The sequence below is a fragment of the Prinia subflava genome, chromosome 3 (assembly GCF_021018805.1).
Source record: "Prinia subflava isolate CZ2003 ecotype Zambia chromosome 3, Cam_Psub_1.2, whole genome shotgun sequence".
NCBI classification, from domain to species: Eukaryota; Metazoa; Chordata; class Aves; order Passeriformes; family Cisticolidae; genus Prinia; species Prinia subflava.
This window is the reverse complement of record NC_086249.1, coordinates 82,844,739-82,902,446: the sequence shown is the minus strand read 5'-3', so window position 1 is coordinate 82,902,446 and position 57,708 is coordinate 82,844,739. Positions and strand designations below refer to the sequence as shown.

Below are 57,708 nucleotides of genomic sequence, written 5' to 3'. Positions count from 1 at the left end.
GGATGAAGAGGCAATCATGCTCATGTTTGTTGTCTTCGGTCTCACACTACTCAGCTGACCTGTCCAAGAGGTCACCTGTGCATAACTTGGTTCTGCCACTCTGCAAATCGAGTCCAAGGGATGATCTTATTCTCTGGTCTCTGGATTCAGCAGGATTATTCCCTCAGCTGTTCTGCCTTTTACTATTGGGGTCATGGCAGGCTTAACCTCAGGCAGACTACCAAAGACCTAATAAATAGGGCTTGTTATTTTGGGCTAGGTGCCACGCTAACCTGGTTACATCCAGCTGGCACACGCCTGCCTGGGGCTGTGCAGGGCTGTCAGAGCAGCCCAGCAGGGCTGTGCCACTCCCAGCAGGGGAGGCTTGGCACCAGCGACTGAGAGGGCTGCTGGTCCTGGTGTGGAGAGGGATCTGCCAGGGCTGGGGGCCATGCTGCCACTGCTGCTTTCCTTCCATCTGGAACCTTTCCCCCTCCAGCCCTTTGGCCCTGCCCCACACGGCAGGTCCAGCACAACTCCGCCCTGCCCATGGCCAGGGGCTGCCCGTGTCAGGAGAAGCTGGCTTTGCAGGTACCCTGAGAATGTGAAGGTGGGTGCTGCCACTGTGGTTCAGATCCGTGTTCCTTTTCACATCAGCATGGATAATGGTGATCCCTTGGCTCCAGAAGAGCAGGCTGGAATACTCTTGTAAAACTGCCATCTACCAGATGTGACAGCACAGCTGCCCCCACTGACGGAGGCAGCACTGCTCATGTGCAGGATTGCTGTGCATTCAAAAAAGAGGTGATCAACAAGGTTGTACTTGATTGCTGTCAGCAATGCCAACAGGTACCTGCAGGATGATGCTCTGAGATGAGTGAAGATCTGTCTAGCAAATGGTGATAGTTTTAGTGAAACAGTGTCCAACCCATCAGCTAATGGAAACCACCTCTGTGATTTATCAATACAGAATTTCAGCTGAAAATGTAGATTTGAAATATTAATTATTAATATAGTCCAATAAATAAATCCCTAGGCATTTTATTAGACTGTGTATAAAAAAAATCCTAAGGATTTTACACTTCCTAGAATTTACAGGATTTTCTGTTTGGACATCTTACAGTAGGAAGAATTGCTTGATCTCAGGAACTACCATTTAAGTAAGTGCTTTCCTACATCATGCATATACTTCTTGCTTGGTCCTTCTTACATTGTGTACCTGCCTGATTTTCTTAATTTATCTTTTTGGTACTGATTTTTAGAAAATATTTGTATTATTCTGTGTGTGGAATATGAAGTAGAATAAACTCAGGTTCTAAGCTAGGTAGCTAATGTTACTGACACTTGATCCAACTCCGAACACCTTTTAGAAACAATGAGAATAAAATAAAGGAAACAAACCTCAACTTCTCCTCCTCCATACAAAACCTGGCAAAAAACCTGCAGGCCCTGTAGGGTTTGGTTGCCACAGGAAAGCACAAGTATCTTTGGTGAGACTGAGCTGCCAGCTAGCTCTTACAAACAGTGCTTGACCTTCCAGTAACATCAAAAGGAGAACTCTACTAATACGTGGCATTTCCTCCAGTAGCCTTACATCCTGCCTTTGCAGCAAAAGAAACTCAGACAAACTTATTTTTCTCCTTTAATTTACAGTTTTAGCTGGCAAGAGGAAACATAATTAAGACTATACAACTTAATTTCATGTTCAGCTTCAAGTACTTGGTTATTTCCCTTGTGGGACACTGCTCAGATTAGTGATTGAGCCAGGGCACTTGTCTTCAGTGTCAAAAGTGTGTCTCCCCTGGTTGCACTTCAGTCAGTTGAGCCTAATTCATACTGATTTGGAAATGGTTATCAAGTCCTGTATGTGCAGCTCCATCTCAAGGACACAGAGAGAGAAGTTACTCATCAACACTTGGGTTTCTGGTGAGAGAGATCATGCCCAGCCTTCATTCTCATAGCACAGGTAACATCCATTATGCTTTTTGGGGAGTGGGGTATGATTTTGAGAGTGGTAAAGCTTTTAAAATGCATATTAATACTGCTCATAACAGAGCAAAGTAGACAGCTTTTATAAATTATTGCACTGTATTAAAAAAAAAAAATTAAAGCCAGATATGCTTTTAAAATAAACCATCTGCCTTAAACCAGAGTCCTTTTGATCCTTGCCTGTGAACAACCAGGCAATGAGACAGGAAACTCTGGGAAAGGAAGGAGAGGTGTGAAATGTCTGGGAGTCATTAAGCAGTGCAGCAGTAATGTAGTTACCAGTTGCCAGGAATAGTAAATCCTGCTTACACAAGACTCTTTTTCTTTTTTTTTTTCCTTTTTTTTCCCTGATTCAGCTGGGTCTCAAGGATTTTGGCTCTGTGAATCTGTGTTCTCCAGTCCTGCAGTAGCAGCAAAATGAGATGCTCCCAGGGTACCATCTTCCACTCCTGCCTCTTATGCTGCACAGCACTATCCAGCACCGGAAGATGCCACCTCTATTCCTTTTATTCCTTTTTGTCCCTGCAGGACATCCACAACACTGCTCCATCCCCAGTTACCTGACCCCAAACATGGCATCCGGGACTTTCATTCTGGAACATCAAGAAATTAATTTTAGCTGCACCTTGACATGAAGCCATACTTGGGATTTAGGGGCAAATAACAAAACAAAACAAAACAAAACCCACAAAAACAAAAAAAACCCCACAGAACACCTCAAACCCAAAAAATCAGAGCACCAGAGAAGGTGTAGGGTGTTTTTGTCATAAAGGCCCCTAAAAGCACAATTTAAAAGAATTTCACTGGGCTAGTACCCAGCCTGGAGAAAATGTATCAGGGTTTGAACATGTGTGGGAAGCTGCAGTGTGTGTCACGTGTAATGGAACCAGCAAGGGAGGAGTGGTCCAGCCACCTCCCCCTCTGCTGCCAGATAGGGGACACAAAGGATGTGCTGCACTGGCTGTGCCAGCATGGGAACACAAACTGGGCAGTTCTGAGCTGGGGCCAGGTGGTTTTTCCCTGACTGGGAGAAAGTGGCAGTACACAAAATAGGTGAAGACGTGCAAGGCTGTAGCTCAGAATGTGTGTGACTGGTAACAGCTGTACTGTAGGCTGGCTCTAGTGTGTGGGACAGCAAGGAACCCTTTTCCATCCAGGTGTGTTGTCTGCTCAGCACTAATTCCCATGTACTGTGAGCCAGCTCTTCTGCATGTATTACATCTGTAATCAGAATGGCAGAAGCTCTGTAGTGATTTGGAACTTGTGATTTGTAAAGAGGAAGGTGAGGTCCAATTTCAGACTGCAAGAGGATGATAGTTTGTTAATGTAGCAAAATACACTATATTACAGTGTCTTCTGCTAGCTTACCCAGTGAGAGCCAGAGCAAGGATCAGGATTTGATCAGTAAAATACAACACCAGCAATCAGAAAAGCTCACAGAGTGTGAAAGTATTTGCACCTGTTCTTGAAGCCAAGCAGCATCTCATCTTACTCTAATATGTACCTCAAATGAAAGCCTTCCTTCATCACTGTTAGAAGTTTAGACTAGATTTTATTTGGAATCAGGGGATTGTTAAAAATATTAAGGACTGTAACTACGTAAGAAGTGTAACACTTGCCTTTTCCCTCTTCCAATGTCACTAGTTTTAACTACTTAGTCAGAAATATTCTGTATCAAAATACTGCCTGAATCTGTACTGACTTGTATTTCTGCCAAAACTCTGCAAATGGTTTTGAAAAACAAAATAGGAAAGGAGCTACATTTAGGGGGAATTAGAGCAAAACCATCTGCATCAGCCAGAAAAAAATAAACTGAAATTTCACAGAAAATTGAGTGAAAGAGAATGTGAGGAAGATGGTGAGAATAACCAGTTAGTGAATTCCATATGACATTCACGGTGGTGCTGTTACATCTGGCAGATGGAAAGAAAACTTAGCTTTTGGACAGCCATTTCTAGAACCAAGGTAAGACAAAGCAACAACACCTAAAAAACCCTGTTTGCTTGATGCAAGTCTTGAAAAATTGAGACCTGGACAAAAGCCCCAAGTATGAACAATCCTACAATATTACTGCCCTTGCCAGGCAAAAAGCTTGTGAGACTAACTCCAGGTGTTTAAAACCCAGCAGTGTCTTCAGGAATTGCAAAGCTTCATTCACATGGCTCAGCACTGCTGTCAGCAGAATCTGAGACTCGGTCACTCAAGCCTGAGGAGGGTTTGTGAGCCCCGACAGGCTTCAGACTACCTCAGCTGGTCGAGCACAGCAACCCCAGGCCAGTCTTTTGTGTTCTAACAGCAAGATATTGAAAAACAAGGCCTCTGCATCATCAATAGTTACATATACCTGCCCACTGCAGGAGGTTTGGAAGCAGATGATTTTTAAGGTTGCTTCTAACCCAGGCCATCCTAAGATATGGAAAGACAAAGCCACACCTGGCAGAACTCATTCTGTGCTTGACAACTCTTTACCTACCAGTTCAGCACAGAAGTGCAGCTGGATCTACTGAGCTCATTACTTTTATAATTTATTGCTCACAGAGATCGCAAATTACAAGACAAACTGAAAACCAGAACATTCTAAGCAAGCATGAGAATTTTTTTTTTCATGTGAATGAGGTATGGGCTCACAACAGCAGCATATGCTTGGGTATGTATTCACCAACCTCAACCACACTGAGATTCTGTGATTGCTATTCCATGTTTTATTGAAAATTTATGGGATAATTTATAAACAAGACTTTAGATGGCCTTTGCAGTAAGTAAATATATTGCCTCAAAGAGCACCTGCAAAAATGCCATCTTTGAATTCTTATCCTTGTTTGATGTTTTAAAATTGACACACCTCAGCTCTTGCCTGAGTCATAATCTGTCACAGAGTTCTACCTTTGCAACATTAACTGTAGGCAAAGACACCTGGGGGACACACACAGTGCACCTACATCCTATGGCCCTCACTGCTCTTCTCTGTGTAATCCTAATTTAACAACTGGCTTCAACAGGGCCTGACAACAGATAAAGACATTGAAATCTGTCTATCAGCACATGGCTGAACACACAGGCACAGAAGTGCTTTTTAAAATAAAGCTCTACGATCTCCCTTTGAAGGACAATGTCTTCCAAAGTATTTTTAGATGAAAATGTGTGAAGGGCAAGTGAATGAAAACCAAATGTACACCGATTTGCAAAATCTTGCCTTATGAACAGAGTATAAATCTTATCATGCTAAAATTCTGTACCTAACATTACACCCTCATGCCAACTTAGTTGTACCCAAAGCAAGCTCTCTGGAGATCAGTTTACAGCCATGAAGGTAAGATGGCAGTGCTTACTATGAGCTGCTTTGATTTATTTGAAGTACAGGACAGCATGTGGAGCAAACTTGGCAAATTCTAAGATCCCCAAACCCAAATGCTACAGCAAATGCGAGTCACTGCCCTGTATGAGTACAATGGCAATGGCAGGTGCTCCTCTGGGCACTACACAGCAAATTAAACCATCTGAAAGCAGGGCCCAGGTGCAGTTGTCCAAGCACAAGCGTTAAATGTGCACGCCAGAGCAGCTCACCTCGGGTGACACTCAGCTTTCACTAATGGTCCTTTTGGGGTTTTTTTGTCTCCAGAAGGCACCAGGAGTTTTGCTGGTCTGCGAAAGAACTGGTTAATTTTCCTCAGTCCTACTCTCAATCTGAATACACTGTGAGCATCTTGTGCCCAGTGAGCCATATAGAGTGCAAAGGCTATTTCAAACACTGACTTCTCTGAAATGAGTAACATTTTGCTTAAAAACTTTTGAACGAGACTATATATTTTTTTATTTACAGACAGGCAATATTTTAACCCAGTATTTTTTAAGCTGGAGGCTGATGCGACTTGTTATACACCAAATATGCAGTCTGTGTTTCTGTAATTCAATCACTTGTTGGATGTTCCATCTGCTTTCATATACTGACAAAAAGAAATTCCACTGCAGCACTGAGAAAGATTATGAAAATTGTGACTTATAAACTATTTAATGCCTTCTCAACTTGCCGTTAAAATAATAACATCTAAACCAAATATTCTGATATGATGTAATAAGTTTATTTCTTTTTTAAATCCAATTTGTAAAGGTCCCTTTTTAAACAAAACAAGAACAAAAAAATCAACACAATTCAGAGGGCTTATCTCATTTACCATATTCTTCCCCACTCTTCACTTATAACACAAGCAGCAACTTATAGCATTAGTGCTCATATAGTGCACTTATATGAATTTTGATTTGTGTATTAAGCATTAAATACAATGTATTTTTCGTGAGCATAGCCCAAAGAGTACACAACGTTACATTTTCAAAGCATATGTTAAAAAAAAGACAATAAATGTATACCCAAGACAGTCAAACTCAAATATTTTGACTCGGCAAATTCTATAACGAGTAACAGCAATTTTAAACTGTGTACAAAGCAGAACAGTGCCAACATGCCTCCAGTCTGTGAGCTATGGTAAAACATCAAGCACACATACAAAGGAGAGAAGCCAAAAAACCCACCACAGAGCTAACCTGAGGCACACCCAACTGCGACCAAACAAAGGCAGCCCACTTCCCCACTCTGCAATGCAAAGAGCCCAACAACAAAAAGCACTTCTACGCTACAGAAAGTGAAACAGCAACTTCTTCCAAATCTGTCTCCGCATTGTTAAACAACTCGTTCGAAAAATTTAAAGATGAACATCTAATAATACCAAACAAATGTACAAACTATAAAGTCAGAGAAGCTCCAGAAGATTGCCACTTTCAACCTTGCATAGTGAGAGCTGGCATTGATATTGCTACCATAGCTTCAGCAGAAGATACGGAAAAGAAAAATCTTTACCTCTAAGTGATGCACATACGTAACATTTTCTTCACAAAATTCAGTTAAACATTGTTTTAATAAAAGGGAAAACAGCTCTAAAAAGGGAAAGATAGTGTTAACAAGCTTAGAAAAAAAATACAAAACCAGAACATTCCATAATAAAAAAATCAAAACAATAAACATTCCATCATGACAGCACCTATTTTATCACTAAATAAGCCCCATACATGCAACAAACTACAACTATTGTATAAGGCCGTCAAATCAAAGGTTTACTTTTCATATAAACAAAGTGTAAAAATAGCAACAAGTTGCAATCTTCAAATTTAATGCTATATGAAGATTCTGTCCCCCCAGTTTCATTTGGTAGCAATTTCAATATGCGTTTTGATATAAATGTCATTCATCTAGGAACCGTGGTACAAATACATTGTGCCTAGGACAGTATTGTCGTATCTCTGTTCGACCTTGACAGAATTGGAATGCTCAACAACACTGCTGAGTTCAGGGATGCTTTCAGCAGTATCCCCAAAACCATGGTAGTGTCCATAGTGCAAAGTGTCTCCAGGGTCCTCCACCCACGAGGGCCGGTTAGAAACACAGCTACTGGGGCTCCCGTTCAGGTGGAGAGATCCACACATGTCGGTGGAGTTACTCATGGCTTTTTCCGGCTCCTCGGTGCCGTTACTGGGATGGATCCGATGCCTGCTGGGAGAAGTTACTGCAGGAACGGCTCCGTTAGGTGCTAATGCCAAGCACTCCTCACGCCTGGCATCCATCCCAGCGAGCTGTTGTGCGGCGGTGAAATCCAAGTGTCCATTGATGGCACATCCATTTGTCAGTGCATTCAATATGGAGCTACTGCTATTCATATCTGCATTGAGAAATACACCTGTCACCAACAATTAAGAGTAAATCGGAATACATCAAAACGTCTCCACTACACTTCACTTACTTAAAAATGTTTCCATACACAGCTTTGAAAATAAATCTATCCCTTCTTTATAACAATGTAGGTAGTTCCAGGTAATGAGATCTGACCAGTAAGTTTGTGGCATGGATTCTGATGTTGAAAGTGCAACTATCTATCCACATTTGTTTCCAAAATATGCCTACAATAATCTTTGTAAAGACAATGGGAACTTCTCAGATTTTTTTTTCATTAACTGTATGAAATAAGTGCAGCAGACAACATTCTGGGCAGTGTTTTCAAGGGTGGAATAAAAGTGATCTTTCCACCTTAATTGTAATGCCCTTTTGGGATAGAAGACTATGTACATACAAGAACTGAGTATCTATAAGAGGGTAAAGGGTGTTCTTTTTCCATTTTTCAGGTGTAATTTAATTATGGCTTTTTTCTTTTTGTTTTTCACAGTACAGTAAGCACTGAAGTAAGTCAAATAAAGAAGTTTTATGTTGCAGTGCTAATGTAAAATGTTTCCAAGTTCCTTTATTCAGAAAGTACTTCAACGCACCTAGCAGCTAGCTAGATAACATACTGGGCAGATTTGTATTTAATGCTATGTTTACAATAGCATGTGTACAATCCACATGCAAAATGCCACAAAATAGCAACAGCAGAGTGCACAGAAGACTAAAAAATAGTAGTAGGAAACAAAATTCTAAAAATGTGCATGCAAAAATCACTGACAACTGTTTTGAAGCAATTTCCCCTTTCAAGTTAGTAATTAGTACAATAGGGTTTGTTTCCATGAACAGATTTCATCAGTCTGTCTGAAATGCATGTTTTTGCAGTGGTACTCAGAAGTACTAGCACAAAAAATGCATGGTATATTCTGCCCTTAAAATATAATTTATGTCTATATTGGTAAAGATGAGCAAGACAAACATAGCAACTACAGAGCTATGTGGTGACATTTAAAGATTTTACATTCTGTGATTATCCTTGGATACGTGCACATATGTTTATGTCTCCATGAATGCATAAACCCATGTGCAGAACAGGATTGCATTTACTGCGTGTATGCAAATTAATTCAGTTAATTTAGCCTGTTGGCAACTTCCCACATTTGTAAAACACTGGGTTCCCATTTAAGTGACACATAATGAGTACCACTGTCTGACAAGGAAGAACTTGGAGTTTTGGTTCTCTCTCAGTTTTTTGCATGGCTATTATATGAAGTATGAATTACAGCACTGATACTTCACAGATACCAGAATGTTACACAAGAAATGTGTTCAATTTGTAACTCTCTGGATGTACTAACTGGAATTTCCCCTTTAGTCCCTACATCAGCTAAAATAACCACATCAACCGAACTCACTAACCATGGATTCTCATTAAAAGTGGAAAAAAACCCCAACAAACCCATCAAGACATCAAAGTTAATACTTCAGTGACGAAAACGCACAGAAGGAGTTTCAGATAGTGTTTATTAACTGAAAAGTGCAAAATTTTAACTGTTTAAAAATAAACTATTATAGGCTTGTTTTGCCAAATCAAATTTAAGAAATCTGGCACTTCTATTAGTTAATATGCAAAAGTAGGTAATGAATAGTTCTAGTGATAATTATAGAATGTTATTATTGGTTAAAAATGAGCACTTATAGTAATACAGTAATAGAGTATATTTATGAGAGAAAATAAATTTTCCATAAATAAGAACACTTAGTAATTATCACTGGAAAATATCATAGTCTACTTTTAAGCTATTGACTATATATATGTATATATATTTATTCATAATATATTAAAATATCTATTATTTATCATTCCCTTTGTTGAACTGAATCTGTGGTACAAAGCATAAACATATTTCTGGCAGAAAAAAATTGATAAATAGGAAATTAATTTCTGAATGTAATAATGCACTATTGTAGTAACTCCATGTTTTAACCTACAAAGTGCAAAAAAGGCTGACCCAAGGCAGTTTTAATCAAACTCTATACACATCCTGCTACCTAAAGTGTCTTGATCAAGCAGCCCTTTAAAAATCTAGAGCATTAATACTGACCAATCCTAGTAACATTTTGACTGTTTCATGACGATTGGAACAAAATACAAGATCTGTTTGCCCAGGTACACTAATTCCAAATAGTTGATTAAAACTGTGATCTCTGGTCTTCTATTTAAATAAAAACGCCACAGCAGGATCCTGCACTTACGTCATTGTGTCTGAGCAAGTTCTGAACACAAGGTCTATGTCTAGACTATTCTCTATAGTATTTATTGCACTATTTTGAATATAGTTTTGTCACAATGTGTTATTTTCAAAGCTAGGATATGTTTCCCTATCAAGTCTTCATACTATCTACTCAATCAAAATTTAACAAATAATTTAATTTATTTCTGAATTTCCTTCAACTCAAATTATAGCAACTAGAAGCAAGGCACAATGTAATACAAGCCTCAGGTTAAAATTGAAACAGCCATCGTGGACTTCTGTTTACCTGAAATATTGAGAAATTACTAATAAACGTTCTCTTTCACCATTACAATACATTGCATGAAACAGCTAATTTTTGATACCTACTAAACCCCCAATATAATGGGTGTTACAGCAATACAACAGTTTTCAAGACTCCAGACAACAATGTGCAAAAATAAAGGACTAGGTTTTATACTTAAATTAAAAATAAAATGCATATTGATTCTTGCAACGACAAGGAGTTTGCATTGCAGAAACAGTGTATATTTCAATTTCTTTTGGTCCAACAGAAGTACTCTCCTGTTGTTTGGTGTCTTCAACCATTTGAATGTTGTTGTAGTTAACAGGAAACTGTCCACTCCCACCTGATACAACAGCAAACTCTCTATCAACGTGCATATTGTCAGCATCGTCCTCAGCTCCTCCATTCAGCACTGGTATTAAGCCATCAAAGCTGTAAGCTGACAAAAAAGAGTTGTATTTAGTCATTAGTGCCCATTTGAAAACTCAGCCAACAAAAAGATGAGTCCTTTGATTATTAAATCAAAACACAGAATTTCAGGTACTTATTAGACTTTGCACCTACATATTTAAGTTACTAGTCTGATGTACAAAAAGTTGAATGAAGAGAAACTTAGTTACTCATATTTAGAATTTACAGGAATGTGCCCAACTCGTATTTGCCTCCTGTCAGTTTAGACTGCTCCCTTTTTCACTCCCTAGGGCCTGGTCCCAGTAAGCCACCCTCATCCACACCAGAGGGTTCCAGGGATCCCTTCAAGAGCTGATTAAGCAGAACTGTCTTCTGAGAGAAGCTGCCAAGTGGTCACACTGCTGGGGGGAATGCTTTAACAAGCAAGATGGGCTTGACTTCACCACTACTCGTACCTACCCACCCAGAGCTCTGCTCCACTACTATGCCAGCAGGCCCTGCCCTGCTCTCACACTGACATCAACACGCTTTTCCACACACACTGCACACACTCTTAACATTATGTTATAAATGCCTGTTTTGGCAGACTGCAATTCAGCTGTACCCACTACCTTGGGCACAACAAAAATTTTCATAAACTACAAATTTTTAAAGAACCTTAAGCCCTGAAGTGTTCCAGGGCCAAAGAGATCACTGAGGGCCTAAATGACTCAGGGCCCTTAGCTCAGCAGGCTTCAAACAGGGTAATTTGAAGCCTGAGGAAGTCCCTGAGGTAGGGACTAACTTCTTTTTTTAGTTTTTCCTCATTTAGAGGAATATGTAAGTGCAGTTTCATGCTGGCCAGTTCCAGGGCCCAATTCCACGAATGCCCTCTGTCACACCTCACACAGAACACCCAAATGGTCTGTGCTGAGGCTTGTGACACCGAGACTCTGGTTGTAGGCAGCACACATCAGAGTACAAGTCAACCTGCTGAGGGCTGGACTAGAGGGCCCAGGATTACGACTGACACAAATACAGCTGTGTGACCAGCTGGCCCAGTGTGCAGCATCATCATCATCATCATCATCACCATCATCATCTTTGAACCTGTGCACCACCTTCTGCTGACCCTCCTAGGAAGCACAATGAAATTTCTGGAACTGATTTCAGAAAAATGGACATAAAATCCAGTTTATGTTTTTAAGTCAAAATTAAAAACTATTTGGCCTATATTCTGGAAGTGGTCACCAATCTACTTCTGTTAATTACACTTGAGTAATTATTTTCTATCAGTGTATCGTGTATCAGAGTTGCCTAATTTTGAAGTTTGAGGCTTTTTTAAATACTATGCACCTGTTAGCAGATACACCTGTGTGCATATAAAGAATAACAAGTAAATCCCACCCACTGCCCAGTTTAGTTATTCCAGGGCAGAGCACACCTTAAGCATTTATCTTCTCTTAACTCTAGCACTTACAGATTCTTGTAAGGGACATATGTAGTCACAACTAGTTTCAAAGCAGTGATTTTCAGATTTGGGGTATGGCCATCAAAACCTGACTTTTCCCTGCAAATACAGGTTGGCTTCATTCTCCAAACATCTGGAATCTCCTGTGCAAATAGTATTTAAAGGACAACAGAGCAGTGTAGTTTTATTAAGGGTTTAAAATTAACACAAAATTTGGCCTGTTCTGTAAAAAGGCCAGCTAAGCACAAAGATGTACTGATAACTCATTACTCAGCTCTGTTGTTTACCAAAACGCCTCAGGAACAGTGACTCATTCTCAGTGCAAGAGATTTCTACATCAATGCAATAGTTATTACTGATGCTGATGTCTCTGAGGGCAAACGTCAGATTCGAAACTGCAGCTTCCAAGCTGAGATGCACCTCTTAGTTACTCTACAAACCTTCAAGCAAAAGCAGCAGAGATTTTGCACTTGTTTGTGAAGGTCTTAAAAAGTCACAGTTATCAATTTCAAAAATTAGCTACTCCAATTGCTTTATAACATTCCTGTAATTGCTCAGGGGCACTTACTTCAAGCACTGTTTATTTGCTCAGTCTGACTTAGGGACCGGACCAACTCTGTGCAGTGAAAGGTAATGCAGATACAGCACCACTCGCCCAGACTGTGGGGAAACGCTGCCTTACTGACTAGCTTGGAGCATATTCTGTGAGGGACAGCTGCTTAGGGACGCTCTTCAGCTCTTCAAAATGCAAGGGAAGTTAACTTGACTTCAAGCAGTGCCTCCTGGTAGATCAATGGACTGAAAACATCTTTCTGCAGTTGTTATGGACACTTGTGTACTGGGCAAGTTTTCTTATTCTATGTAGCCACTTAGGAAATATTTATTCCTGAAGTCTTGTATGTAATTGCACAGGGACTCTTCTCTATAATGAAATGTTCCATTTAGACCAGCTACATGAAGCAACATATCCCATTTATGATTGGCAATGGTGTACCCAGGTAAAGTCTCTGATCCTGGCATAGGTGAAGGGGTGTTTGGATAGCAAGTGCTGAACAAGCAGTCGTGTTGATATTGATGTGATTTATGTTGCCTGTCACATCGAGAAACACGGTATCAACTTACCCCTTGCTATCTGGAATTAAGCACTGTTTAAACCCATTCTATTTAGCTCACTGGAAGTCCCTTATGTTAGATCATCAACTTTAACTGAATGAAGTGTCTTCAATGAAGTCCCTTTCCTGACACTAAAGAAAAGCATCCTTTAGCATCATCAGGAAAAAGGAGGTTTGAGGGCAGAACTGTTCCCTTGTTTTTAGTAAGAATTTAGTGGGATGACCAACAGAAAGGAAGAAGATAATTCTCCTCAACCATATTACTCAGGGTATTTCTAAAAAAAAGATTTCTACACAGAGCTACCAAAAAGTATCTTTAGGTTGTACTATTCCATCATTGCTGGCAAAGCAGCAGTAGCCTCAACATACAAGACTGGATAGGAAACCTTAAGGTTCATTCTGGTCTTACACCCGTGTGTAAGACAGCAGTTCCCCTTGGAAAACAATCCTGGAAACTTAGGGCATGTTAATTTACAGACATAAATTTACAGACACCCCTCTTGATTTGGGAAACCCTCCTGCATTCCATTTCTTCCATCCATCTTATGTAGCAGTAAGTGGTTTCTAAACTGTGAACTGATCCCTAAATGGAAAATTACCATCAGAATATCCAGGCATCTCTGTGAATCAATGGAACATTACCTGGCCCTCCTGAAGCTGAAGAAACTGAGGAAGGAGTAGAAGCTAATTTCAGCTCCTACTCCTCTGCATAATTACTCTCAGCATCATGCAGCTTTAGCACTCTCTGTAAAAACAGAAATTTCTGAACATGCCAAGATGATGATAGGGAGAAAGGGTAGCTTGTGGCATGGAATAGTTGTAATGATCTGCTTATTGTATTAATATGTTATTTAGATATGCGAGTTCATCAATAATACTCAACATCCACTCCAAAAGACTTTAAACCGTTTATTTTCCTTTCCCAGCAACAGTCTCAACCCATCCCTTTTACCTCTGGGGTCTCACCTTCTGTTCTAGCCTTCTTTACTCCAGCAGACTCAGCATCTTCAAAGGATCTCTTTCGACTTGTCCCACCACTGAATGGGTTGGGACCTGCATTCTGATGAACCCCATTTAAGGTGCCATTGCTATAGAAACGATTCAGGTGACAGTTCTGGAGGTTCAAGAGAAACTGGGCACATTCTTGGAAGCCCTGGGTATGTGCAAGGTCTGCTGCTGTCAGGCCACTGGCATTTCTCAAGCTGTACAATACAAAGAAACTGGATTACACTCATTCATCAGGCTAGCTGGCTGCTGCTGCTGCCCTTACTGACTATCTATCTGCTGGTGATGAGAGAAAACATACTCTTAGCAAATTTTCCATTAAGAAATTAGTTATCAATCCTAGTTTTATAACTATCTTAACTTTTTGCACATATATCTCACTTCGAAGCAAAATTTGGGAGACAATACACTTTTAAATAAAATCAATAAACTATGTGCCTTAAACCATCTTCCTATTTAAACTTTTAAAAATGCCTTATTCTAAAATAGTCTGAAGTAGCTGATCTTTACATAAACTTCAGACTAATTTAAGTGTTGAATTTTATAATCTTCTGCAGTTTATTCTGCAATCTATTGCTTTAACTTGAGCAAAAGATCAAATACTCAAAACAAACTTAACATGACTTGGCAATTGTCCATGGCATTCTGGTTTCTAAGGTAACAACAACATCACTATTTTTCCTAACAACAAAATATATACATATATAGTAAGATAGATAGAGAAAGATGCTAAACTTAATTATGCTTTGCTTATACTTTTGTTTCTGGTTTGTTTCTCATTTCAAAGTGTGTGACATCATAAGTACTGGGACTTGCTTTGGTAATTTCAATCAAGACTTTTCTGTGCACAAGAGAATGGCACTGGATTTTGCATGTTCTAGTGCATCAAGGTTAGGAATGCAGGGAGGACACGTAGAGGTTTAATTTGAAGAAGTGCTGTAGCACATGCATTTACACAAACACACAGGATGTCTTGTGCTTAGCAGTCTAGGCTACCTTCATCAGGAAGAGCACAGAAGTGGAGACAAGGCCAGCAATGACAAAAACTAGATGATGATGCAGAAGACGGCAATTAATCTTTCCTAATATTTTTTCAGAGAGATGTAACTGGTCAGAAAAAATGGAATTTTTGTTTCTTGGCTTCAGTCATTTAGACAAGTCCATTACTTAAAAATCCAGAAAGAGACCAGCTAACAGAGTAAGAATTCAGAAGATTGAAACTCCAGCTCATGAGAAGAATTTAAAGAACAAACCCCAGATTTGCTTCCTAGATCAATGTAACTTACTTGCTGTAAGAAAAATTTTAGAAACTGAATATTACAGCAAGACTATTTCCATAAATGGATAAGCCAAAATACTACAGAATCACAAAACCCATAACCTAAATGAGGGTTAATTTCATTCCATACTAAACTATTTTAAGTCATTATTTACTTGGACTACTGGTGAAAATCCACAGAACTGCAGTCAGGAGTGCTCTAGAAAGTAAGACTTCAGAATATTGAAAAACCTAGTTAGTCAAAAGAAATGAAACTTCAAGGTGGTATTAGTTTTGAATACCTACAGGAGAGCTGCAAAGTGAATAATCTGTTCTGTGCATCCAGCATAGGCAGTATATGAATGGGATTAATATGAACAAAGGCTAATTAAAGCTAGCATGAGGAGAAAGTTTTAGAGTATAAAGGTTGCTGAATCTTGAGAGGGGTCTTTCCCCCTCATTTTAGAAGTTGCCTATGTTATCAGAAATTCTACTGTCAATCCTTTTCCCTGCCGAACTAGATGACCTGTTGAAGCTGCTGCTAAGCAACACCTGACATTCCTTTAGTAATTCTGATTTACTTGTGCAGCATTAGGATGTAAAACAATGAACCAACAGTTTAAGAAACAGAAATTTTAACAGATCTGTTCTGTTTGAGAAGAAAAGCTCAGTTCTCTGATACCTTTTTTAAATTTGCGAGCCCCAAAAGAATAATAAAAGAAATCTAAGCAAGAGCAAAATAAAGTTACATGCAGATAAAATGACAAAACCAGTGTGGTACTGAATGGCCACCTAATTTAACAGAGGTTCAAGGAGGCAGTAATTCTGAACACTAACTCTGCTTTTCAAAATTGACTGTAAGAGACTACAGTTAAGTCACCATTTTCCAAAGGATTGTCAATGTAAGATGCCAGAGGCATTTGGAGATTTATAAACTGAGATCAAAGTGTGTAAAGCTACACAACCAAACTCTGGGAAAGAAAAATTGAATTTTCCAGAAACAAAATAAATAGGAGTTAGAGTTAGCAAGATTTTAAAACGTAAAGATCTTTGATATTTAAAGATCTATCCCATTCCTACTTCTTCCTGAGCAAACTATTCTTAACAGATAGACAAAGATGTACTTGTTTTACAGAAATATTCTGGAAGCACTGCGTAGGTTTTCAAGGGATTCAAGCCTATTGGATTGAACATTCTTGCTTCTGAAGTTTAGAAACTCCTCTCTTAAAGGTGTGAATCTGAATTTAGCCTATCAAGTGATGAGAGTAATGAAATTAAAAAAAAGTTTTGTTAAGGAAGAATATAATTATACTGAGGTAAGAAGATTGTAAGTTCTAGATGACTCTAGAAACTGCTTGGACAAATATAATGGAAGATAACACAGCTGTTAAGTTCCCTCTGCTCACTTACAGTGGGAACACTAATTTAGGGATCTTTTCTATACCCAGTTGTCCCTGTCCATGATTTTAATCAAAGCCTGGTTTTCTTGGACTTTCATGTACTTTCAGATTTCTGTTATACTGGCTTGCATTCCAATATGAACAGGAAGGAGAAAAGGAAAAGCTGACAAATTCTGCAGAAACCTTCCGTCACTTTCTCAACAGGCTAGAAAGATAAAAAAGACTTACTTCTTTGGCTGATTTCTCTAGCTTTCTCTAGGAGGAAAAAAATCTGTCAGTGGGAACACAAAAGGCAGGCAAGAGTAGCTGTACTGTATTAGCCTATCATAACAAAATGCAAGTAATCAAAAAAAAATTGCTAATGTAAATAGGAACAAAATAGGAAAGAAAATGCTCTTAACAGATATCATGGAATTTTACCAGACTGGAATAGTTTATGTATTTCAAAATAATTTTAAAATATTGTCAATTACTCTAAGGACTCTGAGTCTGCAACAGAAAAACAGTGTAATACAGTCCTCCCAGAAACCCTGGAGTACTTGAATGAATTAAAATGCTAGGATATCTAGCAGACCATTCTTTAGAAGTGTTAATCTGAACTCAGAGTGGAACCATCCTGTTACAGCTGTAATTACAAGGAACTAGGAACACATCTAAATACTAAATCTGCTGCCCATGTCTGACAAGTGAAACGTCTGCCTCAGCTTATCCCAAGAGCTAAGAATTTAAGTGTCATTACTGCAGACAGACTAGATTATACAGATGAAAATAGAAACAGTTCACTGTCTCAACCACACAAGAGGAGTTCAACCTCTTATGTGCAATCCCTATTGTCAGCCCTTGGTTATAGACTGCAATTATGTGTAAACTGACTTTCAAGTGAAAAGGAGGAGGAATGGCATGTGATTGATTTGGCTACAAAGTGTAGTAGCCATGAGACATGGAATGCATGGCTAAGAAAGTGGAAGAAAAATCAACAAGCAGAAAACTCAAAGATAATCATTACAGTCAAGTAAACTTACAGCTATTTCAGTTATTAAGTGTCCCTTGAAAGGTACTTCATTTATCATAGCTGCTAACATAAAGAAAAAGGATTGGTAAAGGATATTATAACTGAAAGTAACTTCAAGACCTGGGCTGTGAAAGAAAAATCCTGGAAAAAAAAGCAAACCAGTGGACAACATGGACAGAACCACCACAGCGTCACGGGTCTTGGGAAAAAAAAAAATCTTATTTTCCATTCATCCTCTGCTTTTTTTAATAAATTAAAAATCCCTTTGGTACCAGCTTCAATCTTATGAATTCATTGTGAAGGAAGAAGCCAGCAGCAAGAAAAGTGGGGAAGGATGGAAGGAAGACATAAGTAAGAAAATCAGAGTATGTCTTGCAAAGTGACATGTGTTTTTTGTTTCGTCAGCCTTTACTAAACAGTATTCATTGAATTGGTGCAGAATTTTCTAAAGGTTGGCCTAGTTACTGTCAAATCAAAGAGCAGTGCTCAAAAACCTTAAATCCTTCTCTCTCCAGTAAAAAAGAAAAAATCAAAAACTAAAGACAACTCTGAAAATCAATCTACCTACAAGTGGAAAAACAGGAACACGTGGAAAACCTGAAGAAAGGACACTGAAAACAAAAGCTCTAAAAATATCATTCCTTTTTTGGCACCTGCTGCAGACAGGAACACACATGAAGGCAGGAATTGACAAGCAGAAGAATTCCTTACTTAACACTGCCCAGGGCTAAGGGCAGTAGTCAGAAAGTCAATTCACTCCATGTTTAGAAAACACATCTTGTGCCCGTTCCAAGGCAATTCAAGTATTTGAAAAGTGACTCAGTCCTGTTCAGGTTTTTTCACTTAGCAGCAATTTTCTGGAATATACTTTATTAACTGTTTCCATGTAGTTCTTATTACCAGAAACAAATAAAAATCATGAAGCATGGTATTATTTACCCTCAGCCTTCTTGTAGGCCAAAATCCAGGAGCTGGGAATAAAAACATCTTGTTTTCTTCAAAGTACAGAAGTATAAGACACTAACTCCAATGCAAAAGAAGAAAGCCAAATGTAGGGAAGGATACATTTTCATATTGCCAAGTTATTTTAAATAGAAAAAATCCACGAGAAAAGATAGTGAAAGTCTGAATATCGATGAGTTGGAGATCTTGAAGTTTCTTGATGTATGACACTTGCATTGTTCTGTAGTGACAGGTGTTCTATAAACAAACTCAAAATGCACAGATATTTTGAGTAAATGCTCTAACTTGCATATACATTTATTCACAGATCTACAGTGCTTAAGCAACACTCTTGTAACATGTTTTATTTCTTCCATCAAGTGATGTCCACAGGCTGTCTTCAAGACTGACTGATCTTGGCATGAAGAGGACTTCTTTTAGCATCCATTTTTCTCCCTCTGGGTTGACATCATCTGAACCCCCACTCTAAATGCCCAGTTCATCTGAAAGTCCTGGTATCCAATTAAGGCAGCTATAAAGAGGACACTGATGAAGCCTGAATTTCGATATTTTCTTCTTCCGAAATGCTTTTGTAAAAATGTTGGCTGTGAGTGTAATTGAACCGTTGCTCAAAACCAAGAGACAAGTGCATTACCTAGCCAAACAGGACTGGTGTACAGAAACACAAAGTTAACTTCCAGTTTAGCTTTATTTAGGAGGATTTTTTTATTATTTCAATCTACTTTAAGAAGTTTACTAAAGGAAGGAAAAAAATGAGGCAAACTTTTAAAAAAATATTTGAGATGCTTCCACTATGGCTAAGCCATAGAAAGTAAAAAAAGCCAAAACAACAGAAAAACCAAACAAAACCACTCAAAATTTAGAAGTGTTTAAATATGACTTTGTGCAAGGAAGATTTCAGTGTAACTTACAGGATTTACTCTTCAAAAGATCTGTAGAAAGAAAACAAAGACTTGCACTTCACATTGAATAATAAATGCTATTGAATTTACTTCAAAAAAATTGCTTCTAAGTTGCTTTAACTGTTCCTTTTTTATATTCATTGGAAGAAGATAACCAAGTAGATGTCTATGTCTTTTTAATATAGCAATACCTAGGAAACACATTACCTTCAACTTATAATGTCACATACCTTGAAAAACAAAACAAACATTTGCTACACAAAAAGTCAACAATAAGTATTTTTGAAAATCATATATGTAAAAAAAAATCTCCTAAATGTTTAATTTGAAATAGCGATCACAGCACCTACAGCTTACTGTGTTTTTGTTAATGCCATGCGACAATCGAAGAAAATAAACCACAGTTTTCGTATATCAATGTAATATCTGTTAAAAATTACTGATCTCAACTTATCTATTGTTAGTTTACAAATAAAAATGTAGATAATTGTAAATTAGGGTAAGCAAAGCATGCAAATCTATAGATTCTATATCTGAATTCCTAGATTAGCATTAAAACCAATCACCGCAACAAATACCTCAACAGTATGCCTTGTGTGCAGAAAGGAAGCGATACTGAACATTCAATGCCACAACTGTAAGGTTTTCGGAGAAGCACCTGTGGCAGTTTCAGCAGTTTCTATATGGAATGCTCCCCCTTTCTAGGATTACTTGAAAAAATCAAGTCAATTCGAATTACGTAGCTGTAAAACATTGACATGTGTAGTTTTTACAGTTTCAGAATCTTCTGTTTGATTTAAACGGGCAATGGTGCATAAACAGGAAACTTATATCATAAGGGATCACATATTTGCAGGCAACATTAAGATTAAAAGTACATTAACATACATAAAGTGCTGTAGCACATTATTCAATATGTAAGCCATTATCATGTGACCACCTTAACAACAAGATACTAAGCCTTTTATGCCTTTAAAAGCATTATAACTTTCATCCTGAAACCAATTTTTCAGTTCTTCACTGAAATTTATATAGAATGGATTAAAGTTACCGGTCAACTCATGGCTTCAATTACTTTAAATTTAGTAGGCTGTATTTCAAAAGAATTAGTAGCTATTCCTATACAAAAATTAGCAGATACAAGGATTAAAACAAAACAAAAGAAGAAAGAGAAAAAAAGATCAGAACACTAAAATGCCCACAGTGAGAAAAAATCGTTTCCTATATAAACAGTAGTATACTAATCTAAAATTTCTAAGGCAAAATTATTTTAAAATACTAAACTTTAAGTGTTTTAACCCTTTGGTGTCCAAATACAGAAATTATAGAATTGTTTCAAACTTTTTTTTTTCCAGATACCAAGAGGAAAATAATCTCAACTAAACAGATGTGTGTCACTGCTGGGGCAGCTATACAAATCCATGCTAAAATTACATACTGAGCATCTACAAAAGCACAAGTTGGTGCCAAGTTTTTATTTCACAACAAAGCATGTGGCAGCTGAAATTATTTTACACTTTTAAAACCAGTTTCTGTGAACATCATCCAAAATCATAACAAGAGGAATACACCAGACAGAAAGACTCTGCTTTGTGAAGCCACTTCCTCCACAGGAAAATCAAGGTTCACTATGAATTTTGCAGCTATAATTAGCTCCTAGACACTTCAACTCCTGACTGAGCAAACATTGGCAGAAGAAAGAATTCATTAACCATGGTAGGCAATGTTGCAATTACCACAAACATCACCATCAGGATTTTCTGTTGTATCTGTATTCCCATTTAAATGCTTTCCTAAAGACTTCCAACAGTGCACTTCATTTTCAGTACCTTTTGTACAAAATATTCACATTTCCATGTAAACTTTTCCCTGAACAATACAGGCCTGATTTGGCTTGACAGGAGCAACAATATTTGTAAATTCATATTTCATTATTTAAGACTAGATTCCTAAAAACAATATACAAAGGGAAGGTATGAAAGACTTGGTAACTTTTGAAACAAGTCTGATTGCAATAGAGCACAAAAGAAAAGACCTTTCCGACTAAAATGAAAGTATTTCCTAGATCACCAGTGAAATTCAATTCCAAATAAGCATCTTTATAGTACTGTAGCCACTTTAAATACAAAGAGAACATAAGAGTTACTTAGCCAAGCTTATGACAGTGAGAACTATCATTGCTGTTGCTTTCATGTTTCTAGAAACAGAGCAAGAATTGCAAATAAAGTTACTAACGATGAAGAATGTGTAATGGAAAACTACTGAGGACAGGTTCAGAGCAAACTCTGACTTGAAAAGATAAAACAACCTTGCAAAACAGATTTCTATGAAGATGACCTTAGCAGCAAATAAAATGACATTATTTCTCCTCAACATATCAACTGAAACCCAAAGATAGCTTAGAATTAGAGAAATGAAGGAAGTAAGCATCTCTCAAATGTGCCAGACTTGAAAGAAAATTCAAGCTGTTCAGTACAAAAAGCATGGACAGTGGAAGTTTGGAAATAAAACTGGAGTAAACAGGTAAATTATTGTTAAGGTATTTTTGTGCCAAAAGCAGGGAAAAAATCAAGAATGAAAGGATTACAGGTAGTAGATGGTTTCATTATTTTCCTGTAATAGGGACACTATTAAACTACAAATTTTTTTGTGTGTGTGTGTCAAAATTAACTTGATGTGTTCACTCAAGCAGATGTAGTATTTTTTTGATTAAGGAACTGCTGAACTGCATAAAACCAGCTTAAATGAGCTTCACAAAAAAGTTTTTCCGACTTAGATTTTTCTCCCTTTATAAGAAAATTTATCACATACGAGCCAAATCAAGCAAAACAGAGTGAAGCTGAAGAATAATATTTTCCCTATGTTATAATTACCTAAACTCTTCCATAGTTTGTTAAGCCTCCATGCCATGAGCTACATCTTGTAACCAGTAGTGCATGAAACACATGAGAAAACTTTTCTGATCAACTTGAACATGTTCTGGGCCACACAACTACTTCCTGGGCTTTTTTTGCCCACAGGCTACATAGCTGGTCTATGAACAACTTTACTGAAAAGACCAGATCAGCAAACAAAATCCAAATCAGCACAGCAGGTTAGAGCAGACCTTGCAATAAACAATCATCTCATCACCTATCTAGTTAAAAACTATTGCCAGATCAAGCACAGTACCCCTACAGACCACCACCACTGACATCTGGACTAACCATCAGAACTAGTAAGACCACTATATTCAGGATATAATTGTTTCTTTCACTGTATTTAACTCTGGCCAAGCTCCACTTTGTAACACTTGGGTTTTTCCACTTGACTTAATTGCACCCAGGTTTCTGTAGCCAGAATAGCAACAGAATTGCTTATCTTGCAGAAAAAAAAAATCTATCTTAAGGGGAACTGCACATATTAATGTGAACATTAGCACAGTATCTTACGTGAAGGCAAATCAATCCCAACAAAAAACCCCCTAACATTCCTGTCAGAAATCTGAGCTATCTGCATGTAAGTTTTGGTAACACTTCCATATTCTTTACCCAGCTCTCCTGGACTGAAGAAAAGTCAAGAAATCAGTGCTACAAGGCTTCTCACAAATGAATAAGTTAACCTATCAAGCTCACATGTATCTAGTGAATTTCCTCTTTATGTTTCAGACAGGTCATGAGTATCATTGCTTTAATGATGGATTTTACTTTATTCATAGAAAGCACAACCTCTCATATTCTGTGCTATTTTCCAACTGATGTCAGTAATCACTGTTGTTATTCCACCCCCACTAAGAATAATCTGCATTCAAACTGAACAGGAATTCAGTGGTATGCCTTTGCCTCAGCTTCCTGCAATTATTAGGAATGTCAGTAGCTCTGAAAACTACATTTTTCCAGACTAGTTTACTCTAAGACTAAGCCTCTCTCATCTTTTTATCAGTCACCCATGCATATACATTCTGCTTTGGTATCTCCAAACCTTTCTAAAATCCAAATTACTGTCATAGTTCATAATCACAAGCTCCTACAACCTCAAGTACTGCTACAACCATAGCAACCAAACAAGAAAGCAAACATGGAAGAAATTACCAAGCTTTACTTACAGGTTTTTTGAAGGAGAATTAGTGTTTCACCACTAAAATGTACATGCCACTTTGAATTTGTCTTTACATAAGAATTTATATAAAATGAGAAAGGCAGAATAAATTCTAACATGCATCCTCTACACTGAAAAATGGTCACTACAAGAATACTACAGTGATGGCTCTTAAAATGCTTCTTATATACAATTAAACAAGAACTGTCATAGATTTTTCCTTAATTATACAACAACATCTAATAATGCATCAGCAGCAATTAATCTTGCAGTTGGACTACTATCTGGAGGGAATCAGGTTTATAAAAAAAATGTATATGAAGTGGTTTGAATTTAGAAAGTACCAGATTATACAAGCATCAATATACTAATTAACAGGTAAGAACCTCTCTGTTGAAAAAGCACCTAAACCCAAATGATCAGTATGATCCTGAGGCATTACTCTCAAGATGAGGTTAATTTAATGACTGTAGGAAAGCAGGATGTTGGTTCTTCTACACTGAATCTATGCTGTAATACAGCTTCTGAAGTAACAAGGTGACAAAGCTGTGGCACTTCACAAGCATGTTACCACCAGAATGGACTGCAGTTCAATATTAAAAGTTTGGTAGTTACGTTAGCTAGCAAAGAAAAACAAGCTCACATTGAAAACCTGCAAGTAGCTCCCAAGATTTTAAGAAATCAGGAAGATAACCATGAACCAAGACAGGACATTTCTGAGCCCTGAGACCCTTCAAGAGAACAGACCATGTAAGCTTCCCCTCCAGACTGAAAAGGAACTGAGGGTTCATATCACAAAGAAATGGCCAACTTCTGTGTTGTCATGAAAACAACACATTACTACTCTTCTGTCTCTTCACTAGAGGTGACTGATTTTCAGAAAGTCAAGAAATCTCAAAATGAGATTTCTTGAGAAGAATAAAATGAGAATAAAATAAGAATTTCTTGAGAAGAATAAATGAGATTAAAAGCTGAGTTATAATAAGAGTGGTCACATGAAACAGAAACACAAGAATTTCACAAAGGACTAATCCAGCAGCACTAAAAAAAATCACAGCAGACAGATTTCTGTTATAGAGGATGGAGAGCAGCTGTGAAGAAGAAAGAAGATAATAATATTGCCTTTTTAAACAACACTGCAGTTTGTGACATCCAAGTTTGAAAAGACGAAATGAAATTAAGTAAGTTCTTGTCGAAGAATGAGAAATAAGGTATTGCTGAAAAACTTAATATCTGCAATAGGACATTTCTGGCATTGAATTTACACACTCAGATGAATGCCAGCCACAAGAAAGTGGTTGAAGTGTCTGCCTAAACCAGATCAACATCACAGTATGAATATCATCTGGTGGAAACAGATGTACTGGTTTATTTATCCCAGCATGTCACTTCTACTCAAACCTTGAGACCAGAGTATATTAAACTAGAAAGGAAATTATCTCTTTGGGGTCTCATAACATTCTGTCATGGTATACAACCCAAATTTACCCAAAACCTGAAGATTTCTGGCAGGCAAATGAGAAGCTTTTCTAATATACTATTCAATTATGATGACCAATAAAACCCTTAAGCAAGAACTTGTGTTCAATTGGACAGGAGCATACCAAGTCACACTCCATTCCACAAGTTACACCTCTCTCTATCCCAGGATAACAGTGTTTGAAACTTCCCTCTTTGCTCTAAATCAAGACACTAAGGAATATACAACTGCTTAAATGACAGCTGCGGAAGAATTTTTATTCAGAAATAAGTGGACACAATGCACAAGTGCACCACATGCAAATGGACATTAAACAAGTTAGGATAATCAACACTTGCATCTGCTTCTTTTTGATTCAACAGTGTCTTGCATTTACAGCTGAATTTTGTATTTTTATATATGCTGTGATACAATCTATATAACTAAATTAAAACACAGCATTTACTAACAGTGCAAAAGAGCAAAACAAAACATGGCACCAAGAAGGCTTTTCCTCCATAAAGAGCTGTGGACACTTGTCTGTCACGATGGTAAATAATACACAATTAACCATACATAAATTGCATCAATTATGCCTTTTAGTGAAAATCCAGCAGTAATTATGGATACTTTAAAAGGTACTATCCACATTAAAAAGTCAGTTACACAGCAAACCTTTTCACTCATATTGAGGACATTGTGACCACCTGCTTCCCCCTCTTCAAGGGTCCATGAATACCATAGTTAGTGGAGCAACCATTTTTATGGCTGTAGGACATACTGTGCACAGAATATGCTTCAGCTAAAATGAGAAGGTAAATACCACAAAAAAATCAAAATATTTTCACTAGGGTGCAATTATTATTTTTTACTATCATTAAAAATTTACACAGGAATAGAGACCCAAATTCTCTCTCATCAATTAGGAAAACAATGCAACAGCTTAATGAGATTATAGACTGCAACATCCTGTCTTTCTCTGTAAAAGCAATACACTAACAAGCCTGAAATACAGTAAACTAGAAAAATTCAAGTGAGGCTGTTTTATTAAAGCTAAAATTCTTACTTTTATCCTTAACTTGACTATTATCAATATTCTTTGTCTTTCAATATAACCAAAGGAGGGAATAAAGTAGAAATGTGGTAAACACTGGTAACAAGATTTCTCTAGTCCAAGTTACTTCATTTTAACAGCAGTATCCCAATAATCACTCATTAACAAGAAAATACACTTCTTGCAATATTACACTACTTATTACTAATGTTTGTGTGATAATTAAATCTTAGCATCCCTATTCTACTTGCTATAAAAAACTAGGGATGATGCCATTCTGGATGTATATTATAAATATCATGTAAAAGTAATATATTTAACTATTTGCAGTCTCAAGGGGTATTTAATTCATCCTTATGAAACCAGACTTCAATACTGTTAACTATACTAAGAAATAAGGAAAGAACTGGATTAGAAGATCTAGTACCAGTAAAATTAAAAAGCACTTACTCATCATCAGTACAGATCAGCAGTTTAATCCTAGTTAGTGCTTAGTTCGGTATTTCATAAAATTTTTGCCTTGGTCTTATACAGTCAATTATCATTTCAGTTAAAATATACAAATTAAAACTCAGATATATGGCTAAAATCTCTCTCCTTTCCTTCTAACTGAAGCCATAAAATAAAGGAGTCAAAACTTCCAGAGCACATACATGTTCAAGTTTATACAAAACCCAGAAAATCTACATAATCATTAATCAGGGCCATCTTTCAAAACCAGATGACCCCAAATTAATCAGTGTCAAAAGCATATACATGGATTTGGCCTAATTTAACATACTGAACCCAGAAACTGGATTCTAAGGGAAAAAATCTTCGTCCCTATCAGTCAATAGCTAACTCCCTCAGATGACAGGGCTAAGTCCTTATCTTCTAAATGATTAAATTTGGGTTGCTCCACAAGCCTTTTGCATTTGCATCCCCGATTTCACCATTTCCATGATAGGACCTGATGTTTAATTACCTATAAAACTTGAAACATAGATGGAATTCAAAGTTAGAAAACTGAGAATTCAAATTACTTCCTGTTCACTAAAACTGCTATAAACCTATGCTGCTTCTGCTGCAAATAGCTTTGGTCACAGACATCACCCACTTCACATTGTTTATGCAGTTCCACAACTTTTCTTTTGTTTGGCAACTTTGTAAAAACCACAAGATTACATACTAATTGATGATGATAATTAAGGTTTGCTCAATTCCACAGTAAATTTAATTTCCAGTTTATCTTAAAAATATCCGAAAATGAGTGAAAAATGGGAAATTATACATTTAAGACTGATTTAATTTGCTCATCAATAACTGACACAGCTTATTTTGTTTTTCTATAAAGAAATATCTTCATACAAAGCAATTAGTTCATTACTATTAACTTAAAAGGTAATATATTTCCTGAATACACTATGACACCACAAAAAGAGTTAAATTTTATGGTAGATTTATCAAGGCAACATTACAAAAACAGTAAGATGGAAACCAAAGGGTAAAACAAGAAATTAACTACATGACTCTTATTTCACTTACAACTTCAAAGTTTCATAGTGCAGGTTAAAATACAGTAACTAGTTACCATGTAAGATAATAAAGCTAATTCTAATTAAAACAAACTGCTAAAGTATTGATATTATTTATAAGCCGTAGAGCTTATACTCAACATTTCTAGGTGAAAACTGCATCCATTTTGTCCATGCTGTAAGTTGCAAAAGTTTGTGAGCTTTTCTGAATGTTTTTGCAGTACATAAACCTTTAAAGAAAAAAGTTAACAGGGCAAATACACAATACACTAACAAACAGTAATAAACTAATGGTGAAGTGTGTGAATTGTTGTTTTAACAATGTTGCTTTTGCATTGTTTTCTATATTTATTCACCCGTGCAAGGTGTAGACTTCTTGTAAGAAGTTAACTACATGCTAAATAAAATGTACAGTTTGGGATCATCTGACAGAAGCACGATAAATTTTTTACTGTATCAGATGTATGTGCAACACTAATGTAGCACAATGGTAGCATTTAAAGAAAACGAACTTTATTACTAGACATGCAAAATATCTTGGGCTTCACTACAGTTGAACATGTCTAGCTGTCATTATTCTGATCATGTCTGCTGTTTTGACTTTTCTTTCTGAAATTAGTATCTATGTTTACCTATGTAAGTTAGTCAGCTACACATACAACAATCAACAACAATAAAAAAATACCTCACTTACTCTATTTGCGCACCATGAGCCACAAGGGCACTTATGGAATCCATACTACCAGACCGTGCTGCTTTATGAATAGGAGTTTCACCAACATAATCCTGTAAAGACAAACTACATTTTGTCAAGCATAAATTGAAATAGCATTATTACATTATTCACTTTAATTAAGATAGCAGATATGTAAAAGCAGCATTTATTATTAGCTAGCAAATACATCAGGTACTTTATAATTACGTTAAAGTCTGCAGTTGGCTTTCATATACATTAGACTTTTTCAGCAAGAAGTAACACTATAGGCATTTAACTCACAAGATAAGCCTTATCCAATATCTTGGCAATCAGCAGTCTCATATTCAGCACAAGTGGTTAACCCTCCCAACAACCACCAGAACACGTTATTCTAACACCTCTGTTCCCAGTCCCCTGGACTGTGCGAGCCTCCTGAACTCGGGAGCAGCAGGGCCGAGCTGTGGGCCTGTGCTGCTGTCAGATCTTGCTGACACTGACTCAGTCCTCGAGTGCTGCACCACCAGTGCTCAGCAGGACAGGAGAACATCTGCAGAGCTCTACGGTAATACAGGTATGCCCAGTGTTCACAGGACAGGCCACATCTCTCCCAACACATACACATCGATTCACATCCTACACACTTGTCTTTTCTGATTTTCTTCATCAATTTATATTCCATCATTACTAGCCAGCACGTCCAATCATGTAATTTTTTGCATAATGTGCAGACATACTGCGGGTGGACTACTGCTTTTCAGGCAACTTCTCCCCATTAACTCTTACAGGAAACAGGGGGCATCTGCAATTCTACAAATCCAAGCAAGCAGCAGGTAAATCTATGCATCATGATCTACAGGCTGGAGAGGAAATTCAGTACTTGCAATTAACCATCAGTATTAAGAACCACAGAGGAGAATCTGTAGTGAAACATTGCCTTGGAGTAGCAAGTAAATGCTGCTACTCTTTTGTTAATGTGATTCATCCTGAACACTTCCACAGTGTAGCAAGGGTTTGTGGGGTTTTTGTTTTTTCTTCTCCCTTCTCTTCCTCTCCAAACTTTTGACAGACTTCACTGCTCTGTTCCAGATATTAAACATGTTCTGACTGTATGTGCCTCAATTTAGCTTTTATTCAACTTTTATTAATTTTATTCCTTTTACTAAAATATCAACATTAGCTATTAAATTAACACAGCACCTTTACTGATTCACCAGTGCTTACACACAACAGCGTTCATGCCTAACTCCACTGCACTGGTTACACTTTAGCTCTACTTGAAATGTGAACATATGCAAAATATGATCATACTACCCGGAAGCTACTAAGTGTCTTAAAGTGTCTGCCAAGCTTTTGAGAAATTTAATCCTATCTTTTAGGCTGTGTAAGTCTAACTTGAAAACAAATTTTGGATTATGAGGTGTGTATTCTCAATTTTCTACTCAACAATTTTATTCCATGGTGAAATATCTTTCTAACAAGTTAAAACTCACCGAGGGTAAGCCAGCTTACCAGTGCTTAAGGCATATATTCAGCCAAACAGTGAAGTCCCTAGCACACCCAGCAGGGAACAATAATTTCACCAAACAAAGTTTGCCTTCTTATAATCTAAGGAATATTGTTGAGGCTGACAAAGTTTGGACACAGAAAAGTGCAGCAAATGCCTCAGAGATTAGAAATGGTCTATCCAGTCCTTCCAAAGTGGATGTCAGCAGTTGATGGATAGAGGACTGCTTTCCAATGGAGTTTATGCATTTTTTCCTAGTTATAACTTACCCTGAAGTAACAGGAAGTGGGAGAATTTTAAGAGAGGATACATTTTTTTTACTATCATACATGGAAATTTATTTGACGCTAATTTATCCAGAAAAAAAATTCCAATCATAGAAACTGTCTTTGATTCATCATTCTGTTACTGTCCCCTCCCCTCTTTTGTCAAAGTGGTGAAAGTATAAAAAGTGATTAGCCTCTTTTGATCAGCATTAGTATCTACAAGCCCAACCCTAAGTTAAAAGATAATCACTCAATATGAAGTTCAGTTTAGGATTAGTTGGCCATGCATACGACAGAGAAGGAAAATCTTCCCTAGCCCCATAAACCTGGCACACTGCCCCACAGTAAGATCTAGAGAACTGAATTACAATATTACTGTGGGGAAACACAAAAAGGATGAGAGAAAACCTTTGCAAAAGAACTCCCCAGCACTGCTTTAGAAGAGTGAGAGCTAAGCTTATAGCAGCTACCATTTCCATCACCAAACAGAAAAGATTAGTATTTCAGAAGAGAATATATGTCTTGAAAATGGTTGCTTTCAATCGCTGGCCCAGAAAACCATGTGTCTAAAGTAAAGGAATTTTAAAAAAATACTTAAAAAATAACAGAACACAGAGATTTAGATTTCCATAGCATTCCTTTTAATTACAGCACCCAAATTTCAGTCATCACTACTATTATGTTGCTTTGAACAAATTCTGATAAGGGGCCAAATGTATTTGCACTGAAACACTTCCCTAGCGCTCCTCAGAAATTCTCTCTAGATTATAAGCCAAATTAAATGACAAAAAAAAAAGATATATATATATATATCCCACTGAAAGATGGCTTTTAAATTTACCTATTTTTCAATGCATTCAAAACCATGCATACAGAAGAAATCAGAAGTACTCTGCATGAGTCACAGAACAATTCTGTTTTGATTCCACAACTGGAATGAATGTGACCAAACAGGAAAACAAAGTAACACTTTTTTCCAAGAGGTTTCTGAGAGCAGTTCAGGGTCCAGCCTGTCAGCACATTCTTATGTATAAGACACTTCTGCCCTATCTCTTTTTAGCTATGTGGAGCAAAAGAAGTTGTTTTGTTCTGAGAAACTCTATAAATTCCTGATTATCCCTGATAACACCTCATGAACCTTTAAATTGGTCACACGACCCATCTGTACTTGAGTCTGATACAATCTCTTTTGTAATAACATTCCAGGAAGGGAAGCATCAATGACTTGTACTGGCCTTTCACCACTAGAGCAGAACTCGTCCCTCTGTTGCGACACTGCACCAACAGCCCAAACTTGTCTCACAATCTAGAGAATGCATTATTAAGAAATGAGTAGAAACTCAAATTAATTTAGCATTCAAGACAATATATTTGATTGGTTCTGTGACTACTAAATATTTTGTGCACAGTGCTCTTGAAGAAATGGCAAAAAGAATTCATGAAGCATCACAGACACATTTAGTTTTTGCTACTCATTGCTTTCCTCCTTCCCCTTGGAAAGAACAGCTACCCTTTCACACAGACAAGGGAAGTCTTCTCTAGCTTGGGGTCATGACTAGATTACCTTTGACTTCTATTTCATTTTACTGAGTAAACATCTGGCTTTCTTCCTTATTCTGTTTTAATATGACTGCCTTTTGGCTTTTGCTTTTTTTGGCTTTAATCAGTATATCTAGCTCAGCTTGATTAATCAGTTTCCAGTTCCTCACTATGCTGTTTAACCTCAAAAGACATTTCCTCTACTGATTAAATACTTTTTTCAAACTCTCTTCCCAGGCCTCTTTCATGTATGGATATTTTTCCAGTTCAGTCTAAAGCCATTCTTTACTCCATTTTTCCTCTTTCTGTCTTTTGGGACCCAAATTCTGTTGGCTTGAGGATGGTCCAGTTGAAGTCAGAGTCCATTTCCTATTTTGTTCTCCAAATGCGAAGTCCCTGCATATGAATCAATTGATTTCACTAACTGGTACCTTTAAATTCCTTCCATTTATCAAAAAAACCAAAACCAAAAGAACTCACCAAAACCAACGTAGCTGCAGGACTTTATTTTTAAAATAAAAAGCTCCCACACAGATCTATACTAAAAGCTTTTAACTATGTGTAGTGTTTTGGCTGGGATAGAGTTAATTTTTTTCACGGTAGCTGGTAAGGTGTTTTGGATTTGTGACAAGCAAAATGTTTTTTCATACACCAATGTTCTAGCTAGGAGTGGGCTGCGATGTGGCACAGCTGGCACCACTGACCCAAATGGACCAGAGGATTATCCCATATCATATGGCATCATGCTCAGCAGGTAAAACTGGGGCTGTCATTGCTCCAGCAGTGCCTAGGCAGCACTCAGGTAGTGGTGAGCAACAAAGCTTTTTGGGCAGTGGTGTGAGGTTTTTAAAAATGTTTTATCACTTGATTTTTTAGGATTTCATTGTTTCCTTTTTGCCTTAATGTGTCTTTATTTCAATCCGTGAGTTGCCACACTCCCCCTCTGATCTCCCCCCTCACCTCACTGAGTGGGGGGCACAAGGAAGCAGCTGTGTGGTGCTCAGGTATCCCCTGGGGTTAAACCTCAACACTATGCAAGCACTTCTAAAATAGCTCTAGTAATGATACCTGACTAAGATACAGAAGCCCTAACTTGATAAGGAATACAAACTAACTCCATTTGTTAACTGACTTAATTTCAAGCTCTAACGGATGATTGCATTTCCAAACATTACTCATTTTTAAATTTCTGAAGCTACAAAATAGAAACTAAAGAACACCTAGTGTCCCTCCTTTGCTAAAAAGACTTTTGAGTGCAAATGAGAACTGGTGGGATCTTTTTATCTGGATTTAGTACTGATTGTTGCTTAAAATAAAAACTGTAACATAGCAAAATAATGTTTTCTCCCCTCCCACCAAGGATATCAGCCTGTTTACAGTTCCTGCTGCCATGGGTAGTCTAACCCTCCTAACACTATCTGCCTCCACTGCCACGTGATGGTTACTGACTGCATGAACAGCAAGTTGCATCCCCTGAAAGGGTGCAGTATTTCTTGTCCCTTCTCTTTATGACAGGCCACACAACACTTCTTTTGGCCAATCAACAAAGGCAACATACAATAGAAATGTTCAATAGGCTGAGGCTAGAAGGAAAATATATTTAATGGTTTTCTAAGTCAGAAAGTACTCCTTATCTGATGTTAATACGTACAACAGCCCAGAATCAACCTGCATTGTGACAAGTATAAGACACCAGAAAAAAATCCTCAGGAAAAGTAGCAGAATAATTGCTTTGCACTGTTACAGTGAACTAGAGCAGGCAGACAGCCAAATGCAGGTCCTGAGTCACACTACTAAGAACCATTAGCAGGCACAGCCTGCTGAGGGGAAAAAGAAAAAAGAAAAAAAAAGAAAAATCAGAAACAGTAAGACATTCTCTTGAATCCACTGCTGGATAGAAACAGATCACTGCTTGGCACTTCAGCTTTCCCCCTGAGCATTTTTATATGGTGATCCTGGGAGAAAAAACTGCCCACTGACGAGAGACAGATGTGATTCTAGCCAGCACATTCAGTTATATAAGAGGGCTGGGCATCACAGGATATACTCACAGAATTTATTTGGGGAGCAAAGTACAGCTGGGACAAGCAGCTTTCAGCATTTGTCCTTCACTGCTGCTGCCTGAGAAGTGTCCTGGGCAACTGTCACCAGCAACGAGGTAAGGCATTTTAAAGTTTTCCTAACCTTCAGGCAGGCAGCATGAGCTACAATACAATACCTCAGGGCAGATATGAGAAAGCATGCATGCAAATTCTACTGAGTACCGGAGGTTTACAGTAAAACTGAGAGCCTTGGGTGGATTCCTTTTCAGAAGCTATCCTTCTCTTTTTCCAGAAGTGAAGGGTTAGTCTGTAGCCAATGACCAGAAGTCAGTTTGGAAGGAAAAGTTTACTAGTTTAAATATCAAGCATTCCCAGATCTTTCTCAGCATGTGTTTTGTATCCAGTGTCCATGGAACACTTGTCCTCACACAAGCATTAGCCAGTGACTATGTCTGTTTGGAGTACAGCATCAGTCAGCGAGCTGGAAGGAATAAACAAAATACACATCAGGAAATAGTGCTCCAAAAGCTCATAAGTGTGGGTGGAAACCCCAGATGACCACCTAAAAGTGCTTGCAAGTTAAATAAGGAAACAAGTTCATTTAAGGAGTTCAAATGAAACAAGAATAGCAGAATCTGACTGCAATTCAATTAACAGCTGACGGAACTGGGTATAGCAAAGCATGCACTATGATTTACATAGCCATGTATGCAACATTCCAGCTATCTGTGGGGTAAGTTTTCTGCTTTAGTTATCACCAAGGCACACTGCCTAGCTTTCAGTGCTCGTGCATGTGAAAACAGTGTGACTGACCAGTTGCATCCTACAAACTTCAGAGACTTTTTTGTTTCTACCACCATTTTAATTAACCAGAAGTATCTTACTTTATCACTGAACTGAGTCTAAAATACCTCTGGTCATATGCTCATTTAACATTTTGCAGGGGCAAAACAAGTTACCACATCCAAGTGTTACCATTAACAACACACAAGGCACCCACAGTGTCAGCTCTCAGTACCCATCTCCATTGTGTCCGTGCTGTCACTGCCTAAGTCTGCCAATAAAAGTCTACAGGATACTACAATCACTAGCTGAAAACCTGACAATGAGGAGGACCATCTGCTCTGGCGACAAGCCATCAACATACAGACTCCTGAGTCACTGGCTTGCCTTAGTAACTTTTTTAAGCTGGAATGAGTCTCCTGCCCATTTTTAACTGCATATTATACTGCCTTCTGCTTTCTGTTACAGTCATCTGCATGTTGCCCTCAGCCCATGGAGACATCTCTCCACATTCTTCTCCTCTTCTTCTGGGACCTAGCTGCTACTTTCTTCTTGGCTACAACCTCACTCACTACATGTGATTTTTTTCCCCCTCATCATGTTCCAGGACATCAAGCTTGTTCTTCAACTCCATTTCAACCTCACTGGTCAGTTCTTCTCTTTATCCTCATAGCTGGAAACTTTCATTCTTCTCATTCATTCACTTTCATTCATTCTTCTCTTCTCATTTAGCAGTTATTTGTATATCTTTATTCTGTGCATGCCACGTTTCCTCTCTAATCACCGTTTCTTTACATTCTTACCTGGTCTCCAGATGCATTTATAGTTCTTGTATTTTCTCTTCTGAAGGTTCTACCACTATGCAGCAATAACTTATTGCATAAGTTACTTTTGTCAGGTATCAAGGAGAAGATGCCATCTATAGCCTCTGCATCCAGCCACCTTCATTGTTTCTACAATTCTCCTGGTGTCTCACAGCTGTTCTCAATGCACCAGACTTCTTTTCTGAAAACTCAACACAAACTTCCCCATTTCTTATTTTTGCATAGCTTAAAAAAAAAAAAGAACCAAACTCTAGAAATGCAAATGTTTTAGTTCTTCAGCAGACTTAGCTTAACTCTACTGCATATAAAATGCAGTCTGGCCATTAAACATTTTAATGCAACATTTAACAGGCCAGACATTTTATGGATGCTGTGCTATACAACAGCTTTTAAAAACAGCATATGCTGTAGTAATTATTACTGTCACAGAATATTATTAAAAATACTTGATTACCATTAGAAAGGATGTTATGTATGCCCAGCATACATAACAGATTCATTCAGTACTTCAAACATTTTCTTCAAAAACATGACAGCTTTTAAGCATTGATTCTGTTACTGTACGAGGGTACAACAGTCCTTTGCAGGAATTTTGCTGTATTAATGCACTCTCTGCTACTAAATAAATTACTTACTCATGTAAAACTAATGAAAATTATAGTAAAAAAAAATAAATCCGAAAGAAACTTTTAAAATCACCCATTCTTTGTTAGTAAAGTACATGTTTCTGATCTATTTTCAGAAATCTATTATAAAAGCTTTAGAAATAATCTAAAAGAAAAACATAAAACCAGATGCATCTTAAAATGAATCAAGGCAGCCCTTACTAGTTAGTTAGATGTATGAGTAAATCATGAAGCACCACAAAGGTCTCATGGTTCTGTAGGTAATGGTAAATTTTTCAATTCTTAGCATATTTAAGTCAGTATTATGTTCCTCACTAGTCTTTTTCTTCCTCCTTCAGCAGGACTACAATATCAGAGTATTTGCTAATGCTGCCAATACCAAGGACACATTACCATTTTGTTCAAGAAGCAGCAAAATGTCAATTCCTAAAACAAATATCCTCCAAACCCCTAGAGGCTTAAAGGACATTTATTAGTCTTATCTCCACTGTAATGTAAAATGTCTATAACTGATAATTAAGTCATTTGACTTCAGCTGGTGTCAAAAATAAAGTATCTCTATGTTAATGTAAGGATCATACATGTCATAAAAAGGTATCAAGACACTCCTTGCAAAACTAGATGCACACATGAAACACACATTAATCCGTACCTGTTTGTTTATGTTGGCCCCCACTTGAATCAACCAATTCAGGCACTGTGGATGTCCTCCAAAAGCAGCAATATGGGCTGGTGTTTGAGCAAAACGTGTTGTACTGGCATTTACAGAAGCTCCAGCTCTTACTAATTGCATTAGGCACTCCAGCTTTAAAGACATGAGGGAAAATAAAACCAAAAATGTTACACAGGTGTGCTGTGACAATTAGCATGTGCTAAATAAATACATAAAACCTAGAAGAGCTCAGCTTACTAGTAAGACTACATGAATGAAAAACAAAACAGAATATGAAATTTAAAATTTCCTCCCCCTTCCTTCATTCCTTCCTCATTTGGTCATAGACCATACCTGAGAAGTACTTAATTCTCACCTCCAAAACTGAATTTCACCTTTAATTTTAAGAAGAGGAAAAGAGGACATAAACACTTCAATCCTAACTACAAAAGATATTCAGTTCACTTCGGTTAAGAGAGTGGAAAGGGAGGAAAGAGGAAAAAAAAAAAAGGAGCATTCTGATCCAGTAAACATGATATTAATCCGATGTTATTAGATAAGATTTGCCAAAACAGAAGTGTTGTTATGAGATACATAGATGCTGGACTCACTCTCAGGAGAGTTTATAGAAAGCTGTATCAGAAAAACAAAAGATTTTTCATTTATTTAATGTATTCCTGGAGTGACAGATGATTAGTCAAGAAACTAACACTTAACAATATATATATGTTAAACCTATAACAGGAATAAATTAATTCCACCATTTCCTTGTTACTTAAGATAAGAAACCGTCAAAACCAAAACAGGCTGCACGTTTGTGGCACCACAAAGATAATACAAGCCTTTTTTGTTTTAAAAAATTGCAGTGTTTTGTCAAACTATATTCTGCCCTTTTTTCCTACATACTAACCATAAGTGTCAGGTAATCAGATACTATTTTTAAAGGTTGGTAACCTCTCATTTGCAGAAACTAGGTAAACCACAGCTACGATGACCTCAACTTTCAAAAACAGTCAAAACAACACTCCTTTCCTGTCACACAGTAACATTGTCTTGTTGATAGGAAAAGGAACTCACTACACTGAAATAAACAGTTTAGTCTAGGCATCCATTTACTGTGGGTAGAAAACAAATACCACTGCACACAAATGCAACAGCAAAACAAAGACCCTCACACTGGCTCAGGCATTGGTTTATATAATACAAATCTGTGGGTGTCTCAGTGTATTACAATTAGAGAAAACATCAGCCACACCACAGCTGTGGAATAGTCTGTCCATAAAGGAACAATTAAAAATCATCTGAATGTGGGCTGGCAGCTTGACTCAGATAGAAGCACCAACATCAGGAAGCACCAACATCAGGATTGTACCATTCTTCTTTGTTGCTGTATGTCAGCCTTTCTTTCTCCCTCTCTTTACCTGTAAATTCCTGATCTTGCTGAATTACACACATGAGATAAAAGCACCAACCACTGCAATGAAGTATTTTATATTAGTTTTGCAAATATGTTGTATACTTCATTTGTTTTCTTCCTTCATATGATTCAAGCAAACACATATGGACCCTATCCTTTGGGATATATAGAGGTAAATTTTTTGGAGTGGAATGGAGTTAAGGCTGGACACAGTTTCATGAACTCACTATCTGCATTAAGAGTGAGGATAACTGGAATACTGCATATTAATGAATCTAGCTCCATAAACATCAACATTGCCAAAGACAAAGAACCTTTAAAAAGAGAACAAGTACTTTTGTCAGAAAAAAATCACATCAAATAACTGGTGTAAGAAAATTTGTAACTCCAACGCTAGACTACTGAACTACATTTTGTATTTGCCAATAATAGACTTTCCTTGATGTTCGCATGTTAGCACCTGTAATATTGCTGCCAATCCTTAGTAATTATTAATTAAATTGTAACACTGCAATTATTAATAAGTCATGTGATGGAAAACACTCCTCCAGCTATACCAAGAAGTTCATTTGTGGTAACTGAAGGCAGAAATAATTTTCAGTCAGTTTTAGAACAATAGACTTTATTAATAGAGTTAATTTGAAAACATTTCCAGACAAGCATTACAACTTCAGGAAAGAATAATACTTCCTGCAGAGGAATGGGGCTGAAAGAATTAGACAGGCATTATAGCCCATCAACTGAAAAGGGAAAAACACAGAAACTGATTCACCAGCACTATCCTGCACTGTTTAAATCTAAGATGGCCACACACTGTGATTATCCATGCAACTTCATTTCTAAACATTGGTTGTTTTTTTTTTTTTTCCCCTGCATACTCTGACTTTAGAGTCATAGGACTTTAACAACGAATACAACATTTCATCTCATTAAAAGCTTGAGTATGGATCTTCTGCACCATGGCTGTCAGGAAAACCTGCTTCTACCAACATTATGGAAGAATGAGATGAATTACATCCATGAACAGAAGTCAACATGACAAAAAACAATACCTCACTTGATCATTTATGCTTGAGATCAGGACACACAAGCCCACTTCCATTAAATAACCTAAATCTAATACAGAGGCTATTTTCCAAACTAAACCAGAGGTTAAATTGATTTTGTGAAGAAAGACAGGCCTCCACATAGGCCACAACACTGGCAAAATACCAAGCAAGAGACAGGCATTTTTATCTCTACCACTTTTGTTCCAAAGGAAACAGAACATATTTATTACTGTTTTGCTTTCTATAACGTAAACAATCAAATGACAAAAAACAAAAGCAGAAGAGCACAAGCTGATAGATGTGGTCAGAGAAAACAAAAATTCAATTGTAAGTGATTAAAAAGAAAATTACGATTAGTCCAAAACAAAGTGAATTAAAATCAAGACCAAAATCGTTTTTATACAAGCCCTGTATTTTCTACCTCTCTGACTGTTTTTTGACTGCTTGCACTTTCATATTCTGACCCATCTTCTAAGAAATCTATGGAATACCAGTGTAATTTAGGGCACTATATAATTAACTACAATTAAAACACAGAAACTCTAATGGGAATTAATTCACACCTCAGGAGACAAGCACTTTTCTGCAGTCAGGGAATGTCCTAAAAATGCAAACTCCACCACAGCTACTCAACACAGCAACTAAATTTGCACTTGCTACTATCTCCAAAAGGAGGTCCATGCTGTCATTAAATACCCAGATACTACAACTAGAAACACGAGCTGCAGTATCCATCACCTCCCATTGACTTTGCTATTTTAAGTATTACCTGCAAGCTGTAGAAGTATGTTTTAGAGTAAGTTATTCAAGAACTCTGTATTTCCACTTTTAAGTTGTAAGAGACCCCATTTTTTTCTGGTACTGGTGTTACACCAGTATTTGCTCCCCCCATAAGCCACCTTTCCTCTCTCTACCATATTTATTTATAACCAACTTGACTGTTGCTGCTACTGCCTTCCTGAAGCTTATCTACAACTGCAGCAAGAATGCAGTTCTACACATCTTTCCTGTGAAATTCTTCTGTACTGCCCTCTGATGAAGGGAGAGTCATTTTCCATAGTCAACCTGTGCCACAGGCAGAAGGAAAGAAAACTCTTTCTGAAGTTCACCAGACCTGGACTCCTGCCGTGTGTGCAGGCACACACCTGTGCACATGTATGAACTGGCTTAGATTTCATTGCTTAAAAGTAGTTCCAGGAAAGAACTAAATCACTTTTGTCTTTTCAGCCTCCTACAGAGCTGCAGTGAGAACCAATATATGTTACTAATCGGCCCTATATCAGACAGACCGACAGACATGAAGTTCCATCATCATATAATTTCTTCCAGGAAAAAAAAAAAAAACCACAAGTGAAAATCCCACAAAATCTAAAAAAACAAGCGAAGAGAAAGAGATCTGTTCAGTAACTGTTAATGAACACTTCAAAAATTAACATTTGAAGACTGTGGTACTTCGAGAAACAGAATTTTCCATTTCGTTTTGATGAACGTAAATTTGGGAAACAAAAAAGCCATCCATACGAATGTAAGATATGCATCTGAGCAGCTCTTGTGTCACTGCTGGCAACACTCTGCTAACTGGTTAAAGGTACAAGTGTAACTATGCCACACAAACACAAAGCCAGACGGGTTTGGGATCCAATTACACTACTGTAACTTTTGCAAAGTGTTGTGCAGTCTGGCTCTAAGAAAGGAACACACCTTAACTAGACTACTAAGTATGTCCATAACTTCCATAAATTGCTGCCTAGAACTGATGGCTTTTAGGAAAAAACATATGCAAAATTCTATAAAACTCATTTACAGCCTATGTCACCTCTTCAAGACTCATTTCATCTGTCAGATTCCCAGATTCCCCCCGTATGTGGTGATTTTACATACGGGGGGAATCTGGGAATCTGACAGATGAAATCAAATTTTGCCCATACCTAAGAAAGAATATAGCAAGTACAAGCACAAGATGTTGCCGACTTTGTTATTTCTGCAACAGTCTCTTCAAACAGAAACTGGAATGCAACAAAAGCTCACTCAACCTAGGATAGTTAGCAGAAAGCTGAAGATGCTGAAAGGAAAAAGCAAAACAACACATACACTATCCAAAATCTATATCCAATAACCACCACCTCGCAAAAGCAAGACTGCCAGAAGCTCATACTGAAAAATTCTTACATGACAGAGAAAAGAAACAGAACACTGGAAGGCCAAATAGTATCTTAATATTTTCTGCCGGTGTACTTCACAAGGAAAATAAAGGCACTCCACTTTTTTCGGAGTGTAGATTATTAGCTTCTTTCTGAACAGATAAAAGACCGTTCTACATTCTGGAATTTGTGGGTTTAGGGTTTTTTGCTTTGCTTTGTTTTACGACTGGAAGACTACTTAGCTAAAGCTGCTTCTAAAAGCTTCTCAAAGAAGCAACCGCAGATAAGAACACAACATATAAAACCATCTCCCAATGTCCGCTTATAAACCATGACAACTGCCTAACTACATCAATCTTCCTCCTCTGTCACACAGCCAATAAGCAAATAGAAGTATATGGGAAAAGGGAGGGAGAACAAGAACAAAAGCCCCTCGAATTCTGAACTCAGACAAATCAATGAGGGGAAAAAAAAAAAAAGAGATCCCAACCCTCTAGGCTGGAATCCTGCATAGTCTGAGATACTCACTGCATTAGAAACAGGAAATTCATATCTAAAAATCGAGAAATTAGAATACCATTCATTCTAACGTGAAGTTAGCGTAGCTACTTCTTATGTTTTGGTCTTTTCTGCAATGCAACGACGCCAATGCAGAAAATTCCCTATGTATGAACCGCAATTTATTTTTTCCTACTGAAGGCAGAAGAGGAGCGCCTTACAGGCACAGCAAGCACCTTCTGCCCGAACTCCTAACGAGGCGGTTGTCACAACACGGGCACCACAACACGGCGGTCTCCAGGCGCGGATAGCGGCCGGCCCGCGCACACAAAGCGCGAAGCGGCGCGGGCGGGAGCGCCGGCGGGAAGGATCAGCCGAGGGCGGGGAAGGGGTCGCGCCGCGGCGGCGCCTCAGCCCGCACGGCCGCGGTCCGCCGGGGGTGTCCGGAGGGGAGAGGCTGCTCCTCCTCATTCGCTCCTGTGCCGGCGGCCCGGGCGCCGTTTGTCAGCCCGAGAGCGGGGCCGCCGCTGTCACCGGGAAAGCGGCGCGGAGCGAGAGGGGCGGCTGCCGCCGGCAGTGGGGGTGGGATGAGTGATGCCGAGACGGCAGGTGCCGCCAGCCCCGTGACCTGCGCCACCCACGCGTGGCTGACCGCGGGGACAGGAACGGGGCCAGGCGCCACGGCTGTCCGCTCCCGTCCCGCCCGATTCCCCGCGGAGCGGCAGGAGGCGGCCAGGAGAGGGGGAGGGGGCGGCGGCGCCTCCCGGCACAGCGCGCGCTAGGGGTAAAGATGGCGCCGCGTTGCGCGCGAGCGGGAATCGCGCCCTCCTTCCCCTTCTCCTTCCCGTTCCCACCCCCGCTCCCGCCGCCGGCTGAGCCCGGCCAGGCCCCACCTTGCCGAAGTGCGCGGCCCAGTGGATGGGCGTCCAGCCATAGAAGGAATCCTCGGCCGCCAGGTCGGAGCGGGGCGAGCTCTGGAGCAGCGCGCACAGGGCGGGCAGGTCCCCATCGCGGCAGGCGCGATGCAGGGGGAAGCGCAGGGTCAGCAGCTCCTCGCTGGAGAAGCCCGCCTCCGGGCCGGCTCCCAGCGACATGGCGAGCGGGAGAGCGGTGAGGGAATGGGAAGGAATGGGGGAGGGAGAAGGGGGGAAAAAAGGAGCGGGGGGACACGCGCTGCCCTGGCGGGAAGCGGCGGCGACTGCGGCTGGCGCGCGCGGCCCCGGCACAAAGGGAGCGGGGCGGGGCCGCTCGCGAGGCTCCGCCCCCGGGGAGGGGCCGCGCGGCCCTCAGGGAGCCGGAGCGGGGCGCGGCTGAGCTCCCTGCGGGCCGCGCTCCTTCCTTCTCCCCCTCCGGCTTCGCCTGCTCCTCCTTCCCTCTCCCCATCTCTCCGCCTTCCCTCCTTCCCGCCCTCCCTGCGCCTCCCTCTTTTCGTCCTTCTCTCTCTCTCTCTTTCTCTCTCCCTCCCTCCCTCCCCCCCATTCCCTTCCATCACCCTTTCATCCTCTCGTTTCTCTCTCCTCTCCCTCTCCTTCCTTCTCTCCCTCCCTCCCCGTGCTCCATTCCGCTCTCCTCTCTCCCTCTCCTCGCCCTGCGCCCGGGTTTTCCATTGTCCGCGCCGCCTGGGGCCGGTGTGGCGGCGGCGGCCGGGGCAGGGCGGGAGCGCTCTGGGCGCCCCCGGCGCCGCGGGTGACAGCGCCGAGCCGCGGGCACCGGCCGTCGGTCGCGCTGTTTGTTCCCCTACACCACGGACGTGCTGTCAAGCCAGCTTCAGCACTGGAAGGTCACTATGGGTTTGTGCTGCTCAGTGGATTACAAACCAAAGGGTAACCCTGTCAGTGTCTGCTTAAAATGACAGTGCCAGATTTTAAATTGCATCCAGAAACCAGTCCTTGAGTAATGGCTCCGCAGAATTTTAAATGAACTTCTGTTGCTTCCTGAAACAATCCTAATTGTTTTCTGTCCAAAGTATTTGTGAACGACTTTTTCTCACACTAGTAAAATTTAATTGAAGATAATGAAGGGTACAATTGTTTGAATGTAAGTACAATCACCTGTCCCTGAAATTCATGGAATCACAGAAGCATTGGTTTTGGTTGGAAGGGACCGTCCAAGCCCCCTGCCATGGGCAGGGGCACCTTCCAGCTGACCACGTTGCTCAGATCTCCATCCAACCCGGCCTTGAACACTTCCAGGGCATTCACAACTTGTCTGGGTGTCAAGGAGTATTCCTTTTTCAGTACACATTATTAAGCAATGCAAGACAGGAATTACATTCTGAGGCAAAGAAGGTTAAAAGTCTCAAGAGACTCGGGCATTTAAAAGTTTTTCTTGAACATCAGGCTAAATTGATCATTAAGATACTGTGAAATATCTTTTTCTTAATATAGGACTTCTGACTTGTCAGAAATTGTGATTCCGTAGGCATTCCTCACACTTATTTGGCTTCTTTGCATTTTGGCATGTATAAAGCTCTGTGTGTACAGTATCCAGTGCTCAGAGATAAGGTTCCAGCATAAAGAGAAACACCTGCACACAGAACTGCACCTTGGCTTATAGCCCAGCACCAAACACATACATCTCATGGCAAGTACTCTTTTTATACATATGTAAAATCTTAGAAAAGGAATTGGACAGTCAGCATATGGGGCAATTCTTTAGCCTTCAAAGAAGATGATTAAGGAATTCATTCATTGTGGAAAGGCACCGATAAAGAGTGGGTGTTTAGTTGAATTGTGCTGCTCTCATGCAGAGAAGGTACTTTCCAGAAAGGAAAGCAACAGCAAACTGGAGATTTGGCTTAAGATTTTCCTTAAAATATCACAGGGATGGCCTGAGCTTGAAACTGTGGATTTAGACTATAAAAATCATAGCAAAATGAAACACCTTTTTTTTTGTGTGTGTATTCTCAAAGTTTTGTTTTGATCTGCACAGTCAAGTAATAACACACAGCTCTCTGTATTTAGGACTAGAAGCACAAGTCTGGTATCATTAAGATATTTAACTCTAAGTTCATAAACATAGTTAGCTTGAAATGTGGCTGTATTTTCATAGCTGTATCAAGTCAGAATATGAAGATGGAAATCTTGCTTTCAGAAACTTTTGTTTTAACCTTAGCCATCTTTTTTATTTAAATTGTAAAGGTTTATTTGATTTTTTAATCTCCAAAATGGGAATAATAAAGTCCTATCCTGAGTGGTGGTAAGAAGCTCAATTAGTCAAAGTGCTTTGAGGTAAAAAACATAACCCTGTGATATGAATATACAGACAAGGCATTTCGACATGAGGCATTACTGCAGCTGTTACTTGTATCCCCTATATGTTATATATTCACCAAAATAAAATATTCCTTCAGCTTCTAGAATGCTGCCAAGTTATAGATCTCAGAAGAATGTGCAAAGGAGGATGGATTACAAATCAGCCCTTTTATAGATGGTGACACTGAAGCACGGGAAAGCTAAATGCTTTGGCCAGGGGAGGGAGTACTTTCAGCTACAGCAACTTAGTTAGTCCCTTATTCATTGCCTTACAAAAACGTCCATTTTATGTTGGACCTGGCCTTTGTTTTCAAAAGCTCTGAAAGTTCATCATCCTATATGCACTTCTGATCCTGGGTGGTGAGGATTTTTTTTCCTTGTAAAGCTAGGCAGATGCTAACACTTTATATCTGCATGCCTTGTTTGTGGATTAAATAATGCAGATCCTAAATGATGGAGCAATTGAAAGAAAAAAAGAAAAAAACCAAGCCAAACCAAGAGAAAACACTCAGAACCCCCCCAAAAACAAGGAAAAAGCCAAACCAAAACAAAAAACCCAACCTATACCACAGTTAATGGCATAAAAATGGACCTTACCAAAATGATTGATATTAAAGAACACGCTTTCCCAGGTTGAAAAAAGCAATGTTTTTTGTAGTGTAGTGTATAAGCACTGACATGGTTGTTCACATATTGTTTATAACTGCCATACAAGGCAATAAATACAAAGAACACGGGTGGTATTGAAGAGGAACAAAAATTAAAGGTTCCTGACCTTGAGAAGATTAATATTCAAGATTTACCTGTGGTTTTTTATTTCATACAGGGATATAGAAACTGCCACAGCAGACAAAGGCCGGGGTCTGGCTACTTTCCTTATGGACAGTGGCTTCATTTACCTGCTAGTAATTCCTACAAGGTGGGCAGCTACTGCTGCATTTCTTTTGGAAAGGGAGAAGACGAATGCAGAGAAGTGAAGAGGCTTTAACAATGCTCTGCTGGAATTTGGCATGTGGAAATGAACTCTGGTATGTCTTGTTTCATGACTAAATTCTTTGTTGTGAGGTCAGTCCTTTTTATTTCCATGCTAGTGAGCTACACCAAAAGTTCCAAAATAGTTCAGCACAGTGCTCTCTATATGAGACTGGTTCCTTAATCAGTCTGTAGTTGGCAAATGTCTTGTGAAATCACATTTGTCTCTCTAGTTTTTGAAATGTGAATCATTATCCAGATAAATGTAAAAATGTGCATGTTTTGATATTCTGCATTTCCTTCGACTTCCTTAAAATATTTTGGCAATGGATTTATAAGTTAATTAAATTTAAGAGAAATAAAATCATTAACTACTGTCATATCTTGTGCAACTGAGGACATGGAAATTCTGGGGTTTTTAACATTTCATTTCAATCACATTATATTTTATTCTTTTGTACTTCTCTATCGTTGTGGATAGATTCTGTACAAAACAAGACACATCTTAAAGAGATTTTCAACAATCTTACTGTGCAGAAGATCAGATACATAAAATATACATCTGTTTTGTGATTCTAACTTCTTTCTAGATGATAGATTTGGTTTTCCTGACCTGCTGTTGTGGTCTGTTTGCACATGGCATAATTCAAGATATCGACAGTCACAGGTTAAACTGTGATTTACAAAGTTGTATGAAAAAAGGAGCACAGTAATGTGTAACATTTCAGGTTCTTGGCATTTTCTGTTTTATATAAAGACATTTTAGCATTTAATATGTTTTTTAAACTGAAGTCTTTATCGGAATGCAGTAAATAGTATTGTAAATGCTTACAGTGTTATTTATTAAAAAACACATTCTTGATTTTTTAAGTTACTCAGAGAGTTCACCTACTAAACTTAGTAGAACACATTTTTGTATATTTGAAAAAAAAGATAGTTATTTGCAGTCCTATTTGCATTAATTTCATCCTCAGTTCTATTCTTGGTCTTTTAAGGGAAGTGAGAAGCTTTGTTTCTCTTTCTGTCAGATCAAGGAGGTAGACTTCATGTTTTGTTGGGGTGTTTAACAAAATTAAATTTCAAGCAGCAAAACACACAGAAGAGCTTATAGGCAAAGTGGAGTGGGAGAAAAGATTGGTTCTATTTTAGCTAAGTTTGCTTTTATGTTCTCTTTTGGCTAATGGCACAGAAATAAAATGGTTATAAATAAAGTCTTGAATATTTGCTAGTCTAACAAGTATATACTTAAAAAGTAAGCACATTATTTTAAACGTGTGGTTTGTGAAGAAGGACTTGCTGTGTTACTTAGCTGTAGTGTACTTGTCTTCTCTGTGCCACTGTGATACAAATAAATTCTATTTGCCTGTTTTTCTTTTCAGACAAGTTGAATATACAGCATTTTCTAATAACTTGTAATGAACAAAGTCAGTGTTTTTGTAACAAGTCCTTTAGAATTTAATCAAATACAGAATTGATTCAAATTCCTCCATTCTTGGTGTAGCAAGTTTGCACAGGTTAACACTTAGGGCTTTATTTAGTTGGCCATACATACATTTCTAGTGCCATTTGAGATGCCCAAGAGTATTTGGCCCCGTTGCCAGGGGCTGCTGCAGAACAGGATCAGGTGACACAAGTTCTCTGCCATGCCTGCACAGAGCTGATAGATATCTTGAGAGTCTGAAGGCTTCTTGGGCCAACTCTTCTCCACAAATGTCATTTGAATCAATGTGCCCTGTCACATAAGGAGTTCCTCGAATTGTGTCTGGTCCTGAGTCCCATAAAACCTCTTGTCTTTGGAGGAGTTGTCACAGAGTCGTGGTTCACATCGTACATTATGTCTGAATCTAGTTCTGGGTCTGTGGGTCATTGTAGGAGCTACTTGTGCTTCATTTTGTTTTCCTATCTTTGAGGATGATTTTCCAAAAGGACTTATTTAGATGTTATTCATCTTCCTTTTTTCTTTTCCTTTCTTTTCTTCTTTTTTTCTCCCAAAGCTCTCAGTGAACTGTGATGAAAATATGACATTTCTTTAGATGCCGTGACTTTTTTTAGCAATGGTGGGAACTTCCCATCATTTTTCTAGTGTAAATAGAGGCTGGCTCATAACTTTCAGGGAGTAGTTCAAAGATTAGATTTACTTCCTATTTTTGGTTAAATTAAACCACAGCTGAGTGGTGCACCACTTGAAGTATGTTTTTATTATCTAGATTTTTGGCTGTCTTCACCTTCCTTTGGCAAAGACCAAGTGTTTATTTAAATCACTCCTAAAACAGAATCGGAATGGAAGATGGAAATTATTGGGTAAAATAGCTGAAACATTTTGTAAAAGTTAATTTCATAAACTTAGAAACATTGGTGCTCAAGTACTAAAACTGAGTGTGCATAGCATGTGAGGCCTCTGGAGGTACAAAGATCAGAAATTTAATAGCAGCAGTAGCTGCTAACATGGAAAAAATAGTAATGAGTAGAAATACAGTAAACTGAAAGTCCTTTATCCTTCTTTCCACTCCTCAGTTCTCAGAGTTTTGTCTGGCAAGAAAAGCAGGGAATCTGTCTGACTTTCAAATAATTACTGATGTATTACTCTGTTGGAGACTAGTAGCAAAGAGCAGCTGTGCCCTGTAGACAGAGCCAACTTCTCCCTTTCCCATCCCCCATTTCTGACTGCCTTCCCTGGAGAAAGCAATCTCACTGTTAAATAAACTAAGGTTGGGTTGCAAGACAAACCAAGAGTTCATTGGGAAAATATTTAGTCATGCGTAAAGAAGCCCTTTTAAAAAACTTTGCTGCTTAGGAAATGATGCGATTTCATGGTTAATAAATAAAAACAGATTTGTTGCACTACAGTTTTAAAGCTGCTGTCTTTTATGAGCCTGGGAAGAGTGACCTTTTTCATCACAAGTCTTTGTCAATTCTGCCTCTGTGCAACTCTTCCCTTCTTCATACGTGTGAATCATCTGGGCTATGCTCAGCTGAGAGGCCTAGCCCCTAAAAGATAAGGGAGTTAATTATGTTTCTTGGCTTTTTGACAAACTGCCTTTCTTTTTCCCACATTCCTTACCAGTTTTGACTGAAAATTAACATTTCTTGAGTGGTAAAATACCAATATTGTGGTTAAAAACAGTACTGTAAGAAATCAATACCAAAGCATTTCCATTTATATTGAGCCTGAACCACAGCAACGAGAAGGTTCTTCAATGTCCTCATCTTTAAATTGTATCCTGACTATAAAAATAAAAATAAAGAAAAAAAACCCCATTTGGGTAAATATAAACTTCACTTGCTGGTTACCTGGATTCAGTAAGTAACTCCTATGTGGAAAACAGGATAGATTAATAGTGCAATAATCTAGAAACCTTCACGTGGGAAAGTATTTAATAAAGGTGAAAATGGCATTTCCACTTACAAAGAGAGGAAACAAAAATCCAGAGGAAGGTGAAGAGTGTGAAACATCTGTCTCTAAACCTAGCAAGTGTTTGTGAAACCTGCACCATGTGCAGTGAGATTAAATGCTTTTATTTGAGGGGTTTAGTTCTTACTTCTCAGAAAGAGCATGCTCCTCCCCAAGCTGTGATTTAACAAAGCAATTGTGCACCACATTTTCATTAGAGATTGGTGCCTGGTGTTTCAGTTATTCGGGAAAGGGACTGGAAAAAACCAAACAGCCTGTGTTATCAGAAATGGTTTCTATTTCAGCTTGCATCATATGAAAGGAGCCATCTTGTGGCTGTCTCCTTTGTAAATAAAATGTTGCTGTAAGATTGCTGTGACTAGCTGAAATAAAACATGTTTCTACACCTCTGTGATTATTTTTCTTCTGTTGTTTCTAAATGCAATCTTCTGAGTAACACTAGATCTTACAAATGTTTTTACTCAGAGATTTTTTTTTCTATCAGGTCCCAGTTCTATTAAATATACAGAATTAAATTAGCACATCTATCTGTTCATACAGAATTAAACTAGATGTGTTCAGTCTGCCTTTCACTGCTACTCAGTCCATCCCAGTATTTGCTAGTCCTCTGAGCTCGTTTCAGACTGTATTTTGCACTCTGAATTTTGCTTTAGACTACAATCAACAGCATGTCCTCGGAAATACAACTCTTAGAGGAACTGTTTGTGATGCTAAGTGATATATCTATATCTATCTATATCTATATCTATATCTATATCTATATCTATATCTATATCTATATCTATATCTATATATCTCTATCTCTATCTCTATCTCTATCTCTATCTCTATCTCTATCTCTATCTCTCTATCTCTATATCTATATCTATATCTATATCTATATCTATATCATCTATATCATCTGTATCATCTGTATCATCTATATCATCTAATCTTCATTGAAATGTGCTTGCTAGGAACTCTGTGCATTCCAGGCACAAGGCATCCCTACCCTTTGCTCCTGGACATCTAATCTGTATTGACGAGCCAATATTAGATGATACAGCAGTCAGGTTTCTTCACCTCTTTGCTGATACACAGTAGCACTAACCAGCTTTAGAGTTTGATAAATCCACACAATCCTGAGTAGATGAGCAAATTTATTTTATGTAGATTAGCTCACTGATGCTTGCATCCATTAATTTTAATATGTTTTAAAAATCCCCACCAAATAACCTTAGTTAAACCATAGAAACACAAGCTTCAGTCATAATGTTTCAAGTTCAATTTCCCTAATAACGTTGAATAATTTTATGTATGATTCAGCTTGGGTAGCCATCTGCCTACTGCAGTTGTTAGTAACTAAATGTAATATCCAGGCCAACGATCACCATAATGTGCTGAAAATATAGAAAAATGTTACACATTTGATTTGATTGCTTTTTTATATTAATTGGAAGGCAAAAATGTATGGAATCTATATTTCTGGTAAATTCTTGCACATACAAGAATTTTACTTTACTTAACAGATAAGTAAAGTCTTACTTTAGAATGTGCCATTTGAGATTTATTGTATTCCTCAGAGCTGAAGAAAAGATTGTTCTAGGAAAATGCAAATCTGGAATTGGGGTTTGAAGTGAGACTAATATTGATTCCTGCTGAAATGGAAGGTAGACTTTGAGAAAAGGGGAGACAGGATCAGTAACAGTTTTTACTACATCTGGATTAGAAAGACATAAAAAATATATTTTGGAAAAGTATTTGAGATATTGGAGTCTGATTAGACCTTAGATGGAATTTTCAATCAGAGAATACCAATTTTTTTACTGAAAATAGCATAGGCTCCTTCAGAACATGCATTCTTTGTTAAGTATAACATTTTTGATGAAAATCTGATTTTAAAAAAATTGGTGAAATAGTTCAAAACTTCACACTAAAATTGAAATGTTTTTAAGCTGTTAAATAAGATGCTTAAGTGTATTTTCATTTTTTTAATCTCTTACTGTTCTCTTTACTTTTTCTTCTCAGTTGAAGAAAAGACTTAAAAAACTATATTTTTCTTGAGATGGAAAAATCATTTTCAGTGTCACTCTAAATAAGATCAAACAGTCAAATGACGTCTCACTCTCTGAGAAAATTACTTAATTGAATGAAGCACCACAGTTGTAGAGAACATAAGTAGGGAAATCAAAGGTATCATGCCATGTAGGATTTGGACATAATCTGTCAGTAAGATTGTGTTTGCTCTGCTGTAATCAACAATAATTTTCATGAGTAATCATAGATCTTTACTTTCTGTTTTAATTAGTGCTCTCTATTTTGCATCTAGTAAAGGAGACACAATCTCTGGAATGAAAGACGTAGGAGAGGATTCTTGCCTAGGAAATAGGTTAAAGGAAATTACTTAAAATACTTTTGCTCCAAAAGTTGCTGGTATCACAGTGATGATTATTCTGAGTGCTGGAATAAGAGAAACAAATTATAGAAGGGATAAAGTTTCACACAAATAACCTGCAGCTATATAGGAAAGTATGTCTTTCAATGTACAGGATTCTGGAAGATAACATATTAGAATAACAATTAAAATAATAGGGGTTAAATTGTCTCATTTCTGTAGCTGTTAGGATGCAGAAAGTCTCCTTTCAAAAACTGAGTCTGTGCATCTCTCAAGACAACCACCAGTTACCCAAAACCACAGCTTCACCTCTGTCTCTACATATTTGAGTGGTACTGGAAGCAAAAACTTATTTTTCATGTGTTTCCAGAGAAACATGTATTTACTTTGGTGAAACTGCAATCACAGATTCATAGATCCCAGACAGATGTAGTTATGGAACTTTTTAATGAAAAGACATATAAAATTCCAGAAATTTGGCAATTGTAGCATATTCAGAGGAGAGTAAACACACATTCTAAGAAATGTGGAATGTTAAGAAGTTAAAAGAGGATCAAAAGCAAGAATGGACTGCTTGGAAGAGAGTACCTTTTTAAAGTACTATATTCCCTCTAATTGCTAAACTCTATGAAAGCTGTTGAAAAGTATCAGCGTATCCTCTTTAACCGAACTGGTCAGAGTTGATTAGAATTACCTGGATTCAGCTTCCAGAAGCTTCTTGTTGCTAGGTGAATTTGTAGTCATAGATACATTTCTTACCTAGGTCAGCACTTCCATATTAATAAACAAGAAGTCGAGTAAGATTTTCCCTAGGCATAAATCACTGCCATCCACTGTGTATGGAAGCTTTTAGCAGATCAGCCTTTGAGTTACCTTTGTCCAGATTTTTTTGTTTCTGTTAACTAGGATTATGCTGAGTTGGCAATCAGTAATTGTGTTATTCAAAACAGTAAGGAAAGCATTTTTAAACTGTTTTGTGAAATAATTAAATGGCAGAATCTGGAAGAGAATGTTGTAATGTCACAATCTGAAAATTCATCCAGAAAAGAAACTATTTGTCTCCCCACTTCTCTTTCCACCGTGACATATTAAATGAATGTGTAATTTACTTGATTGAAATCTTTTGCTTCAGTAGTAAATTCCTGATTTGCTAAAAATAAAATACTTTTGACACAGAGAGGCATTTCAAACATCTGTGGAGGAAAATGAGCTTCATCAGTGCTCTGAAAAGTTTACAGATATTATATACTGAATATCCAGTGTGAGAGTCTGGTGGAAGTTAATTGGTGATAGTTCCTGTGAATTCACCTTCAGATGAGTGAGTGTTGTCTCTTTTTGTCACTTACTTTGGTATTATTTTATAACAAGGGAATATTCGTTCCTTTTTATAAAACTTTAGATTTAATCTTGAGAAGTATAGTGTATTTTTACCACATCCAGTAGATGCTAGACATATTTAATTCAGCAAAATGCTGCTAAAACCCTATTGCACACCCTTGGTTCTTGCAGACACCAGCCTGTCTTTCACCAGTGCCATCTACTCTGCAATATCTAAGTCCAGGTTGTGATCTGATTGGAATCATGTTAATTTTCCCTGAACTCACCAAAATAACAGAACAGCTTTGAACTGTTAGCTTTGTTAATTAGATTGGTGATTTTACTCTATAAATCTGTGCCAGTGATAACAATTTGGCTGGCCTGAAGAGATGGTTATAGACCAAGTGCAGCTGTGTAGAAAGTGACTGTGAAGACCTTGCCTTATGTGCAGCTTCAGTACGTTATCCTTGGGCTGCTGTGCATATCAGAGTACTTTCTGAAATAACACAGTTCTCAGCAGGAAATACTAAGAGTAAATGCTGGCCTGAAGGCAAAAACTTTAAGCAGAGAAAACCAGCATGGCAGCCTGGAAGCCTCTCCATTGAGTAGTTTTTATTCTGTCAGATGCTGTCTAGCTGGCTGTAGCGGCAACATTATTGTATCAAAATATCCTAACTTGCAGATATTATTTTTATTGGCCAATCTTTCTGATGGGTACAGATATTTCAGGGGGAAAAGATGTGTCTTGTTTAGTCATGGTGTTGCCATTCTGAAGAAGTTTCTGAAATTAGACCTAGCAACTTTTTTGGAGCATCTTACAAGGAAGCTTAAACCACAGCCATTATTTATATCAACATAAAGTAGTGGTGTAACCCCAAAGGAATGGCAATGTGTTATTTTAAGCAATCAGTCAGGACATGAGAGTCTGTCTGGTATCACATATTGGCAGAAAAGTTAATGCTGAAGATCTTTTGCCATGCCAGGTTTGGAAATGACGGATAGTACCGTGTCTAAAATGTCTAACATTATCTTTTTTGAAACACACATAATTTTCTCCCTGCTTGGGGAATAATTGTCTAACAATCACAGTAATGAAATGAATTACCAAACTTGCAAATCTGCCTTGACTTTCAAGCATATGAGAAGCTGAGGAATATCCAAGCAGTTTGGATACCAGCCTGCATTATGGTAGAACAGGTTTGGTTCATCCACTACTTCAGGTTTCTTATGTTGTCCCAGATAAGACATAGCGCTCCAGACCTACTAAGACTCTTGCTCTCATTTGTAGCAGCTGAAACCCTCTTTAAATAGCAGTTACATCCTTAATACCTTCTGTGGATCTGCACCTAGGTCCACAGTCATTGGGAAAATAGTCTGGGGAGAACTGCTGGGACTCCATTGTTCCATAAGGTTTGTGAGGCTAAGTAGAATTTATGTAAAGTCCTGAGCTACTATCAAGGACACAGAAATAGAAATACATTAAAAGAAAGCTTACAAGTTTCTATAATAAATCACTCATGAACAAATCTTTGATACTAAAGCTGTAATATATTCATATCAAAAGACATTTTACCACTGGAAAAAAACCAAACAAACCAAACAAAACCCCAAAAGTACAAGATATAAAACTTTTGGGAAATGCTTTGGGTTTTTTTCCTCAATGAAATGGTAGAAAAATAAAGCCCTGTGTGTCGATAAGAACCATTTGGCTCAAATAACCCCAAAATTTGGTGCTATAAGCAAATAAGTATTGAAAGAATTCCAGGCTGTTGTGATACTTAGTTATACAGAGCAGTAGTTCTTTGCTTTCTTTGTGTGTATCATTACATGATTTACTTCACACATTTCACACATGTATTAATGTATTTTCTTAGCTTAATACAGTGTGTGATTTGTATTCAAGTTACATAAATCATAACCTAAACAATTAATTGTTCACCTATATGTCAGAATCAAATGGGAGTATCTTTGACTCTTAAAAATAGTTTTTGATTTTTTTAATGTATGAACTTGAACTTGCAGACTGCTGTTCTCTCACCAGGTGATATCTGTTTTCCGAAGGACAGGAGGCTCTGGCATGCTTTTGCCTTTTCTGAAAGTATTTCTGCTGCCTTTTGAAGTGGGCAATGTAGAGTACTAATTACTAGCACTCCCCTCACTGGAGCCCAGGTTAAGGCGCATCAATTTGAGAGGTATGTATATCATAAGATATGCAATGCCCTTTGCCCCAGCATCACCCCTGGCTCATTCAGGCAAATTCAGCATACTGGATCCACAACCATTCTCAGGTGAAGGCAAGGAACAAATCTGCTGGTTTAAACTGCTCATTCTGACTTGGGTTAGCCCTCCATTCAAAGCTGCACTGTATAGGAGCAAAGGCACCTGCTTGGGTATGAAAACATGCAAGGTTAGATGTTGTAGTGCTCCATCTGAGTCAGTTTGGAGAACAAGTGTATAAGGTCTTTGATGGTACTAGACTGAGGAATCAAATTCCCCCCTTGTAGAACAAGACATGTAGTAAAGACAGCAGCAGAACCACAGTGTTAAAAACCACTGCCCTGCCAGTATGTTTTAGCCTTGACCAAAGACCAAGATCTTTGTGATTGATTGTCAATGTCTGCTCTACCTTCAGTTTTGATAAAAAGAAAAAAAAAAAAAAAAAGAGGATACTTGCCACTGTTTGTGTTTTTAAATATTCTAGACTAAGGGTGCTGAGATATGTGACCTGTGAAGTTAAAGTTATGTGTGTACCATGTACCACGTGTATTTGGAACCTTATCTGGGAGTCTGCATACTTTTCAAAATGTATAGTGCTTGGGATGAAAAGAAAGTATATTTAAACTTTTCAGTTTTGGGAAAAAGCCTAACTAAAATAGGAATATGAGTCCATACATTCACTGGTGAGTTGTAAGGATGGTTACTGATCAGATCTATAGTGAGTTTAGGAGCAGAGCTTTTAAAGGGAGATGTAGCTAGCAGACAGTTTGGGAATGGGCACAGTGCTAGAGATTTAAACAGATAGGATGCCTCCTGAAAATGACAATCAGGAAGGAAAATGATAATAATTTTCTTCAGCCTGACTTTATATTTCTCACCTCTAGCCACCCCTTTGGACTATTCTGACCAAATGCTGAAGAGTTCTGCCAGGGTAGGTCTTATGTAATAAGTTCCATTATTTGAATTTAATCCAGCAGTTTAGATCTGAGACATACTTAGCTATTTCCTAGAAGCATTAGCTCAATTTTATTCAGATTTTCCATGGTTTTACTGCCAGGCAGTTTAACTGAAAGTACTCAGTTTTCCCCTGTGTCTTACATTATGGGAAAGAACCCATAACTGCCAAGATTTCCTATGATGCTTTATGATATTTTGGTAATACTAATGTAATTCTTGCACAATATAGGTGTTATAGTGTCACCTAGACTCTACAGTTACTATTATACAAATGACATACAACTGGGAATGTAAATGGGGAAGCCTATTGATCAGAACTACGTATTTGTAAGAGCAGTGTGTTAAGAATAGGAGCAGTGAGGGTGCTGAATCACAAGTGCTGAGGCTCATCTAGTGATGGCTGTGACACTTGCTGCTCCCAGCTGTCCTTTCCATCCCATGACATGCAGTTTCCCACCCTCAGTGCAAAAATTGTTCAGCTGTTCAATGTAGCAGCTGCTGAATTTCTTTAATTTGCAGCCAAGCATATTAAGGTAAGCCCAAATAATTTTTGGCTTACCTTAATACTAAACTAAATTAAAACTTAAACTGTTCTGCCAACAGTAGTACTTCAGCAGCTGTTTTCCAACTGAGGCACAGTTGTAACAGAACAAAAATCTTGCGGGAATGGGAGACATGACTTTTATCAATGTCCTCAATGGACTCAAATTGTTGGATGGAAAAAAGGTTATATCATTATTCTGTGTTGAGAAGTTCAGGAACATTTCCAGGCTCTTTGGTGCGGGTACATGCCTTAGCCTTAACCCAGCTACATCTTCCAATGGAGCACACATCCAGGACAAGTCATCACTGATCTTGAATGAGAACTCCTGAAGCAGGAGTCAGCTCCAGACTCAGAGCTCAGTTTAGATATCTGTGATGTAGACACTAACGTGTTGTATGTGTTTAATGCACAAAAGATTCAGTGAATGCAGTCATTAGGTCTCTGAGATGAGTTTTGTATCTTGTTGGATTATATACCCTCATTTCATTCACCATTCCAGAAACAGTCACTGTATCACACTCATCCCTACCTTTCTGTAAGTGCTAATGATTCCTCAACCATCTCTCTCTCTTTTCTTCATCAATTTCCCTCTCCTCCATTTGTTGTTAATACTTGTCAAGTCTGTTTGGGATGTAACTGCCAGAGATCTTATGTTTTCTTGCAGAAATCTCATTAATGTTAGTAGATTGAATAGTGTTTGCTCTGAATTATGGACTCAATTTCTACATGTGCCGATAAGTCTTCAAGCAGAGGACAGAAAATCTGCATCATTTGGTGTCCCTCCTCACACACA

General features: G+C 38.2%; 1 protein-coding gene across 2 annotated transcripts; it reads right to left on the bottom strand.

Moving 5' to 3' along the window:
* Positions 1–6,025: 6,025 nt before the first annotated feature.
* On the bottom strand, positions 6,026–43,095 carry ANKRD10 (ankyrin repeat domain 10). 2 transcript variants are annotated; one of them, XM_063392767.1, is made up of 6 exons: positions 42,762–43,095; positions 36,764–36,916; positions 28,525–28,616; positions 14,153–14,388; positions 10,557–10,652; positions 6,026–7,694 (listed from the first exon to the last, which is right to left on the bottom strand). In XM_063392767.1, exons 1-6 carry the CDS (start codon positions 42,960–42,962, stop codon positions 7,210–7,212), a joined length of 1,263 nt encoding a protein of 420 aa, XP_063248837.1. In that variant the 5' UTR covers positions 42,963–43,095; the 3' UTR covers positions 6,026–7,209. The 2 variants fall into 2 exon arrangements, with proteins under 2 accessions (XP_063248837.1, XP_063248838.1); XM_063392768.1 differs by having other exon boundaries at positions 6,026–7,676; positions 42,762–43,092.
* Positions 43,096–57,708: the final 14,613 nt, after the last annotated feature.

Coding starts and splice junctions, on each gene's coding strand:
- ANKRD10 (XM_063392767.1), bottom strand. CDS start 42,962: ATGTCGCTGGGAGCCGGCCCGGAGGCGGGCTTCTCCAGCGAGGAGCTG. Junction 14,389..28,524: donor GCTCATGGTGCGCAAATAGA/GTAAGTGAGGTA, acceptor TGTATTGTACAG/CTTGAGAAATGCCAGTGGCC. Junction 10,653..14,152: donor AAAGAAGGCTAGAACAGAAG/GTGAGACCCCAG, acceptor CTTTTTTGTCAG/CTTACAGCTTTGATGGCTTA.